The 71422-nt window shown below is 37.6% G+C and overlaps 6 protein-coding genes and 2 long non-coding RNA genes across 12 annotated transcripts in view; 5 read left to right on the forward strand and 3 right to left on the reverse strand.

Moving 5' to 3' along the window:
- LOC131302370 (transcription factor bHLH94-like) overlaps nucleotides 1-1971 on the reverse strand; it is a 2699-nt gene extending 728 nt beyond the window's left edge. Inside the window, exons 1-2 of the mRNA XM_058328942.1 lie at nucleotides 1575-1971; nucleotides 292-717 (exon numbers count right to left, since the gene is read on the reverse strand). Coding sequence (XP_058184925.1) covers nucleotides 292-717; nucleotides 1575-1937 — 789 coding nt within the window. The 5' untranslated portion in view covers nucleotides 1938-1971. The remainder of the gene's footprint in view (nucleotides 1-291; nucleotides 718-1574) is intronic.
- An 11985-nt stretch (nucleotides 1972-13956) lies between these two features.
- Nucleotides 13957-20140, forward strand: LOC131302371 (uncharacterized). Of its 2 annotated transcripts, XR_009191717.1 has the most exons (3): nucleotides 13957-14264; nucleotides 16559-16619; nucleotides 16852-20140. It is a non-coding gene; the product is annotated as an uncharacterized LOC131302371 (long non-coding RNA). The 2 variants fall into 2 exon arrangements; XR_009191718.1 differs by lacking the exon at nucleotides 16559-16619.
- A 4513-nt stretch (nucleotides 20141-24653) lies between these two features.
- LOC131302372 (uncharacterized) lies at nucleotides 24654-34184 on the forward strand. The gene is made up of 8 exons (XM_058328943.1): nucleotides 24654-25034; nucleotides 25281-25397; nucleotides 26703-26929; nucleotides 27021-27232; nucleotides 27350-27452; nucleotides 28676-29046; nucleotides 31476-31974; nucleotides 32905-34184. The coding sequence occupies exons 1-8, from the start codon at nucleotides 24884-24886 to the stop codon at nucleotides 34042-34044; spliced, it is 2820 nt and encodes a 939-aa protein (XP_058184926.1). The 5' UTR covers nucleotides 24654-24883; the 3' UTR covers nucleotides 34045-34184.
- On the reverse strand, nucleotides 34049-41409 carry LOC131302373 (probable glucan 1,3-beta-glucosidase A). Of its 4 annotated transcripts, none has more exons than XM_058328946.1 (11): nucleotides 41311-41409; nucleotides 40010-40135; nucleotides 39736-39851; nucleotides 39505-39624; nucleotides 38131-38316; nucleotides 36780-36941; nucleotides 36147-36316; nucleotides 35898-36053; nucleotides 34898-35250; nucleotides 34577-34756; nucleotides 34049-34369 (listed from the first exon to the last, which is right to left on the reverse strand). In XM_058328946.1, the coding sequence occupies exons 2-11, from the start codon at nucleotides 40107-40109 to the stop codon at nucleotides 34287-34289; spliced, it is 1626 nt and encodes a 541-aa protein (XP_058184929.1). In that variant the 5' UTR covers nucleotides 40110-40135; nucleotides 41311-41409; the 3' UTR covers nucleotides 34049-34286. The 4 variants fall into 4 exon arrangements, with proteins under 4 accessions (XP_058184929.1, XP_058184928.1, XP_058184931.1 ...); XM_058328945.1 differs by lacking the exon at nucleotides 41311-41409 and adding an exon at nucleotides 40249-40705; XM_058328948.1 differs by lacking the exons at nucleotides 39736-39851; nucleotides 41311-41409 and having other exon boundaries at nucleotides 40010-40701.
- Nucleotides 41410-49216: 7807 nt separating this feature from the next.
- LOC131302374 (E3 ubiquitin-protein ligase ATL31-like) lies at nucleotides 49217-50616 on the forward strand. The gene has a single exon (XM_058328949.1). The coding sequence runs from the start codon at nucleotides 49319-49321 to the stop codon at nucleotides 50495-50497; it is 1179 nt and encodes a 392-aa protein (XP_058184932.1). The 5' UTR covers nucleotides 49217-49318; the 3' UTR covers nucleotides 50498-50616.
- A 951-nt stretch (nucleotides 50617-51567) lies between these two features.
- On the reverse strand, nucleotides 51568-52207 carry LOC131302376 (uncharacterized). Its single transcript, XR_009191719.1, has 3 exons — nucleotides 52002-52207; nucleotides 51826-51912; nucleotides 51568-51733 (listed from the first exon to the last, which is right to left on the reverse strand). It is a non-coding gene; the product is annotated as an uncharacterized LOC131302376 (long non-coding RNA).
- A 3150-nt stretch (nucleotides 52208-55357) lies between these two features.
- On the forward strand, nucleotides 55358-56770 carry LOC131302375 (E3 ubiquitin-protein ligase ATL6-like). Its single transcript, XM_058328950.1, has one exon. It carries the CDS (start codon nucleotides 55500-55502, stop codon nucleotides 56613-56615), a length of 1116 nt encoding a protein of 371 aa, XP_058184933.1. The 5' UTR covers nucleotides 55358-55499; the 3' UTR covers nucleotides 56616-56770.
- Nucleotides 56771-70439: 13669 nt separating this feature from the next.
- LOC131302377 (putative clathrin assembly protein At4g40080) overlaps nucleotides 70440-71422 on the forward strand; it is a 2801-nt gene continuing 1818 nt past the window's right edge. Inside the window, exon 1 of the mRNA XM_058328951.1 lies at nucleotides 70440-70864. Coding sequence (XP_058184934.1) covers nucleotides 70440-70864 — 425 coding nt within the window. The remainder of the gene's footprint in view (nucleotides 70865-71422) is intronic.

A 71422-nucleotide genomic window follows, 5' to 3' on the forward strand; every position in this document is an offset into this window, starting at 1 on the left:
TCTAACGGCGGAGCCGTGAATAGTTGTTTACGGAGCCAATCGTAAACGTCCAAAAGTGTTTTGGACGGTCCGGATATTAATGAAACTTTTTTGGGGAAGAGTTAAACTCGTTAAAATTCAGACCGTCTAGGACACTTTTAGACGGTTGCGATTGGTTGCTGCCGTAAAGAACTTATTCACGGCGGAGCCATGAATAAGCTTCTCTCATTTCGAATACGTACATATGTTAGTTTGAAATGAAAGGAACAGAAAAAAGACAAATTATTCTGCAGATGGAATTCCGTAACTAACCTTGACACTGAGAGAATGTAGGACCATTTGATCAACAGTAGTAACATTGAGGTGAAGAATGGGAAGTCCCGAAGAGTGAAACCCCGCCACCATCTTCAGTAGCTGTTTTGGTTGCTTCCTCGATAGTATTTTGACATTGGCATGGCTTTCTATTAGGGCCACTTCCACGTCAGCGACCGTCGACCCCTTCTCTGCGGTCGAGTACTGATCTTGACCGGTCGCACAGTCATTGTGACCGGTACCGGTCACAGAGCCGTTGTGACCGGTCAGTCGAGTCGAGTACTGAGGGAAACTGAAGAAATTGGCAAAGAGAGGAGAGTTGTAGGGCTTCTGCTTGGCTTGTTTGTGAGATTCGAGGAATTGGACGAGTTGCTCGAGTTCTTTCACGAAATTGATGGCACCCCCAACTATTGATGCTTGGTCCCCCTGCTTATTGTTAGAGAAAGATATGTTAACTATCAATCAACTCCTCTCAATATAAATCAAATTTTCCAGAAAAAAATGAAGCAAAGAAAAATGCCTAAGCTATTTGATGCTTTAGAAATGATTTGTAAGGCGCTTGAATATTTGCGGAAAATTTTCGTAAATTTTAGCCCTCCTCATCTTTTTTTGTAGCCCAACCCATCCTATATGATTATCTTCGTTGAAACAGAACTTGTTCAAGATATCAATTCAGATTCGATAATAAATGATTTCTACTCTCTAAAACAATGTAAGACAAAGCTTCAGTATGGTAGAACTTCAATAGTTTATGTTTTTTGTACGTTTCTTTTATTTGCTTTTGAACGTTTGCGTATTTTTTTTTTATAAATTTGCTGAACATTAATTATTCAACTCTTTTTGAATTAGCCCAGAACAAATTAAATTCCTGATTCCGCCATTACTTTTAGTATGAAAACTTTAACTTGGCCGCCATAATGGAGAGAGTTACCCTTGAAACCACTTACATACTCCTATTTTGAATAAACATATTTTACCTTTAAGCAGGGTCCCTTGAAAGGGATAGTCTAAAGAAGAACTTTCCGAGTTTCCGGTAAAGGTGTAATCCAATATAACTACTACGACTCCTATCAATTGATTACCAAAACTTGATAAATTTAAGGTTGTAAAATTAGGAGAGCGTGTGCTACTTGACATGAACATCCAATTATAAATGAACTGTTTTCCAATTATGGTTAATTGGTTATCAAAACATTTTTATGTTGGAAAATTATGTGTGTGTGGAGAGAGAGAGAGAGAGAGAGAGAGAGAGAGAGAGAGAGAGAGAGAGAGAGAGAGAGGACCCTTTGAGCATAAGAAGGAGGCATCAGAGACCGGAGCACAGCCAGGTAGTCGTTCATCAGCTTCCGGCGGTTTCGTTCGACGGCAATGTGAGTCATCCTCTGGCTCTCCATTTCCTCCTTGTTCTTTAAGCTTTTAGTCCGCCGCCTCTTTCTCCTCCCTTGTGGGGCCACCGGAGCTCCAACAGGAGAAGGACATATTCCGGTGGCCACACCGTCGTTGCCGGTTAAATCAACATCAGGTAAAAAAGAATCGGCATTAGAAAGAAGAGAGTCCCAATAGCCGTAGGATGCTCCTTTTGTGTACAAATCTTTGTGGCCATAGTTGAATGGGTCTTGTTGGAAATCCAAAGTTTCTAAAGCCATTCTATATCCTCCTCCTCCTCCTCCTCCCTCTCTCTCTCTCTCTACACTTTCATGTTTCTAAAGGCAGATGGAGAGACATATATATGGAAAGAGTGTGGACAAAGAAATGTCTCTTTCCTGTTTTTTTTAGACGGTTGTAAGCTGGGACTAGAAAAATCACAATAAATTACTTTCTTACAGCTAGTTTTTAAGAATTAAAATCTGGTCAATTGTGTGGGAAACAAACTTACCAATCAATTGGATTAACCTTCGGGCTTATTGTCTTTTTCCTTTCAAAGACTTTTTTTTCACTCGATAGATGTCCAGGGGTAATGCTAAGCGGCATACGGGTGGGACAAGTTCAAAGAGCATCAACCACCACAATAAGCACTTGTGATCCTGACGAGAATCGAAACCTCACCTTCCATGTGGAAGAAGTGAGAAAATGTCGTTAGACTACAAGCCTGTCGGCCTTTCAAAAGCTTTTGAAAAAGGAAAAATGGAGACAACCAATCTCCAAACAATAATGTTTCGGTTACCATACGAAATAAAAGTTGCTCCAACAAAATAACTATGAACATAAATTTTCATTGGCTTATGTTTTGCTAGCGTCTATGTCTGTTCAATGCATGGGACAAAAAAATCATACCAATGTGATTTTTGGGCTCGTGTATCAAATGGGTATAATGCTTGTCAATGCACGCTACATTGTTTTCATTTTATACACAGAAAGACGTATATGTGTGGGAATAAACAGTTCGAATACATTACAAGCTACATAAGGGGGTCCCATATTGAGAAAGTAGTATACTTTTGATCAATAATCGAGCGTCCAGATCACTTTACGTGAATCTCAACTAATCTTAGAGCCATGAAGATAAGCACGTACACCATGAAGCAAAATAGCTCCCCATCGAATGTTAGAGTAATTATTCAGCTTCATTGGTATACCGCCACATGACGTTCCTACACCCTTCTTCATTATATGTTTATGTGGAGTTTACAAACTTAATCCCGAACCTTGCTTAAATGTGTAGTGTAGAAGGACGTTAAAATCGTGTTATTAGACCACCGATAATTCTTGTAAGCAGAGAGAGAGAGAGAGAGAGAGAGAGAGAGCAAGGTTGCGTGGGGCCTCGTTTGATGCAGAAGGGAATCTGGCTTTCCATGTGACTGATCACAAAAACAAAGGGCCGTTGGAAAGTGTAGTGTTCAGTAGCCTGCAAATCATCTACTATGATAAAGACCAACTCTCCTCTCTTTTCCAAACACTTGTGCCCTCTTTTGTGTTTAACCCCACAATTTCACCTTTTTCATTACCTCTTTTTATGATTAACCTTTCTATGCTAACCCAAATCTCGACGAAACATTCTCATCTTCTCTCTCTCTCTCTCTCTCTCTCTCTCTCTCTCAAAAGATTCCCCCCTTTCTAGAGAGATGGTAGTACATGACATGGAAAGTCTACTACTCTACACAAATGATGAAGCTCTTGGATTTTGGTAAGGGGAGTAATTTTGGAGTCCTGCTGTAGCAACCGAGGGGTTCTTTATCGAAATCATACCGACGGTTGTGCCGGATCGTCTCCGGTCACCGGATGGCCGATCCGAGTCGTCCAAAAATTTTATAAAAAAAAAACGAGGGGGTTCACTCGAAAATCAACGACATCCGATGTGTGTAAGGTGCTTGATCTAAATATCCTATTTTTTGTGTATCGGTAAGGAACCCGTCGGTCCCTATTGATTTTCTGAAATCAATATGGGTTGATTTTGCTACTTCTCAAAATTGTTAACTTTTGATTCTTTGAAGAGTGGCGAAATCAATATGAGTTGATTTGCACTCTCATGAAGAGGGGCAAATCACTCCCCTTTTAATAATTAAGGTAACGAAAATGATTTTCATATTTCACTTTTTTTTTTTAGATAGAAGATCATCTCATATATACAGTCACCCTACTTCAAGGCTTCTCGTGCTCTATCATGAGCCGCCTTGACCAACAGTCTTTGACACTCTTAACAACTTTGACAACATTAAAACAAGAACACAACAAAAAGAAAATCAGGCAAGGCCATAGTAAGAGACGGACAAGCCTTCTCCGGCTTCCGCAGACCTTGAACGAAAACTAGACTATCAGTTTTAATACAGGTATTAGGAATCCCACAAATGATTAGCCCATTCTAGAAGCAACAACCCTGCTTTGATCTCGACCAACGCAGCTGACGAAGCCTGGCAAACAGCAGTTCGGAACGAACCCGCATCTGCACCTCCCTCTTGCACCCATGCAGCTGCTCCTCTTCCCGTGACCTTGTCCCATGCACCATCTGTCACAAAACAAGCGAAGAGCTGGTCTTCTACTATTAACTCCCTGCTTTACATACCAAAAACAAAGCATCCCCTTTGTTACCCACTCCTTCGCTCCCAACAGTCGCGCCTTGAAGACGAGAGAGGGAACGAATAGACCTGCAAAGAGTAGCAGTTCCTGAAAAGAAAGCCAAAGCTTTATCAATCGACACTTCTTCTTCTTCTTCCTTTTTTTTTTTGGTCTTTTATTCTTATGAAGTTACTAAATCATCCTAACCTCTTGAGTCATTTTTTGTGTATGAAGTGCAAGTTCACGCGAATAAAGACAAAAAAACAGAGCGTCAATCGACAAAAGTGGGTGTTAAAATCACTTCCCTTTTTGAGATACAAATGCATAGGCAAAGAAATAGGAATCAAGTAGTAATAAAAGTAAATGAAGCTGGGAGCTAAAGTACTGGATATGGAATATAGACTGGGCCCTAGCTCTGTTCATAAGAAATCTCCAGCGGGCTGCTTACTTGCCCTCCTTTCATTGCCCGGCAGTATCATTAAGGTAAGTGAGATACTTAGAAGTTGTCAACATAAAAATGATTACCTGTACTTTTACCAAGTCAGGGCCCGAGAATCTATTCTTTACCCTTCTAAAAAATAGATGGGGTAAAAATCTAAGATAACATAATGCCAGATTTACTAATCACCATGTTCTCGTTTATCTGATTGTTGTAATCCTCGTGCTTTTCTTTTGTCATTTTGCGATAGCCATTATCAACAAAACATCTCTCGTCGGAATCTTCATCATCATCTTCTCCAGCGTAGGATTTCTTTTGGTCCCATCCAATGCTGTTGCAGTCGACAAGTTTCATCAATTTTAAGTCAAAATCCAAATCTATGATTTTTAGGCAAACAGGAAGGCCTATGCTTAGTCCCTGGTCAATAACTCTCAGACCAAACAGAGGACTAAAAAAAATAAATAGTCGACCACTACAATTAGTCCTCCCCCACTATCCCACCAACAAAGGACTCAAAATTTGGTAGAACCGCATGTTCTCTAATCCCTCATTGCCTCCCAATCCCCAATCCCTCATAATGCTTAGCCCATGTCTCCCATAATTTCTCATGGGATTGTTCATAATAGTGTCATCTAGACCATTGTTTGGTTACCAACTCCTAGACAAGGAACTAATCCGTACCCAGAGTGGTTAAAGGTGAGCCTAGAGTGGTTAAAGGTGAGCCTAGGGTGGTTAAAGGTGAGCCTAGGCGTGCACTTAGACCCAAGGTTGGATGCCATAAGAAGGGTAGGGGCCTGGCAACGTAAAAGATATACACCATAGGCGCTCCAGGCTTGCGCCTTTTGCATCTTTTGCCTTAGGAAGAGGCGCATGCTTCATTCATGTCTCTTTGACAAATACAAAAAGAAAAAGTTAAAAAAATTTATCCAAGCACGTTTTTTCCCAGATATGGGAGGGGATATTAGGGGCACTTATGGTACCCCACGGTTCTCAATTTGATGTTTATGGAATAAGGAACAAAGAGCCAGAGTAGACATGGATGGTGTATTTGTCCATTTCATACCCCACATAGCGGATTACGTAATATCCCATGCTTGATTGCCAAATTATTGCTCGGAAGGATTGGAAAGATGGGATTAGTGATGGGGATAGAGGGGAGATGTGTGTCCTAGAGATAACAGATGGGATTGCATGGAGTACTGGACAAATTGTGCTATATTTAATTCGGGTGGGAGATAAAGGACGTGATAAAGAGTGGAGAATCACTTTTGAAAATTGGATTAAAAATATTCAATAATTTTTCTAACTTCAATTGAATATTGAAAAATTGAAGAAGACTAACCTTTTTCCTATGGAGTTTGAGAAATCCACACAAAACGTCAAAAGATAAATGATTTTTAAACTTTTCGGAAGTCTCGATGTGAGCGGTGAGCCATCCTTCAATACTAGTATATCACACGACCATTACTGCTGGCATTGGAGTCGTGCACAGTGCACACCTTTAGGTTAAGTTGCTTTAAGTTTTGTTTTCTTTTTTTTTCGTCTTATCTTATAGAGTACTTTGCAAAAAAGTAAAGTGTGTAGGTTTTTTTTTAATTAGACCTCATTATTTATATTATTTCACTTTGGCCCAATGAATTTAGTTTGGAATATTTTTGTAGGTCTTATTTTTTGTAAAAAATAAAATTAGAGGATTAAGAACTAGTATATAGCAGAAAATAATGAAAAAAAATCTAGTGGTAGCAGGTCTATGTAAGTTGGGGATAATATTTTTCTTTTATATATATATATATATAGTGGAAATTTCCAATGAGGGATCCCGCACGGGCTTACCGTGCGGGACTCTGCTTTTTCGATCGAATTGCGACGATCCGAGCCGCTCAATGTGTTCAGAACGTGATTTTAAGGGTACTCGTGAGAAATCAGCAAAAAAAATGATCGGGAAGGGCTTGATCCGAGCAGTTTTTTTACTGAACCGTTCAATAAAAAACCCTTAAAATCACGTTCTGATCACTTTGAGTGGCTCGGATCGTTGCAATTCGATTGGGAAATGGGAGTCCCGCACGGTAAGCCCTTGCGGGATCCCTTATAAGATCCGGACTAATATATATATAATAATTACATTTTATAAATTTCTTGTCATGGAGGCCGCCGCCACTAGACTCCCTGGTTCCATCCTTTAGGGCGCAAACTACACGTACAAGTATATGTGGGTGATAGATAGATGGATTATCTACGGGTTTTTTTTTTTTATCAAAAGCTTTTGAAAAAGCAAAAATGGAGACAAAACCAATCAAACAATAATGTTTCGGCTACCATAAGTTCTCAAGATTGCACAGTAGTGCAGGGAAATTATGAATCTGTAGACACCTTATTTTGGACTTTTCAAATTAGTTTACTTACGGTATTTGATTCCCCGATGATGAAATGGATCAAGAACACCCTGAAAATATTAGTATGTTTGAGCTTTGAGCATTCCAAAACCCTTTCAGATCCTTTCAAAATTCTCTAAACCAGAACCAAAAGGCCTCAACAAAACCCAACTTACATACGCCGGTAATCAACTGGCGTGCGCCGGTCCTCTGCCACGTGTCAGTCATCGGTCAACTTTGACCGTTGACCAAGCCCGAACTGGAGTACGCCAGTCAAACCTCCGGTCAAACTTGTGTTTTTTAGCATGCAGAAGCCATGGGTAGGGTCTACAACACATGAGAACCTTCCAATCCACTGAAAAAGCATTCTCCGTCGGGGGACATTTTCTTACACCCATCCCATCACCTTTCTCCTCTCATCCAATGAGAAGGAAGGCTTAAGGGCTAAGGCTTCAGTCACTTTGACTGGCCTTAGCCCCTCTCTCTCCCTTTTCCCCTATATATAACCCCATATACTTTCATTTGAAAGGGTTACCAAAACTTGAAGCATTCAAGTCATCTCTCTCTCTTTCCATTAGTTCTTTGTTCTTTCTTTCTTCTCATTGAGAAAGAAACAGTAAGAAACTCTCCCATACACTACAACATACATCCATCCACGCTCATCATCCATCCCTCAAACCTCAAGCTCAAGCTCAAAACACACCATCAAACTCAAAAACCGAAGGTATACACTTTTGAACTGTTTTCCTGTTCTGATCTCTGAGGGGGCTGGCAGGGTCAAGGCTGGTAATCAATACCAGTCCTGGCCCTAAAGCTGTCAAGGTTTCAAAAACAAAAAAAATCGTTTTTGACTTGAATCGGCGTGCGCCGGTTATAAGCCCGCGTACGCCGGTCCGTGGCAGTACGTACAGTTTTAAATTTGATCTGTCTGGAATCTGTCTGGAACTGGCGTACTCCAGTTCCGAGCCCTCCGGAACTGGCGTACTCCAGTTGTGAAATGGGGTCCAGATCTTTGTTTTATGCTTTATTTCCTGTATATTCATCACCTTATTGCATGCTAAAAACTAGTTTACTGCTCTCTGTATATAGAACTGTTTAGTTGTAACATTCAATATTTATTCATATCTGTTTTAGAAAGCCTCTGGGATGCTTTCTGGTCATGTTCCAGAGCCCAGATGATGCAAAGCCAAGCACTAGGTAAGGAGTGTAACTAGCGTACGATCTCATACGACTAGCGTACGACAGTTATGCCAAGATCCAATGGCTGGCTCTTGCATCTTAGCTTAGTCTTGGCCTCTTTTATGTTCCCACACTGTTTATGGAGTGTTCCGTTTATTTTCATGGCTTAAAGCCATTTCATCTGTCTGTAATTATATAACCGCTGATATATTGACTGTGTGGTTTGTCCTGGGTGTGCGCTGGTCCATTCCAGAGCCCAGAGGGTTGCAAACAAAGACTGTGAGTTCATGGTAAGTGGAGTACGCCAGTGATGAGGTGGCGTGCGCAGGTTGCGTTAGTATGCAGTGGCCTGGCCGGTGCATACTGGCGCGATACCTGCTCACATCCCTTCAGAGCAGCATACTCCACCTTACTCAAACTGCTCTCGATGCTTGTTCTCAATCTATATTTATTATTGCAAGCAAATCATCCATAAACATTTTATCACATAATTGCAACTTGTTACAGTTTTAATCCCCATTAACTGTTCCCCCTCCCTAGCTGGCTAAAAAAAATGACTAAATGAGAGAAAGATGCAAATGTTTTATAAAAATGCCTGAGTAGAGACCGATCTTCGGATTGGGCGAGAGGGGTGCTATAAAACCCTTCCCCTCTCGTAAACTGGCTCCCGAACATCAGATATCGAAGGTGACGACGGACCGGTCTACGCCTTTTTCAAAATCAAACAAACGTGGCAAACGTTTTCGAGTTCGGTTCCTTGGGTGTTTTCACCGCTAAAACCCGAGTGGCGACTCTGAATCGAAGCGTTTCGCCGCGCTTTTCAAAGAGGGCCGCACCCTATCTTTTAAAGAACAAAAATCAAAAATTTTTGGGGCGCGTGCCCATAGAATCGAATTCATACGAAATAAAAGTTGTTCCAACAAAATAAATAAGGACATAAATTTTCATGGGCTATGCTAGTAGCGTCTATGCACGGGACAAAAAAATTCACATTGTTGTGATTTTTAGTCCCGTGTATCGAACAAGTACAACGCTAGTTGATAAAATAGATTTAATTAATTTTTCCCAGTCTTTTGTTGATGCACTCTACATTATTCTCATTTTATGCACTGAAAGACATATATGTGTGGAGATAAACGGTTCAAATACATTATACGTTGCATGATGGGGTCCCATATTGAGAAAATAGTACTTTTGATCAATAATTGAGCATCTAGATCACTTATGTGAATCTCAACTAATCGTAGAGCCGTGAAGATAGAGCATGTACACCAACACCATGAAGCAAAATAGCTCCCCATCGAATGTTAGAGTAATTATTTAGTGTCATTTAATTTTTTTTTTGAACAGCAAAAAGAAATTTTCATTAATTTTTGAAATAGATACAAAGACTAATAGGATAATGAGAACGACATCGTATTCCTAACAAAGCTAAGAATAATTCTCTGCCCAGTCTGAAACTCAATCCCTTGATTGGTGAGGATTTAGTGTCATTGGATATCGCCATATGGTGGCCCTACATCTTTCTCCATTATACGTTTACGTGGAATTTACGAACTTAATCCTGAATTTTACCTAAATGTGTGGTGTAAAAAGATGTTAAAACTTAAAAACACACATGAAGGTGTTATAAGACCACCGATAATTTTTTGTAAGCAGAGAGATCGAGTCAGCAAGGTTGCGTGGGGCCTCGTTTGATGCAGAAGGGAATCTGGCTTTCCATGGAGAAGTTGCGCACCGGACATGTGGTGCCGAGCACCATCTCGGCCGTTCAAAAGTGTTTAGATAAATTTTGAGTGTAAAATTACCAAAACACCTCCTTAAGCTCAAACAAATTTGGACTGTCCAAAACACGTTTGGACAGCCGAGATGGATGCTCAGCATCACGTGGCCGGTGCCCGCTCGGCACTGAAAAATTTCTCCTATCCGCGTGACTGATCACAAAAACAAAGGGCCGTAGGAAGTGCAGTGTTCAGTAGTCTGCAAATCATCTACTATGATAAAAGACCAACTCTCCTCCCCTTTCCAAAACACTTGTGTCCTCTTTTGTGTTTAACCCCACAATCTCACCTTTTTCATTACCTCTTTTTATGATTAACCTTTCTATGCTAACCCAAATTTCGACGAAACATTCTCATCTTCTCTCTCGGAAAAGATTCTCCCCTTTCTAGAGAGATGGTAGTACATGTACTACATGACATGGAAAATCTACTACTCTACACAAATGATGAAGCTCTTGGATTTTGATAATAGGGAGTGATTTTGCCCAAATTGTTAATTAACGGCACTCCTATGGAGGTTGCCGAAATCAATACGGGTTGATTTTGTCACTTTTCAAATTGTTAACTTTTAGGGAATAGCAAAATTAATATGAATTGATTTTGGCACTCCAATAGGGGGTGCCGTTTACAGTTTGGAGAGTAGCAAAATCACTCCCTTTCTGATAATTAAGGTAATGAAAACGATTTTCATATTTCCCTATTATTATTATTATTATTATTATTATTTTTTTGGGTCTTTTATTCATGTGAAGTTACTAAATCATCCTTACCTCTAGAGTCATTTTTTATGTATGAAGGGCAAGTCCATGCGAATAAGACAAAAAAGAGAATATCAATCGACAAATGTGGGGTGTTAAAATCACTTTTCTTTTTGTTTCATTTACATGACTTTCCACTTCTTTTGAACAAGGGTTGATGCCATACAATTGAAAAACACTCATTGAAAATTTGTTCGTTTGGGTGCTCAAAACCCCTGGGCATGGTCTCTAATAATTTTTTTTAAATCTCTCTTTACTTATTACTCTTAAAAACCTCCCTCAAAACCCAAACGAACAAGGTCTCAACATTTGTTTCTTGTTTTATACACGCTAAAATGGTGAGGACTCTTGTGTGTGCATTTTATTTTAAACTAATTAAAACACTCAACATTTGGCTCTTAATTCTAAATCAACATTTTATTTTAAACTAGGGTTTTTTTATTATTAAAACACTCAACAAATTTAATTGATATTCACATTCTTTTTTTGTTATTCACACTAACTTTTTTGTCTTTTAGCAAGAAAAATACACACACTTTCAACACTAAAAAACAAAGAAGGGAGTGTGGATAACAAAAAAGGGAGTGTGAATATCAATTCCTTTTTTTTTTTTTTCTTTTCTTGTCAAGGGATATCACAGATAATCCAAGAAACTAGAAAAATTCTAGTGGACCTTACAAAAAGGAAAGCTCTTGGCGATGAAATGCCCAAAAACTGACTAGAAGTGATGAATTTTCTTGAAGCTTCTGCCTAATTACACACTGTAAAATTATTTTATTAGGAAAAAGACGTTTGTTGAGAAATTTACAAAAAAAAAAAAAAAAATGAATCTGGCTGCTTGTACCACTCTAATCAAAGCTTTCAAGTTGAGCTTATGTTTACTGTTAAATTAAATTAATCATTCTTATTCTCAGTGTTAAGTAAATTGACTTTAGCATTTTGCCAAAATATTAGTGGTTAAATATCCATCTCAACCAGAGAAATTAGAAAATGGTTAAAATTTGGACCAAAATTGAAAAAAAAAAAAATTCTGCAGAGACAAACAAAAAGAAAGACATTAAACTATGTTCAAACTTTTCCATCTTTATTGATCATTTTACAACTTTAGTCTTTTCTTTTTTTAATTTTCAGATTGTTCTTTTTGAGATGAATGATAATTTAAATTAACGCAAATCTAACAATTTTTTTTAAAAAAAAAAACTACTACTGATAGTAAGATCATATGAATATTTTAAGCCAATCTTTAATCTCAGAATTGATCAATAACAAATATCGTCATTATGGGGTCATGGTGAGAAGAGAAGGAAATAGATTTAGGGGACAAATTAATCTAGTTTTGTTTTTTTCCCTTCCGAATAAATCCAATATATATAAAGGTTTTGTCCCTTTATTAAAAACATTGTCCCCTTGACGGGACCTTGGGAGATCACATCTAATCTCTGAATTTGGACATTGCCACAATTACTCTAGCAAAATTAAGTTTTGCGTTCCTCCATGTATATATATAGGGATAAAAGTAGGGATCCCGGGTCGCCGTAGTGGAGTTGTTACACTTGCGGAGTTATCGTGCGCATTGGTGAGATTTCTTGACGTGGCATCACCACAATTCGAGCCGTTTCGTTTGTAGCTTTTGTGGAGCTCTTAGTTTGTACCCAAATTAAATCAAGTAATTAATTAGACGTCTTTCTAACACATGATCCAGATCGAAGAAGACAAAAAGAAAATGGAAGAAGCTCTGCAGTTACCCACCAGATAAAGAACTTTTAAGGAAGAGATCTAAAACATCTTGAGGATCATATGATAGAGAGTCGTATGGGAAAAAGACCCAACATCAAAGCATAATTTTTCCGATGGGCCCAGAAAGTGTGGGAAGTTGGGAACATGGTAATGGAGAAATTGGGCCTTCAAGCCGCAGTTCAGATGGGGGTATAGCCTCAGAAGAAAAGCAATTGAGCCTTTGTCCGAACCGATAGATACCCGAAACAATCCACACTTGGGTGGTTTTTATCCGATTTTTAAACTGCGGGTTCGGTTCTTTTTTTCTTCTTAATTTGAAAAAGTCGACGGATTTTCATTTGGGTTCAGTTTTATACAATATCCACACCAAAATTCAAATCCAAACTGTAATTTTTCTAACATAAATGACCTCAAACACACACATGACATATACCATCACATACCAGCTGAGAAATTTTCGGGACCCTATGAGGAATGCAAATTTTGGATTCTTCAGGGCCCATTTGTTGGACGTATAAGGTTTTGAGGGGATAAAGAACAAAGACGATAAGAGGTTGATATATGGTATAAGGGGGGATTAATTAAGAATGAGACACTAGCTAAGGTTTGTTTGGGTTCCTTAGAAAGAGGATATTAACTTATGCTTGGTAGTTGATATGGGTGGATAAGAGTGGTGGATAATGAAATAACAATTCAAATTACTTGATTGCCCTTATGTAATGCTTTAGTGCAAATTTTCGTTTTTATTGTTTATTTAAATTTAATAATGGTATCATCTTTCAAAATGTAAATTAATAAATAATAAATATCCTTTTCCTTTAAATTCTCAATATTTATATCATACTAAATTAGTACTAACATATTATATGATTCCAATCATTTTCCTTTGACCATTATTTTTTGATTTCTAAACCTTGAAGAAAATAAATGTGAAGATCAGTTTTTAAAAAATGATAGACCACTGTTATAAATGAGAAAATAAATGATAAAAGCTCATTCATCTTCTTAAACCCCATTTTTTTTCAATCATAACATTTTTATTCAGTCATAACATTTTAGTGTGGGAAGGTTATACAACTATAAAAATAGTTCATTTTTAAGAGAGGGAAAAAAAATACTTGGGAGCATTTCTACGAAGTTTTTGGTCAAAAAACGTAGGTTATTTTATCATTCTGTTCACGCTAATCAACAAGTTTTGATATTTTTGCTTATTGTTCACACAAACAACTTGTTAATAATAACTTCTTTCTCAATAATTTTTTCACTCACATACCTATCTCATTTATTCACTGTCGGAAATAACTAACAACTTTGATTGCAACAAATTTTTTATGGAAACTTTATTCACTGGAAACTTCTCAAAACTCCCAGCCATTAAAAATTAGGGGGTAAAACTTATGGAGTAATTGTGGTGCAAGTGGAGGCGGTGGAAGTGCTTTTGCAGAGCGAGTCTCTTCACGAGGCCGAAATGAGTCGAAGAAGGAAAGAGGGAAATTGTGGGAGAAAGATGAGTTGTGATTCCAGAGGAATTGGGTTTATTATAGGAGGAGAAAGAGGACTTTGGAGGCTGGAATTTGGAGGGTTGATTGGATTTTTCGCAGAGGAGAAGCAGAGAGTGGCTGTGGCCATTTCTGCAGCAATCGAATCCGGCTCCGGCAACAATCAACTCCATCTCCGGCAGCAATAGACTCCGACTCCAGCAACGGCAAAACAGGTGCGTCTCTCTCTCTCTCTCTCTCTCTCTCTCTCTCTCTCTCTCTCTCTCTCTCTCTCTGTTTCTGATAACTGTTTTTGATAACTGAGATGGGAAGAAAGGGTAAAAAGGCTGGGGCAAGGGGCAGTCTAATCATTTGCTTCTCCCGGATAACACAACGACACCCCTTGGGGGGGCTTCATTCTCCCTCTGCATAGCTTACCCTAAGTTGGTTTTGCCTAACAAACCATGGATATGGGCGGGCCCGGGATAAGCTTATCCGAGTGCCTAATGCTGGCAAGTGGCAACAAACAGACCCTCAATGATTTTTGTAAAAACATTGTATAATTACTGAGATTGGGACCCTACGGTTTGTTGTGGGTGTAATGCTGAGATTGGGTTCCCCTAATACCCTATGGTTTGTTGTGGGGTGTAATGCTGAGATTGGGTTCCCCTAATTCGATCGAGAGAGATCGAGAGAGGGAGTGAGGGAAAGTTCTACATGAACAATATGGATATTCACTTTCATCTGACTCTGAATCTGATACTGATTCTTGGCTGTGTGGGTTGGCAAGGTAAGTAGTAGCAGCAGGTGATGTGGTGTTTGTTAATAGAAAATTGTGTTTAGGTTTGAGTTGGACAAGAGGGTATTATTGGATTAACTTAAAACTTTAAATGGGAGTGCAAAGCAAATGGGGCTAGAGAGAAACATTGGATTCAAACAAAATGGCTAGAACTATAGTTGAAGGGAGATGAGATTCTTCAATTTCAGTGCTTTTTATTTTATTTTATTATTATTATGTGTAGTTGGAACATTTTCGCTTGCATAACTCTTCCCCTATTGACAAACACTGGAAAGACAATACTTAAAGAGTGGGTTGGATATGCTCATCTGCTTCCCCTCTTTACTTTATAAATATAAATAAATTTCATAACTGGTGTCAATTATTTCTTTGTAATCTATTTTGTGATAGTTGATATTTTTCTTTTTGTATATTTTAAATTGGAAAATTCTAAAATCAGCCCAATGGGCTGACAATAGTGAGTGTGAATGTGTATTAAAGGTTATAAAAAGTACACAGAAATACGTGTTTTTCTTGTTTTCTAGTGTGCTTATCGTCAGCCCAATGGGCTGATAATAGCAAGACCGTTTTGAATTTCCATTCTTATGATTACTGCCAATCACATCAACAAGTAATCATCAGCATCAATTTTTTGAATTATTGGCATTAGAAGCCTCTATTGTGCCGTCGTCTGCATCAAATTGTTAGTTCCCGAATATGTTTCATTATTACCACTCTCCTTGCGCCTCAAATTTATTGTTCATTTCTTTTTGCTGATTAAAAAAAGTCAATTAAATTGGACAAAAAAATAAGAGTTTTTAGTTGCCTTCACCTCTCTAATGCGTATAGTGAATGGAAGGAGACATGGAGGTTAAGCCTATTTAGTTTAGTGAATGAAAAGAGAAATGGAGGTCACGTAACTTTGAAGGAACAAAAGAACCTATGAAGCACCGACACCTCTAAAGGTCGAGGTATCGCAGTGTCGGACACGAGGACACCGCGGGGACACGTACGGGACACGCCACGTGGCGTGTCCCATAATTTAATTTGAATTTTTCACGGGGACATGGCGGGGACACCGCGGGGACACCGATGGGGACACGGCAGGGGCCAAACTGCAATTTTTTTAAAAATTTTGGGGCCAAACTGTAATTTTTGAAAAAAATGGGGGTCAAACTATAATTTTTTTAAAATTTTTTTGGGTGCCAAACTATAATTTTTTATTTATTTATATATATAAATAAATAAATAAATATACACGTGGCGTGTCCCCCGCCTTGTCTGTGTCCCCATTTTTTTAGAATTCCCGTGTCCTGGTGTCGGTTTCGGTGCATCATAGAAGAGGACAATAGGCTAACAAATGGTTTGGTCTGATTTAGGTGAAAATTTGGTGAAGTGAGAAGAAATGGAGTTTGGCTACAGCACTTCACATCTCCAATTTTTAGGCACAAATGTAACGGCTATAAGCCATTGCGAATGGTCAAATGTGTTCTTCCACTTTTCTAACAGCTACAAAAGGGCAATTATGTCCATTTTTTTGTCATTTTTCAATAATATCTATCATACAGGTTATGTCAACTCACGTAACGACACCGTTTTATGTTGGTGTTGAACATGTATTTTGAACTCAAAAATGCAATGTAATTTCCAAAGTGTGGGAGTTTAATTTGTGTTTGTGAGTAATCTCAAAGGTAGTTATTTAAATTTATCCTTTTATTTGTTCTTATTCAATATTTTTTTCTAAAATTGTAGGTAAAGAATTGGACAAAAGAAAGACCGGATATCTTCAACAAAATCAAAACACAATTTAGCCGTAAGTATGTTGAGCTTAGTTTTTGTTAACTAATTAAATTGTAGTTAGTGTTGGATTCTCCTTAAGGGGATATCCCCACCAGTGCATGTGTGAGTGTGAAAGAGAGAGATGTGAGTTGTGTAATTATGTATTTTTATGATTTTAATACAAGTTATTTGGTGTGTTTGTGTGATGATTTGCTCTCTAATTTCCCATCGGTTAGAACTAATATGTTTTTTTATTGTCTGAAAAGCCACATGTTATGCGTATTCAAGTGTGAGTATCTGTGAGACTATCCATGCTATGAAGAGCGGAGAAATCATAGAGTTATCAGTGCAACATCTTCTCGATTCGATTCTCGCAGTGAACCGGAGCGTTAAGAGAAATATTCCTTATGGGAATTGTCTACGTGCCCTGTAGCATATGCAAAGCCTGCAACATATACAAAGCAATGGATTATCCTTGGAAAAAGGACTATCCAAATGAGCTTCGGGGCAAAGACTGTGTGGCTCCAGTAGTGGTAAGTACTCTACATCCATTTAATGTATGTGCCTGGAGCTTATGAAAGTGGTTAAGTAGTAGCATGAATTTGATCTTAGTTTTTGAGTTATTTTCATTAGTATATAACTGGACCATCTGTTGGTATAATTAGAATGTGATTATAGATTTCATGATGCATCTTGAGTTGAAACAAGTCATTGCCATATGCTGGCTTTATTACACTTGAAACTTAGGGGTAGTCTCTACTCTCTAGAAATACCTGAAATCTACAATACTTTTAGCAAAATAAGAGGATATTACACAAGTTTCTTATTTTGGAAAATGAGTTTTATCACTAGTGGTAGTCATGACCTTGTCACTTGTCTTGAAGGTTCAAATCAAGATACATCATGAAATCTATATTCACATTCTAATTATAACCTAGAGATGGTCCAGTTATATCCTAACGAAAATAACTCAAAAACTAAGATCAAATTCTTGCCACTACTGAGGCACATATATATTTAATGGATGTAGAGTACTTACCACTACTGGAAGTCACGCAGTCTCTGTCCCGAAGCTCATTTGGATAGTCTTTTTCCAAAGACAATCCATTGCTTTGTATATGCTCTAGGGCACATAGCATCTTCTTGCTCCGGTTCACTGTGGGAATCGAATCAAGAAGATGTTGCACTGATAACTCTATGTTTTCTCCGCTCTTCATAGCATGGATAGTCTCACATATACTCACACTTGAATACGCATAGCATGTGGCTTTTCAGACAAAAAAAACATATTACTTCTAATTGATGGGAAATTAGAGAGCAACTCATCTCACACGAAATAACTTGTATTAAATCCCTAAAAATACATAATTACGGAACTCACATCTCCTTCTCTCTTTCACGCCACACATGCACTCGTGGGGATATCCCTTGAGGGGAATCCAACATTAACTACAATTTAATTAGTTAACAAAAACTAAGCTCAGGATACTTACGGCCAAACTATGTTTTGATTTTGTTGAAGATATTCGGCCTTTTTTTGTCCAATTCTTTACCTAAAATTTTAGGAAAAATATAGAATAAGAATAAATAATATAAAAATTACAAATTACTACCCTCAAGATTACTGACAAACACAAATTAAACTCCTACGTTCTGAAAATTACATTGGCCCTTTACATTTGAGTTTGAAATACATATTCAACACCAACATAAAACGGTCGTTATTTGAGTTGATCTTTGAAAAATGACATAAATTGAACATAATTGCCATTTTGTAGCTGTTAGAAAAGTGGAAGAACACTTTTTCACCATTGGCAATGGCTTATAGCTGTTACACTTGTGCCTATAAATTGGAGAGATGAAGTGTGTAGGTAAACTCCATTTCTACTTCCATTCACTTCACCAAATTTTCACCTAAATCAGACCAGACCATTTGTCAGGCTATCGTTCTCTTGTTCCTTCAAAGTTATGTGACCTCCATTTCTCTATTCATTCACTAGTCACTACACTAAATAGGCTTAACCTCAATGTCTCCTCCCATTCAGTATATGCATGCAGATTTGGAATGCTTTTAAGTATAAAAATCTGGAAAAAATGTGATGGATTGCTTGTTTCTATGTTGTGGTATGGTCAATTTGGATGGGGTGAAATGAGATTGTTTTTTTAAACGAAAAACGTTGAATTTGGGGGAAGTTATTGATCTAGCAAAAACAAGGATGGCTTTTTGGGTGAAAGGGAAATACAAGGTTAGTGGCTACTCAATTGAAGATTTCAGAAGGAGCTTGGACGGCATAAGGAGATTAATGATTCAAAAGTTAAAGGATCGGAAAACACATTATAGTTGCTTATGTGTGTTGTGTGGGTATGTAATGTGTGTTTATAGAGAAATCTGGGTTGGTTTTGGGTTTTAGTAAAACATTGTTGCATCTTACATGGGTCTGTGGGTGGTCCACACCAATGGGTCTTTGTTTTTGTGGAGGCTTTATGTGTTTTGTGTCTGTATCGTATCTGTATTGTTTTGGTAAGGGTTTGTGTATTAATAAGGGTTCTATTAGAAGTCAGTCTTATGTTTGGTGTCTGCTTATGTTGAGTCTTAAGGGAGGGGAGTCTGTCTTAATTGAGTCTTGAGTCGAGTCTGTGTCATGAGTCTTACAATGGCCTATTTTTAAGCTTCCCATTTCTGCATATGGGAATGTTCCTGGCTGCTGATATGAACCATGGGCCTCCAATCTAGGCCCTCTCCACACTTGTTTTGAAGATTCTGCTACTGCTACTGTTATGTTTGGTGCTATTTGCTGGCTGCTGCTGTGGACAATGATATTGCTGGTTTGCTGTTATGGGTGTACACAATGGGCCTCCTTTTTTTTGGCCCTCTCTACTATTGTTTGAAGATTTTGCTGCCGTTAAGGTTATCTTTGGTGCTGTTTTTGCTGGATGCTGTTACTAATGATATTGCTACATGGGAGGCTTTAAGAAACAGATCCAGGAGTGAAGACTCAATGGACTAAAACTGTGTCAAAAATGATCCATCATCCTATGGCTAACCTGTCTGCAGAGATTGTCAACTAAGGATCGTCTCCTAAGATGGGGTATGGAAGTTGATCCGGGTAGTGTTCTGTGTTCCCACAACGCAGAATCAATTCAACATTTGTTTTTTGACTGTTCATTTTCCAGGAGTATTTGGGAACCTATTCTGCGGAAATTTCAGATCCAAAGAAGGGCTGATGTTTGGGATCCAGAGCTGAATGGGGCATGTGGTTTGTGCAGGAGTAAGTCATTCAGGTCTTTGCTATTCAAAATTTGCTCTTGCTGCTGGGGTTTACTTCATCTGGGTTGAGCGTAATTCTAGAGTCAGTTTCCAAACTCCATGGAGAACCAAAGACTTTGTAGTCAATGAAATATCTCCACTAGAGTTCTCGGATCTGCTCGTAGGAGTTCGTTTGGTTGGTTTTTAGTTTGTTGTAGGTTTCTTTTGTGTACAGCAGTCTGTTTAGTGGTTTTGTACCTGAGATTTTTCAATCGGTTGGTTATAAAATGGCTCATTTACCATAAAAATGATATTGCTACTGGATGCCATTATGGATGCTTTGCTTTGGGTCTCCACACTAGACCTCTTTTCACTTGTTTTAAGGATTCTGCTGCTGCCATTGCTTTCTTTGGTGCTGCTAAATTCTACAGTTATGCTGCAGATATTCCCAAATTGGTTGTGAAGCCCCCCTCTAACATTCTACCTGCTGGAACAACCATGTTTATGGAGAAGCAACTAAAGATACTAAACTAAAGTGGATCAAGCCAACACATCATAAAACAGAGAATCAATACGCATGAGTCATTACATGTGTGCTATGCTTGCGCACGGAATCTGATAGTTTAACAACAAACGTACAAATGCAATCGGATATTCTATGGGAAAATGACGGCCCAGGATGTATTTTGATAATTAATACCCGTCAAGAACAAGCTAAGAATATTTGTTAATGCTGAAAATGTCATTGACGGGTATTAATTATCAAAACACGTCCTTGGCCGTCATTTTCCCATATTCTATGACCTCTTATCATTTAGTATGTATCAGAACAATTTGAACAAAGACGAAAGATATGGCTTCTATGACGGTAACGATCGATTACTGATCCATTCAAGAAACCAATACAATACTCCTTCCTAACAAGAATGATCACTATTGATCAGTACCTTCCATGAACAGATAACTCATGGTAAACGCAATGGAATCAGTTAATGAATGTCAAATCTCTTAATTAAAAGAAATCGGCCGGTGAGGAAGATCTGTTTTTGTGAACTGCACGTTAATTATATACTCCTTCTGTCCCGATTTGTTTGTCCATTTTCACTATTTGGAACCTCTTACAAAATTGTCCATATGTTTTAATTTATAATGTTTTTTATATGCAATATGAATCTTATTTGATAAATCTTAATTAGCTCTAAAATATGATGTTTTCGAAATTATGTAAAACATTATAGATTGAGATATAGACAGTTTTTTAAAAGCCACGTATGTCGAAATTGGACAAACAAACTGGGACGGAGGGAGTATATTTTTTATGCCGACAAAAAACAACTTTTTTGAGAAAGAGAGGACTCCATTAATTTTAAGAAATGGTATGCCTGTGGTTGAAATTGAGAGTGACAGTCATTTAAAATTGTTCCATGTGCAATTAAAATTGAGAGTGATAGTCAGCTGTGTTCCAAGTGCAAGTCAGTTCTGTTTGAAAGTTTTAAGTGTGTCAATCATTTCTAAATACTACTGCTCTATCATGTGTTAGTGTAGGAGTCTTCAATAATGACCATAGTCACCAAAATAATAAACTTTGAAATATATTAATTCTTGTTTTGTGTTATTTTTGTTCATCTAATCAGGACTTTTTTTTTAAAAACTTCAGCCTTTATTTTATACTTTCCCAATTTCTCTTGCAAATACAAACGATTAATCTATAAATTTTTGGCAAAAAGATAAATAAAAAAATCACGAAACGTTAATAATGCCCACTGTCTTTATTCAAAACAAAAAATTAATTTTGTCCAGACACATTCTTAATTTAGAAAAAAAAAATCAATCAAATGTGTTGAAAATTTTGAAGAAACAAATTCAGGTGAGAGAGGGGTGGCAAGTAGGGGGAAGAGGAAGACGTGTGGGTGAAGAGAGAGAATAGTCTTCAAAATTGTGGATGGGTGGTTAGAGAAAGGGGTAAGTAAAATTGTCTAGTCATATCGGCTTTGTTTGTTTGACATTTTAGTTTAGTTTAATTTTGATAGTGGGGGAAAAGGAAGACGTGTGGGTGAAGAGAGAGAATAGTTTTCAAAATTGTGGATGGGTGGTTAGAGAAAGGGGTAAGTAAAATTGTCTAGTCATATCGGCTTTGTTTGTTTGACATTTTAGTTTAGTTTAATTTTGAGAGTGGGTGAAGAGAGAAATAGAGTAATGATTGGAGAGAGGGTAATAAGTAGAGAGAGATAGAAAAGGATGACAAAGTAATAATTGAAGAAATAGGGTAATGATTATATAAAGAAATATTGTAATGATTGGAAAACAAAACTAAAATGGCAAACAACCTTATTTACTTCTTGAGATTAAATTCTTTCCGAATGAGGTGGAAACCTAATGGTTTCCGTCACCCATTGTGGGCCCTATTGAACATCTACTGTAGTAATCTGAACCATTCATCTTTAGGATCCAAAAAATTATATGTCCACATAAAAAATCAGATATCAAGAACTATATCAAAATTTAAATTTTGGTTTATAAAATCGACGATGATCGACAGTTTAACTTAAAATACTAGTGACAGAATCAGGCCGTCTATTTTATAAACCAAAATTCAATTTCTGGCATAGCTAATGATGCTCGATTAAGTTGATTTTTTGCAAAGACATTAATTTGCAAGCCCTACGAGATGAACGATTCAGATTATTACAGAAAATGCTCGGTAGGACCCACAATGGGCCGTGGCGGAAACCGTGGGGTTCCACCTCATCCGGACATACCACATTCTCCTTATTTTTTCCCATCATTACCATGGTTTGTGATAATTTCTGGGACCATAACAGTGGGCATTACCATGTTTGTGACACTGTACATAAATGGGAAAAAACAAAACAAGATCCCTTTCACCTACTGCGGTGGTTAAGGCATAGCAGAGTATAGAATTTCCAAGAAAAACCAACAATATGGGAATGGGAGTAATAATCGATTCAAAAACGCTTAGGCGCTGCCACTTGGTGTCCTAACATCTTTTTTCACCACAAATTCATGTAGAATCCCCATACACTTAATTGAATCCCACATGAATTTATGATAGAGAAGAGAGTTAGGGCACCTTGTGGCGTTGCCTTAGGACCCAGAGACGGATCTACACAGGGGCACGTGCCCCCACTCGAACATGTGCCTCCATTCAAAATTAATTTTTTTATAGAAATATTCATGTATAAATTAGCATAATTATGAAAGTGTGCTAATACATAAACATACACACATGTATGTCTCCAAAATACACATATAGAAATAGTTTTATACCTGAATTTTATTATATGGTGCATTTATACTTGTTACTTTACGAGCTGTTTATCTATTTGGAGATATTCTTTCTTGATTCTCTTTATATTTAACCGTCTGGGAGAAATATTTTAAAATAAAGGCATTAAATAAACTAGCTCGATCATTCTAAAATTTGTTGATGTTTGTTTAAAACATACTTGAAAAATTTTGTCTGAGATTTTGCACTCATTTTTACCTAATTCAATTTAAAGTACTCGTTATAAACTTTTGTAATTAGTAATGCATGTTATAATTTTGTACGGTTTTACTATGGTTGACTAAAGAAAATGAACTTTTGCCATTTTGATTAACAGGTGCCCCCACTAGGGTATATTCCTGGATCCGTCCTTGTCAGGACCACCTGATAATTTTACCACAGTTGTGTTATGGAGAAAATGGTCAACTTTTGGGAAGGAATTAACATGAATTGTTGACTTTGTGGTTACATTTGGAACAACTAAATTAAGTACTGCCATTACCACTTTTGGGGTGGGGGATGAATCATTGACTGTTTGGTTGTAATAATATGAAGTTATGAACAACCAGTTAATTAAACAAATAAAAAACATGTGCCATTTATATAGCAAAAGAAGGAAAATAGTTTAAGAAAACAAGATCCCCTGCAAAAAAGGCCCAAACATGTGAAGGTTTTGTTGGTAGATCCAAACTGAATAGCTGGTCTCCTTTAAAGATGTCTCGTAAAAAAGGAGAATAGGGTCCTTTTTTCCCTTTCTTATGGGGAAGAGGGTGTTTTCCTTTTACCGTTTTGATCCATTTGTAATTTTCTAGACTATCAAAGTTTATAATTTTTATGAAAAAATTAGATTCAACGGACATCGATACCCATCTAAACAAAGAGTAATTATATTATACATGAGAAAAAAGGAATGGAAAGTCATTGTATGAATTGTGATGCTTTATTGCTCTAGTTTCAATCAAGCTCGTTATCCGACCGAGGTAAAAATTTTCATCTGATGAGGATTCAGGCACCCTGTAGTGTGCAAAGTCACTACAGAGTTATAGTGAGTATCTCAGCCGTATATCTATACAATTAATGATCCAGAGTTGGAATAAACTCTTCCAGGCAAAAGTAAATCTCTTCCGTGGAAGAGTTTTTTTAGTCCGGACTGTTGAAAACACTTTTGGACAGCTAAAATTGCTCATTGCAACTTTATAGAGACTTTGCTCATTACAGGATCCCCGGATTCATCCGATCAATGTGAATTTTTTGCATATGATAAACACACTGAGACTTGCGCTACTTACAACTTGATTGTCAAGTAAAACCTTGTGAGCCTTATTTTGAATTGTTGAGAGCCATTTTTTTTTTAATCTTAATTACTGACAGCCACTTGAGCATAGGTTCCCGAAATGATTGTCAGGATTATTAATCCCAGTATTACGAGTATTTTTTATCTCTATATGCACATAAGAGATAAGACAAAAAAAAAAAACCCCCCCACTAACAAACATAAAGCACCTAACCGTCTTATGAACTTGGTAGTTGAGACTGACGCTTGAGGAAGAGGGAACTCCCACAGCAACACAGAGACAAAGAAAAGATTAATAAAACTGGATTCATCTCTCTCTCTCTCTCTCTCTCTCTCTCTCTACCTTCTCTTCAAATCTTTAACCCCCAAAAACCATGCGTTCAATCTGTCTATCCTATTCTAGAATTCTTTCCCGTCGTATTTACAATCCCTCATTTATCTGTCTCCAATCAGTCCACAGTTTTCAAAGGAATGTCAAACGGTTTCAAATTCTTCTCGGGAAGTAGCCAAGGAAACCCATCATCTTCAGACCCAGTTCGCAAAAACCTCGTTGAACAGAATGCGCAACCGAATGGGTTCAAGACTTCTGTGTTTCGTATTCTCCGGCGATTCATGTCTGCAAGTAATAACCGATTGTGTCTTTCTTTGACAATTATGTCTGATTAGTGTTTTCCTTTTGTGGGTGTAGCAGTACTATCTGAATGTTTTCAAATTCAATCCATTTGTGTATATTTTTCGGATTCCTCTCGTTGAGTCAAATGATTACTCCTACAATCCTTTTTACGAGAAGCTAAAAAAATTTCACAAAACGACATTTTTTTTTAGTTGAATTTGTGATGGGTTTGTGGTATACATTTCGAATGCGTAGGTAAAATTGATGGTGGATCGCGGACCGAAGCAGAAGAGAAGGTGTACTCATGGTTATATGCGTTGGCACAGTCGGAAAAAGACATTGTGTTCGAGTATGTTCGATCTACTGAAAGGGGTGAGTGATTTAAATCAATGCTTTTCTGTTTGTTTGATTAATCGTGGTTTAAAGAATCGGTGGAGATAATGTCTTGAATGGAATTCATTTTATTGTTTCTATTCCAAATTGAGGTGTTTTGGCAGAAAGGTCCACCCAATGTTTGATTAAATGTTTTCTGTCTACCAAGGATAGATAAAGCATTCACTGCTTGATCCATAATGATAGCACAGGCTCAGTTTACCTAGGGAACACCAGTATTAGATACATGGACAATTGAAAAAGAGTAAAGTCCCGGGAAGAGGAGCTTTATATGTGCTAGGTTTGATGTTATGCTTCACATGTGAACAATTGATCCCGTAATGGAAAGTTCATTAACTTCGTTAGCAAGTAAAAAAGAAAAGAATCGTCATTTTTGAAGTATAAATGACTACACCAGCCCATAGACGATAAAATCATCATTAAACTGTCATGCCCCTCATGACATATTGACATGAGTTCAAATTTGAGGTTCTGGAACTTGTACTTTAGTGAGAACGATAAGGATTTTTGTCTTGTAGAAGTAAAGAAGAGTAAATAGGAAATGTGAAAGATGGGCCTTCATCAAGTGGGCGGCCATTCATGGTAGACTGTCTACAAGAGATAGATTGGCTGCTTGGGGGATTAGAAATGACAGGAGCTGTGTCTTGTGCCTTGGAGGAATGATCTCATAGCCACTTATTCTTTGAGAGCCAGTTTGCTACTGAAGTATGTGAGGCAGTTAGGCTCAAATGTGGTGTTGGTAGTAAAGCTTTGAACCTGGTCTCTGGAATCTCCTCAGGGATTCAAAACTGCATAGTGTACTCCACAAGACATTCAATCTATTATCTAGGCTTAGCTGTTACCATTTACTACATATGGAAGGAACGAAATGGAAGGATATTCAAGAAGCTAGGAATGGACTCCGCAGCTTTGACGAGGAAGATCTTGGACGAGATCAAGGCTTGTCTGTGCTCATGGAGGAATATGCCTTGCTCATGGAGGAATATGCCTTCGTTGGCAGATAATCAAATTTTATGTCTGGACTACGTGGTCCCTCAGTATGTGCGCAAACATGTTTAGACTTTAGGCTAGCCTTTTCTTGATGGTTTGGGGATTTTCTCTTGTGGCTTCGGGGTATGGATGGTCCTGTTGTGGTTTTTGATGTATGGATTTTCAAGGATATCCCCTTGACCCTTTTGGTTTAGTTTCTTTTTGATAATTTTAGTGCGGAAATAGGTCACCTCTTAAAACCTACTCCAAGTGCCATTTATTGAATCTGATACTAATTGTTTTACTTTCCTGCAGGCTTGAGCTTCACTGAAGCTGAGAGACGATTGCAGGAAAACGGCCCAAATGTTCCTGTTGAATACACTTTTCCGAGCTGGTGGCATCTTCTGTGGAATGCATTTTTTCACCCTTTCAACATTATTTTGATCGTTTTGTCGGCACTCTCCTACATAGCTGATGATGCTACCAATGGATGCATCATGCTCGGGTTGGTCTTCATTAGTGTGTCCCTCCGATTTTACCAGGTACTTCCTACTTTAGTTAGTCCAATCAGAAAGATGCTATAATGTCTGTGGCTCAAGCATTGTTTTATTGTGTTCTCCGTTTGCCTATCAGGAGTATAGCAGTTCAAAGGCAGCAATGAGGCTCTCTGAATTTGTAAAATGCCCAATTAAAGTACAAAGGTGTGCTGGAAGAGTTGTTCAAACTGAATTATTGGTTCAAGTTGATCAAAGAGATGTTGTTCCGGGCGACATTGTCATTTTTGAACCGGGCGACCTTTTTCCTGGTGATGTTAGGCTACTAACTTCGAAGCACTTAGTTGTAAGGTATGGCTCCCGGATTGCATTTTCCATTTTATAGATAAGTGAGTTCTTTCGTGAATTGTTTACTTTTGCCCAATAATCAATTTTAGATCACATGATCACATACTGCTTCTTGAACAGCCAGTCCTCATTAACAGGAGAGTTTGGAACAACTGAGAAAACAGCTGACATAAGAGAAGATCAGAGCACACCTTTGTTAGATTTGAAGAATATATGCTTCATGGTAATATCAATTATTCTGAGCATTGTCCTCCCTTTGCAGTTTGATTTATAGCTTTAGTTCAATAACCAGTATTCCTACTATCACATTTAACAAATTAACAAGCCAAGATTTGTGACTCTGTGCTATTCGGTGTATCTTGCAACTACTAATGTCTCTTGGAGTCTCTTTCGAACAGATATGGTGAAGGACGTGTGACCAAACACCAATCTTACCAAAAACCACACCTTTATCTTGAAAGAGAACATAAGGAGAAAGTGACGCCATGCAATGAGCTGAGAAACACAAAAATCCAGTAGCATCCTTGTATGATTGTTGTGTGGTCACATGTAGAAAATCCAAACGTAAAATGTTGAGAGAGATTTATGGTACTTGAAGTGTCCACAAAAGTATCTGATGTTATGACTTCTGAATAAGACATGTAGAAGAGCATCGGACATGCTTTTGCGAGTATTCAAGAGGTGTAGTGTCTGACGCAGGTGTCTAATGTCCGACTCTGATGAAAACGGCTACTTTGTAGAAGTGTCTGTGTTTCTTAATTGACAACTACATGTTCAATATACTTGTCCATGTTGAAAACTATCTACTTCTTGAAACTTATGAAAGGTGTCTCCGAGGTTAATTTTATGTCATCTTCTAGACAATATCTCAACTTTGAAGCTATTTTAAAAGTGGTTACGATGTTAATTTTGTGGCATCTTCAACATGTTATCTGAACATTTGGGGCTCCGTTATTTTTGTCTGGCACATGGTTGCCTTAAAACTTTGATATAGTTGGTCTTATTTTGCATGTACACCCTCTGTTCCTTTTTATCTGTCCTTTACGAAAGATGTGCAATTTTCTGATTACAAAATAAAGTACTTCTGTGCATAATTTTCATAACTTATTTGCACCAATTTAAGAACTAATTGAGATCTTTAATTTGGTGCAAAGAAATTTTAAAAATTATGCACGGAAGTACTATTTTTTTATCCAAAAATTGCACATCTTTTCATAAGGTACACTTAAAAAAAGGACAAAGGGGGTAACATATAGTGCTCTAATTGCTTTTTATAAGAAACTAATGAAAAAAATGATCTTTCCAATATTCTGCACTCTATAGTGAGGTTGTACATCATAATGTCTTACCTTATGGTATACGGCATGCCCTAATTTTTATTCTCTGCTTTGCTTAGATATGAACGAGCAACATTTTTTTTAAAAAGTTTTTTACGTTTAATTTCAGGGGACAAGTGTAATATCAGGTAGTGGAACTGGTCTAGTTGTTTCCACTGGACCCAAGACTTATATGAGTACCATGTTTTCAAATATAGGGAAGCATAAGCCACCAGATGACTTTGAGAAAGGGATTCGGCGTATATCTTATGTTCTTATCAGTTTTATGCTCGTAGCAGTCGCAGTTATAGTCGTAGCCGATTACATTACATCTGATGATTTGACTGAGAGTATTCTTTTTGGGATCTCGGTTGCAAGTGCACTCACTCCTCAGATGCTTCCCCTCATTGTGAACACTAGTCTTGCCAAAGGAGCACTTGCTATGGCCAAAGATAGGTGCATCGTCAAAAGCTTAACTGCCATACGAGACATGGGATCCATGTAAGTTCCTAGTAATCTCATTTTATGTAGAAACATATTTGATGACAGTGAAATAAACAAACATACATATACTGTCAATTGATGAAAAATGCTCAAAATATTCCAGTAGTCTGTCATGAGCTTGAAAAAGTGCGATACTATGTGCGATAAGTGCATTGAATGAATGTGAAAGTGCATTTGTGTATGACATGTGCATCGAAAATTCCATTTATTTTGGCCTTCCTTTTTTTACCTTATTGACATTGCAGAGGATTGTGTTTTAGCAACACCCTTTAAAAATAAAGGATCCTTAATTCGGAAATGGATTCACTTTTCCTGACCCCTTTTTTGAAATAAGAAATGACCTTCCCCACTTATGTCTACTGTATCCAAGAGGTATGTTAGTAATATGTTACGATTAATGCAATGACATCCCTTGAGAAAAACGGGAAGAAGGATTCTGTGGACGAAAAGGGAATGCTCAGTTAGAGTTTCTATTGTTTTGTGGTTGGGAGGGGAGTGGGGAAAAAGGCATTTCTTTTACAATTTTGTCCTTCAAACACCCCAATTATCCTTAGGTGAGGGAATAATGCTAAGATGAAGTACTCTGTTCCTTCCTTTACTTTCATGCTTAGTTACCTTTACCATGCTCCTTCCCTTTTCATCCTGCAACTACCTTTGTTCTTGCAAACGAATGTGTCCTTTGGGTTGCTGGCTATATCAGTTCATCAGCATTCCCCTATTGTTGATGGGTCTGATTAAATAGAGAATCGGATAGGTTCGATGAGTTAAGCCCGATTTCAGTTGGGATTTGGAAAATTTCAAGAGTGTTGCAGAAAACAAAGATACTAGTAATAGAACAGTCGGGAAATAGTTGACACTAGTTAATCTTCTGAGCCTAAAAATCGAAAAATGAAGTAAACGATAAAAAGAGATTTAACCAGTCCAAAGGGGGCCCTGATACTACTTTTCTGATGGCTGACATAGTATTTAGTTAGACAGCCTGAGAACATTTCACGAGGAGTTGTTTTGTATGTTAACACAGCATTTTAGTATGCAATTCATAGAAGTTAAAGGACACTGGCAAGTTGCATCATAATTGCATAGGCACTTCCAGGGCTCCTAAAATTCACTTTGCACTTCCACAGCTCCTGGAATACTCCTAAAGCTCTTGGCAGACATAGTGTTAGTGCATGCCTAAGAAAACGGATAAGGACACGAACACGAAACCTTATACGACAAAGTGACACGAAAATTCTGAAAAATTGTTATATAGACACAGAAGGGACACAACAAAAGTAATCTTTTTTATGCGTTTATTGTTATTTGTATGATATTGTCTCCAGAAGCAACAAAACCTATGAAATTTAAAACTAATTTACATACATGATTGATAGATGATCCATCAAACAGACAAACTACGAGGCATAAGTGACAATTCAATGTATCAATAGTTCTTTACAACATTCAGAAACTGATAAGCAATTGAATTATCCTTAAGCAATAAGTGAATAACTATCAATACAAACCAAGCAAAGCATCAAAACATATAACCATCCATTCCTAAGAGATTAGGACAAGCAAGTGTTGTTTGGAGAGGGAGTGGAGAAATTGAAGAGGGCCTACTTGATCAATTAGAAAGAGGGTTTTATGGGATTGAAGTCTTTGTATTCAAGCTTCTTGCCTTTTACTTTTTAATATAGAATTTAACCTCCAAATTAAGTTCCTAAATTTATGAACTGATGCTCAATGTGTCCCCGTTTGTGTCTTACTTGAGACACGTTGTCCCCGGTGCCTCCCTGGCATGTCCCCTACTCAAAATCAAGAAAATTAAATAACTTGGCATATCCGATATTTGTTCCGCCGCTTCCCCAGCTTGTCTGGCATGCATACGGGGATCACTTTTGTATTTCGGTACTTTCATAGATTGATACCTAATATAGCTCACAATCCATGGTATAGATAGAAAAGAAAAACAGAGACTTGAAGGAATGAAGATCATGTGCTTTGCTGTGTCCTTGCACTAGAAATGGTAAGGCCAAAGAACAGTTAAGCTTTTACTGCCTACCCCTTAAAATGAAGGTTGAGTGAGTCAAAGAATGGTACTAGGAGCTCACAAATTATTTTGATACCATTCACCTCCTCACAAGTAATTATTTTGATTCCATTCACCTCACAAGTAACCTGCGTTATGTCAGGAAAGATTTTAGGAGGAAGTCGGGCCTTCCGATTATTGACTGGATACATGGCATCTATAACATCCATGAACATCGAAAAGACATAGTTTTCATCATATACTCTTTCAGTCCAATCAAGCGTGATTGTTTCCTATTGCTCAAAAGTGAAACATACTGAAATTTGATGCTTAACCTTGCTGGAATTTTTGTTCAAGCACTTGTCATTTCTTAGCTTAAACTGTTCTTTTTTGCTTTTTTGCGCTTCTATTGTAGGGATATCCTGTGCATGGACAAGACCGGTACTCTTACCATGAACAGCGCAATGATGGTTAATCATCTTGATAGTTGGGGCTCAACCAAGGAAAAAGTTTTATGCTTTGGTTTCCTCAACTCTTACTTCAAGACTGAACAGAAATATCCTTTGGATGATGCAATTTTGGCCTACGTATTTACAAATGGATATAGATTCGAGCCATCCAAGTGGACAAAGGTGGATGAGATACCTTTTGATTTTACACGAAGAAGAGTATCTGTCGTCTTGGAGACTGATTTGAATGTCAAACACAAGAGCAACCATACCCTCAACAGGATTTTGATAACTAAAGGAGCACTAGAAGAAGTACTAAGAGTTTGCTCCTGTATTGAACATGTTGATAGGGGTGAAATTGCAAATTTCTCTGAAGAAGACCATCAGAGGATTCTGAATATGGGAGAAGATTTAAGCAATGATGGACTGCGGGTTCTAGGAGTTGCAATAAAAAGGCTAGAAACGGTGCGTCTGATTCTCCTTCTATCACCCTCATGCTTTTACTTTTTGCTTTCAGTTCTTTTTCAGCTAATACTTTCCCATTCCATGAGTTCTAAAATAGCCATATGGACAAAAAGTCGAGGAAGTTATCTATTTAGTTGTCCCTGCAGTAAGACAGAAAACGGATCTGTTGCTCTAAGTATGGCCAAGTATTGCTGGGCAATGAATCTATTGCCTTTACTTTGTGTTTGCAATCCATAGAGATTTAACATGCATGTTCGTGCTTTCAGGTGTTGTCTAGCTTATTCACACTTGTTAATAAACTTGATGTAATTATAACTTTTCAACATGAAAATTTAGTTCAGTGTAGCAAATCTTGTATGCAAGTATGTACAGGTAGGAGGATATATTCTTGTACGCTGTATTTTATGCATGTGGATATTGGTTAAGCAAAACGTGTAGGCACCTTATAATATGCTTGGATTATCATCTCAGTTTCTAACTACATATTAGTTGGTGCAAAACTTCTGGAATGCTTGGAACATAAACAATGACATCGAATATGAAGACTCATCAATGCTTTGGTCAAGTTCACTCAGAGTACCAACTAGAGGAGATTCCATTTACCTTAGAATTGCGTGCTTTAATGTTATGTAGTATGTTGCCAGATAGTGCCATAGAACTAGACATGCGTGTCGCAGATCCAAGTCTGCATGACTTAGCCGAGGGCTGCAGATACTTGGGTTTTTTTTAATAGACTTGTAACCCTTACCATCTAACCTTTAGCGACAGGACAACTTTGATGCATCTGTATTCTGCTTCTTCTTCGTGGTAGGGAAACAACAGTAAGGTAGATATAACCTACATTGGATGAACCTCTGTATTCATAACTCTTAAATACTGTGTTATCATTGGGCAAATTGGTAACATATGATTCTGTTCTCCCTGCTACAGCAAAGAAGAAGTAGTACTGGGATCTATGATGAGACTGTCGAATGTGACATGGTTTTCCTTGGCCTTATCTCTTTCTTTGACCCACCAAAAGACTCTGCTAAGCAAGCACTTTGGCGGTTGGCAGAGAAGGGAGTAAAAGCTAAGGTATTGACAGGTGACTCGCTCTCCCTAGCAATACGGATTTGCAAAGAAGTCGGCATCAGAACCACCCATGTCGTAACAGGTCCCGATCTTGAGTTACTCAACCAAGACTCCTTCCATGAGACTGTCAAAAGATCAACAGTTCTGGCCAGGCTCACACCCACTCAGAAACTTCGAGTAGTGCAGTCATTGCAGACAGTTGGAGAACATGTTGTTGGGTTCTTGGGAGACGGAGTGAATGACTCTCTCGCCCTTGATGCGGCCAATGTGGGGATAACGGTGGATTCAGGAGCATCAATTGCAAAAGATTTTGCTGATATCATCTTATTGGAAAAAGACCTCAACGTCCTTGTCGCTGGAGTTGAGAGGGGAAGGCTCACTTTTGCAAACACGATGAAGTATATAAAGATGTCCGTCGTAGCCAATGTTGGAAGCATTCTTTCTCTTCTCATCGCGACTCTGGCTCTTGGATATGAGCCATTGACGCCACGCCAGCTTGTCACACAGAACTTCTTGTACAATGTGGGTCAGATTGCGATTCCATGGGACAATATGGAAGAAGATTACGTGAAAACACCGCAGAAATGGTCATTGAAAGGCCTAGCCACTTTCATATTATGGAATGGACCTGTTTGCTCTCTCTGTGACATATCAGCCCTTCTGTTCATTTGGTTTTACTACAGGCCCGATTCTGAGCCACTCTTCCGTTCCGCTTGGTTTGTCGAAGGGCTTCTCATGCAAACCCTGATTATACATTTGATCAGGACGGAGAAGATCCCCTTCATTCAAGAGATCGCCTCGTGGCCTGTGATTTGTTCCACGGTTGTGATATCTGCGATTGGAATTTCCATTTCGTGCACATCTATTGGAGATGTGATGGGTTTTACGACCTTGCCGCTGTCGTACTTTGGATTTTTGGTTGTGCTTTTTATAGGGTATTTTACAGTGGGCCAGATAGTCAAGAGAGTTTATATTCATGTGTACAAGACATGGCTCTAGATAAAAGATCAAATTCACATTGGAGAAACCACATACAAAATTTCCTCCTTGTATTATTTGAGAGTGCAAGAAATTGTAGCCCCAATGCTTTCATAGCATCATTCAGGTTTTGTGTGAATTGCATCTCTTTGCTCTTACAACATTACGTTTTCGCAACATAAGAGAGCAATGGTCGAGTTGCAGAGGCCAAGGAACATCTGTATTTAGATTTTCTTCTTGAATTGAGAGGCGACGTCAATCTTTCACAATATACACAGAAAGATGCAGCTGCACACCAGTCCAAGCAACGCTAAAACATTTGACGTTTTCACATCCGATGAATGCCCTGCATAGAATATGTTCGATACAAATGGTCACAACTCGAAATAAACCCAAAGATTGCTCATTCTCCATAGAAGATAAACCAAAAGTTGACGTGATGATTTAGTAGGGGAAAACTAATAACTAGAAAAATAACACAAGTAGGCAAGAGACTGTTTGCACGTATGTGTATTTTTCTCTCAAGAGAATGACGGGAAATCCTAGAAATTACCCAGTTCAAGATAATTGTTCTGAACGTTCCATTCAAAATCCCAGTGCTTTCTGTCATTTTTTAGCGTCCAATAAGCCCATCCGAAGGAAGCTGCATTATAGACCTCTAATTGGGCTCGCCCGAAATCTTGATAATCCCTTTGAGTTCCATTTAACACATTCCATTCATTCACCCACTCCCCTGCAATGTTGAACTTTTGTCAAACTAAACCATGTTTGATGCTGAAGGAATGAGTTTGACATTATAGTCAATAATCTGGTGTAGAACATCAGAGAAAGCTCAATTGGAGAGAATAGAATTGAAATGGGAATCTTGGCTTACCGATAAAAACAAGTGGACCATTTGCACCGTTTAGAGCCTGTAATTGTGCTTCTCTGCTCTTATAAATGAACTGGATATTGTCTATAGAGCTCATGTTGACGAAGAAAGTGTCAAAGAGATTGTAGTAATGCAAATCCAACACTATGTTTGACGAGCCTATGTTAGCCTGATAAAGTTCGAGCGGATCTGCATTCCCGATTCTTTGGCAAACAATCACATAAGCAGTTGATGAGTATTTCCGAACAATTTGATACCCTTGTTTGTAATATGAAATTAGGATATCCAGCTGAACATTGGCTGCCGATGGTTCGTTTAGTAGTTCAATTCCCAGCAAGGCAGGATGTTTGGCATACCTGCAGAAGAAAGTTCTCATTTTCCTTTACCTTAATATTTACTATACCGGAAAAATGAAAATAAAAGATAGAAAACTGCCATTGGAATAACTGTACTCCGTAAAGAAACAAACCAATGGTGTTCAGAGAGTGAAACGAAATTCACTGATTTCAAGATTTCTCATTAACAGGCCATGCAACAACCAAAAGACATTAAAGAACAAGTGAGTGAGATTTGGAAGGCATAGTTCAGTGATGGCTTTGGTAATGAACTACAGCCATTATATATTAAGTGCTTCATAGCTACAAAGTGATCATCAAGAAGACATGTACTCAGGTAGCTTTATACTGTATAGCTATGTCATCCACCGACAAACAAAATTGTCTTTATTTGTTTATGCAAAAAAGATTTCGAGGGTCATAACGACTCAAGTTTAATTTTGTCTTGCAAAAACTATGCTACTTGTAGATTGTTAGTTTATAACTTTTGATTTGTCGGAAAAACAGTGAGAGATCACTTTGGATTGCTAAATTGTCTATTTGAGAAGTTGTATGGTGATCCTGAACTTATGTTCCCAAACATAAATTGCTGGGGTAGTAGCAGTCCCTATTTCCATAGAAGCCTACCGAGGAGTCTTGATCATCACGAAAATTGACTGCAATATTACCTGGAAGCTAGAAATTCTATAACGTCCAATGTTTGTGAGATGCTATCTGGAGATGTAGACCACCCAGTTGAACCATCTCTACTTGCACTATGTTCATTCCCATTTTGAGAGCCCGGAGCCGCATGAAGGTCAATTATACACTTTATGTTATAAGATCTGCATAAAAAATCCAAGTTTAGAACTAAGAATGAAATACACCTCTAAAAGCCAAGCAATCTGTAAAGGGAAGAGATCAAAAGCAAGACCTACTGTGCCCATGAGAACGCACTATCGAGAGCTTCCAAACTACCGCTAATAAAAGGAGCCGGTGGATTATGATCGAAAGCTATCCACCAGCCAACGGGAATCCTCACAGTATTTATTCCGTGCCGATTCAGAAAATTGAAGTCTTCCACAGTGATAAAGCTGTTTCGGTGCTTCTGGAATGTCCAACCATATGTGTTAAATAGAGAAATTGAATTGCACAAACTAAAAGTTGTTCTTTCATATTTAACGTTAGAAAATGATACCCAGAAGGTCCACTCTTCTCAGTCAAGTGCAAAGGCAGTTAGTAATACGTAATGGGGCAGAATAAGAACACTAAATGAAAGCAACAATACCTTTACAATCAAAAGTTATTTAAGGTAAACAAAGTCTTCAAACACGGATGTTTTATACATAGTTAAAAAACATTTGAAGTGTCTCCTTTCAGTCACTAACTCTTGGTAGAACTGGATAACAAAAAACAGGCCTAATGTCATTCGTGAAATAACCTCCCAGCGGGTTTGGTATTCTTATTTCAGTGCAGTTGTCCTTCAGAGAGTACTCAAAAGCTCATTTAGCGATTTTTCCTGAGGTTGACGAAGCTTGACAAAAAAAACATCGCGGTGGAAAAATGTTCACCTTTAGCACTTCTTTTGCCTTATCATGACCATAACCATTGGCAAACTGGTAATCTCCATGCAAGTTATTTGCTACAATCGTCATATCAAAAGTGGCTGCATTATCATCCCATCCCGGTGTCCCTGGATAGTCTGCTGTGAGTTGGTTTGCTATTGAAGTAGCCTAACAAGTAAAGCATAAAAGTATCATGTTCTATAACTTAGCAATTTCAAGGTCATAAACAGATTCATTTCAACTATGCAACTAAAAAAATGCCAGCTGAAACAGTTAGAGGGTCTAGTAGGCAAGCATTTGGCCCAGTTATCTTGTATGTTTAACCTTAATAACTGCTTAACGGCTTGATGTTTAACCACGGCAGGACCTTTTTGTTTAAGGTAAATAGTTGTAGGATCGCCATACCATATGGCATAATAAACAAGTTGCTGCTCAAGCACAAACTGTGCAACTCATATTCCAGGAATCATATGCTTCCGCAAAATTTCCCAATTGCTTCTGAAATTCACATTCTTCAATACACCAAGTACCTGAAGCGAAATTATACTACGAAAGCCAGTCTTTGTGTGTCTACAATATAATGAGTCAGAGATGTTGTACTAAGCACTTGTCTAACCTTTGGCCTTATTCAAAGAAAGTGGCGGCCTATAGGCACAAACTGGCACAAACTTCCATTGTCATGTTTAGAAGTCTTAGCATTGCCATGGCATAAGCTTATGTACCTGGAATGCGAATCCTTTGAGTTCAAGTAACGTGACCAGCTGTAGGCTGGTATAACAAACATGCATATCTAATTTCTATAACATCTCAATTTGGGAGCATAATTTACTTAAGAATTGGAGAACCGAATAATAATATGGTTTCTTATTCTTCAAATGAACGATGAAACACCAGCATAATGGCCCCTTCGTTCACATTTTTTCATGCCAACTCCACTCCTTCCAGATTTCATCCATTATGTCCTCTTCATTTGTTCCTTCCTAAAGTTTTTATACGAAGCCATCAGCAAAAAAATTTCGGACCTCTCTCAATAGCTTAATTTGTCATTTTGGAATGAAAGTGCACCAAGAGGTCAGTGTCTTATTCTAACATTGGCATAAGCAATGGCTTGTTAATTGTCCTACAGGAACAAAACATCTCATCATTGGTAGCAACCATTGCCCACAAAATAATATTCAGTGGTTTTTCTCACTTGAACCACAGAAAGCTAGGAACATCAGGTGGTTAAGAACTTAAGATAATGGAATATCAGGTGGTTAAGATAGTGATACGACATGATCCTTATCTATGTCTGCCAGGCAATAAGAGCTTTTCCACACACAAAAAATCACAAAACTAAATGGTTAATACATTGTACCTGAAGATAGATCCCACTCATAAGTTTAAGGTGAATTCTACCCTTGTTATTTTGTTCGACATAAAACGTTTCTGTTCTTGATGGTGATTCTGCTGTAGCAGAGACGGAGCCCCCATTGCCATCACAAGTCAGGAATTGGCCTTGAGAGGTGCGAAACTGAAATTCTGTCTCAGATACTCTCCACAACTGCAGAAAACATATTAATCTATAACCACTCTTTATAAGTAGAAACTTACATAAGTTAACATTCCATATAGTGACTCCTAAGAATCAATCTTCATATCATGTTTACTTAAGATGCCATATGGTGACTCCTAAATTAAGACACTGCAAGTGCATGTGGAAGGACATCATTGTGTTAGCAAACTTACATGAATTCATTGATGGAAATGAAACCTCTGGGTAAATTGCAAGGCACAGTCATGCTTCATGGTCTTTCAGTAAATTCAATGGCCAAAGAAGAAACCATTACCACCTACGTGATTTAACTAAATAGTGGAATTTCACAAAACACCAATTGGGTTTTTACAACAATGCCTCCTCAAACACCTTTGATTCATGTTACTGAGACGAGATTTTTTCGGAAGGCTGGAATGGAGTTGAATACTTGACCACAGTTGCAATTTTCAACTGACAGAAATGGTATCCCGCATTATGCTTCAAGATGCACAAAGATATACACAACTGCCTTCTAAAATAAGATCCCACATCATGCTACTAGATACACAAAGATATGACTTCTAATGTTGCAAACATTGAAAATTGAAGCAGCATTATGTGCAGTTTTGTGTGTGTGTGTGTGTGTGTGTCAATGCACAACTTTCCTACTTTAGATATACTAGAATCACACACACGCACAAAATTGGTACAGAAACAAAATATGGATTGGTACAATACTACGATCAAACGAAATTCCAAGTAGAACACTAAATCAACCATTTAAAACAGAAAATAAAATTTGAGCACCACATCATAAGCATGAGCAAAATGGTTAGGCAATGCTAAATCTATCGGATAGCTTAATACAAATTGTTGGATCCATTTCCTAACTTAAGCTTTAGGGACAACTGGTAACAAAGCAAGGTACCAGGGCTGCAGTTTTGAGAGGTCTTGTGTTCAAGTCTCTCGATTGTTCCCCCCGTTTGCATTATGCTCTCCCATTTGCATTCTATTTCTCTCTATGTAGAAATGTTTGCATCTCCACTTGCAAGACAAGTTGCTCGTATTGATAAATTGATTCACAATGTTGTGCCCATTTCCTAATAACTTAAGCTTTTGGGACAATTCATCACTTAGCAGAATCAACAGTTGTAAAAATAAAAGAAAATTTGAGCAACACATCATAAGCATGAGCAAATTGGTTAGGCATCTCACCCTAAAGGTTTCCCATGAAGAAGGAATGTCTCTGTCAACTGCAACATTCATCCCGCCCCCGTTCTCTGCACTCACATACTTCTGCAACGTCACTGATTTGAGTTGGACCTCTGTTCCATCCTACATTTAGATTTCATCGATGAATTATTAGCCAAATTGATAAGATAATAAGTCAAAAAAAGGAGAACCCCAAAATTAGCATCCAAAAAAATGAGAAAAAGAAGAGCTCACAAGCATGTCTCCATTGGGAATACCATCAAAAAGAGAAGGCTTAATCCATCCTTCCACAACCAACCATCCACCCAAGTTCACTCCTCTTACTTTTGAATCTCCATGTACTCCCTCCACTTAAAACAGATTTAAAATAAATAAATAAATCAAGAATCCAAATTGAGTTTCTTTAGTATCACCTCCAACAATGTAATTAAAGCATTTCTCCAGCAAAAAATTGAAGAAAATGGAGTGACAGAGCTAAGAATCAAGAAAATGGAGTGATAGAGCTAACCTGAGCATGCAACAGAGAAAATGAGCCAACAACTAAGAACAAATGCAAATACCCATTTGCAGAGAACAAGTTCCATGTAAAATGCAGCCCACGATAACATCAGAACAGCCAAAATATACTATATACCTGCAGAAAGAATGATTATTCAAATCCTCTCAAAAACGCCCGAGAGAGAGAGAGAGAGAGAGAGAGAGAATAAGTAATGCCTTCCTTGTGACTGAATTAATTCCAAAGAGAACCTTTTGAAGAAACCATGAAGAATTAATTCAAGATCTTGATGGGTTGATTTCTCTATTATATTGTTAAACTGTGGAGGCAATCTTGGACAATAGACAATGGCAAAACACAGGGTCAAAAACAGTATTAAAGAACAGAAAAAAGGAAACTCCAGGTGCAAGTAATGGAAAGGAAAAAGTGTTCATAGGAACAGCAAAGGTGGCTTTGGTTAGGAGATTTTGGGGTATTCCCGTATTCGTTTGGGGCTATGATTCTTGATTGGTTGAGAAAACAAAAGTGAGAAAAGGAATGCTTTTATGTTTGGCAAAATGGGAGAAAAATGGTGTAAAGCGGTGGTGGGGTTCCATTCCACCACCCCTTATCCATTGGTTTGTCTTATGCTGCTGCTTCACAGACAGGATCGCCTGGGATTCCTCTGTGGGTTCACATGTCTCATGCTAAAATGGTAATATGGTACAGAGCTCATCTGTACGAAATATACAGGTGCTCTTTCGATGACTAGAGGCAAGTTTTTATTCTCCGAAATGAATATAGTTCACAAATTGGTGAGGCAGAATTGTCCTCCGCACAACACAGTCATTGCTGAAAGTAATTTCTTGTGAACTCTTTAATTCCGTCGTGATTGGCTTGCCTTTAATTTGATCGGGAGAGGGATTAAGTGAGGTGTGCGTAAACTGACCCGAAAACTTTTGACGGTCAAACCATAAAAACTTAGCCATAGCTAAGGAGATCAGGGACTGATGCTGAAGTCTCACGAAGTGCTAAAGAATGGGTTTAGCCCCACCAATTGGCCTTGTTCGTTTTGGTGTTCCAAAATCTTTGGGAACGGTCTTCAATAAATTTTCTCTATCTATTTATCTTCACTTATTATTCTAAAAAATCTTCTTCAAAACTCAAACCGAACAGGACGTTAAGAACTAGACTTGAATTCAAATATTGAACGATAAAACGTCAAGTATTAACCAACTGGATCACATTGAATGGAAAAAAATTTGCCACTAGGGAGTGAGAGGGTCTACAAGAAGAACTAGAGGGTGAGAAAAGTGCGATGGGATTCCATGTACCTTAGAATATGTCGAGTCGAAGTCTCATCCATCCTTCTAGTGGAGAAAGGAGTGGCAGAAATGCTAGAAGTACGACAATTCAAACCGAAAGACCTCTTGAACATCTTATCAAAATGGCGTCGGCCGAATGGTCTCTAAAACATCTTATCAAAATGGTATCGCTATACCTCACTGATCCCGGCACCCCACTGATTCATGCTATGTATACAATATTGAAAAAAAAAACAGCCGTTGCAACACCCTTAAAAACGGAAATTTTAAATGCCAATTACGGCAATGAAAATAATTATCTCACCCCTCTTTTATTTTTATTCACTTTGTTGTAATTTAGGTGAAATTGCAAAACTATCTTTACTTTTACATTTAATTTCTTATAATAAGAAGAACAGTGTAATAATTTCACGTGCATAAAGATAATAAAAACGAAAAATCGTTATTTTAAGCCCAATCGAACAATATAATTCTTCTCCTGTGGAGATTCTTCAAACCCGGCCTGCTCTTTTTTCTGCGCCCCCACCCTTCATTCCACTGGCCGGCCCTTATCCGCCCTGACTCCGTCGCACCACCACCACGGCTCCCCCTTCAAAAGTTCTACTACAGTTTTTTTGTTTGTTTGTCTGCTGATAATAGCCTAGAATTGCATGATTTGCCTTCGTATTTATTGGCTATACTTGTTCTATTTAGTGTTAATCTTCTCTATTTAATAGATGTTGTGTGCTAACATTGGAATTTTTATCGTAGGACTTTAAAGGTCAATTGTGGTCGTAATTGCGAGCTTGATCGAGAGAAATTGAAACCCAATTGGAAGTTTTCTATGAGCGGAATAAACTACTTTCTTCGTTCCAAAATGAGTGATCTTTTTAAAACTCCGTGTCATTTTAAAATGACAAGTTTTTTTTTTTTTAAAATCACTCATTTTGAAACGGGGAGAGTAACAGAAGTAGTATAAGAGTAAATGAATGAGCTGATTCATTCTGTTAATTAAAATACAGGTACTGATTAAACAAGCACTTTTGTGTATTTTGCTTTAATTGTATATGGTCAAGATATGCTTAGGTATTTACGGGATTCAGAATCCTCTTAATGTGATGATCCCTCGTGTCATTCTTCATGTGACGCAAAACGAGACTCGTCGCGGCCTTATTTCACGACCCAAGCCATTTGTTGCACTACAAGAAAATGCACCAAAGGCGACCTGCTTGCCGATGCAATGCATTTTACGTCAGCAAAAGTAAGCTTTTGCCGATGCAAAAGTTTTTCATGTCGGTAAATGTAAATTTTTTGGCCACGAAAAGAAGTGCGTTGGCAATGTTGTCAGCAAAAGTAAGGTTGGCGGGGAATTTTATCCCGCGAAATATTTGCCGACAAAATTTTTTTCTAGCGATGAAATGGGCATCGGCAAAAGTTGAATATTTTGGCGACGACATTTTTGTGTCGGTGATAGTAACTTTTGGCGACAGAATGTGCATCGCCAAAAGATAAATCTTTCGGCGATGAAATCTTTGTGTCGGTAAAAGTAAAAGTTGAAATTTTTTTTTTTTTGGGCAAAAAAATTGAAGAACACATGGATATCTACTAATTTTTGAAAAAGAAAGTTTGATTTTTTTTTCAAAAAATGTATTTTTTTTGGTCCTAAGTTTGTGGACAAATTTTTTTTTTTGTGAAACAGATGGAGTATATACATTTATGTGTGTGTGTGTTTGTGTTATTTGTATGTATTGACAATATTATGTGGTAAATATAAGGTACGTATATAATCTCGTATTTGTTAGTTTTTATCGATTTTTTGAGAATTATTGCTTCTTCATATGACGAGACAAATATAAAAAGTACAAAATTACGATTAAAATCTAATTTTTTTTTTAATAAAGACAAAGATAAGTCAATAAATTAATTTTTTGGTCTTTATTTAAAAAAATTGGGGTTTAATTTGGTTGTAATTTTTTACTTTTTAAATACCTCTCATCAATGAAGAATCAATAATCCTCAAAAAATCGACAAAAAACTAACTAATGCAAATTTTGTTTGAATAAGGACCAAAAAGCTTTTTTTGGCTTAGTTAAAATGCCAGACGAAACCTAAAAAGATATAAGAGTATGTAATAATGCATCTAGTGTAAAATATTTGTATATATGTACTGCATATGTAAGGATAAAAAAAAGAAATTGATGGAGGGATTCCAAAACGACGTCGTTTTGTGTATCAACACAATTTAGTTTTGGAGCCCCTTCTATCAATTTTTGAAGTTGCCAAAGTCACAATCTTAAAAAAAAACTGTATGTGTAGGTTATATATATTAGATATTGCAATATTACTAATGAAATGTAAGTTGGTGCAGTTGGTAGACATGTGACGTGGAGACTTTGAGGTCTCGAGTTCGAAACGGGGGGCAATCGGAAGCAAACAATTGAATTTGGGGCAAGCGGAAGCCCAACACCAGCAGATGTACATTTTTTTAAAATTGACTTTTGGCGATGCAAAAATCTCGTCGGCAAAAGTGTCACTCTCTTTGATTTAAAATTCCTTTTACCGACGCGATACCATTTGCCGACAGATATGCCGACGCAAACTTGCATCGCTGAAACTATACTTTTGCCACTGAAGGATAATTCAAGTCGGCGAAACCCTTTCCCGATATATCAACGCCGACAGCTTACCGACACAAATTTTTCGTCGGTGAATACCTTTGCCGACGTATATACACTTTTGCCAATGTACTTTGTTGTGTCGTCAAATTTGCATTTTCTTGTAGTGTTGTGCAGATCTTAAAGTGTATAATGTCCATGCAAAAAATCAAGTTGATTGAAGCTCGGTAAAAAATAGGTCGAATCATTTTTGTCCAATGAATTTGATTTTTTTTGCATTACCGTTAATTACATCAAGACTTACAAAATGGAATGTTCATATCGTTAAAATTTTTGTTTAGTAAGGTCAAATACATTGAATCGTAAGTAGTTAAGGACAATTATATTCTAGTATATACTGTATTTAGTAGCAAATTTTACATTTAAAGGGTCGATTATAGAAAATGGCTTTTCAATGTCTACAAATGCCTAGTGATTTTCTGAAATGCCATTTTGTTGACATACTTTTACCTCGTGATCGGATGAGAACAGTCGGCAGTGCCATACTACCAGCTCATTCACGTGGGCGTAACCACCTTAGCCATGATGACGATGATGACATCATCCGAGCGGTTACGCAACCAGATAAAGGATGAGAGCACGTGAGGACGCCAGCTCATTCCTTTGGCGGTTACAAAACCCTAATCTGACGGCAAGGTGACATTAGCCGACGCGTGTCACACACATGTGCATCCTTGGAGGGCAAGCAAAGGATAGCTCTATAAATATCTCTTGATAGCAGCTCTCGAGAGGTACGTCATCTTCTACACTTAAAACCCTAGTCCTTTGCTTTCCTCTCTGCACTATAATTATCCTTGCACCGGAGGGCCATCCCAGAGCCCCTCCGGTGTGGTCTTTAGCCGTGTTCTGTGGTGCAGGTCAGGCGAGGAGACCAAGGACCAGATCCAACCGAACCGAAGGTGCTAGGTGGACGAACCATCAAGATCGGAGCCCCACATGTTATCCGATCAAGGACTTACGAAATTCCATTAAATTGATCTTTTGTATGATTTGATTGAAAAGTAAATCCTACAAAAGGAACCGTTAAATTCATAGAAAGAAGTGAGTAATATTCACGTCTTTTTATGGGGACCTCTTTTTCAAGTGGAGGACTTGAAATTCTAAGCGGATGCGTTAGTTTCACAGTTGAGTGGTTGAAAACTCGAACTTAGTTAAACAATGTTCAAGTATGAGTTCTCATAGTTTTTTTTACTGAGGTTAAACATATTTCTAATACCACAAACACATTAAGACTTGAGTTTCAGGCCCGCCATAAGTACAGTGAGATTCCCTACGAACAATGATATGATGTAATAGGATAATGTTCTCTAACGGAGGTGACGTAATAAACGAGGCTCCCGCTTCCAATCGCTGGGCCGTTTTGCATTTAATGGGCCATCGCCGTCGGCGGGCTACTCCGTTAGCTGTGAAAGAAAGCTAACCCACACCCTTCTAGACTCCCCCTCTACTCTCTTTCTACTGATCTAGTATTCCATCTTGGGAGCTAGAGGCTTAAGATTGGGATCGAAATTAGTCGTTTTCTTTGGGAAATTTTTTTAGTGCCGGGTGGGTACCATGTGGTGTGGTGCCCCCTTAGCTCATCCGAGTCATCAATTGCATTTTTGGACGGGTCGAATTTGGAGAGAGAAAAAAGAGAGAGAACGTGTTGAGATGAAAGAAGAGAGAGGTTTTTTTTATCAAAACCGTCCAAAAGTGCATTAGACGGTCCGAATGTACCGAACAGGTACCACGTGGGATATACCCATCCAGTACCGAAAAATTTCTCGCTTTCTTTGGCTCGTTGAGTTTATCTTTGTGACAACCCATGTATGGTTTTACACCCACATTGGTTGAAGACCAAAGTCTCAATCAATTCTATAAGTAAACCCCACACTTGTGACTTGAGTTATAACTTTTGAGGCCATCTGGTTAGGCCGAAAAGTTGCTAGGGTCCAGTTTGTGTTGTGCTTGGAGTGGATCAAATAGAGCCAAAATACACACACAAACCGGGGCGGAGGATGTCCCAGGCCCTCGACCCTGACTCCTTGAGCGTTCGAGATTTAAAATTTTTATTTTATATATACTTGATTTTAAATATTATTGATAATTATTTGTATATAGTTGCTTATAATCTTAATAATTTTGCTTCGATTTGATAAAAAACTGGTTATTTTACATTTTCATTTCTCAATTTCTTTCATAAATAAAAAATAAGCACGTGACAGTTGAAATAGCCTAAAGAATCAATTCAATGTACAAATGTAATGAATTGAAAAACAAAAATCTTATGATATAATAATTATACGTTCCGATAAAAAATATATGTTTGTTAAGTCGGCCCTCCCGATGACAAAATCCTAGCTCCGCCACTGCACACAAACATGAACACATGAGATATAAGTGGTTCTCCAAAATCGGGTACATCCATGGAGGTAAACAGAGCAATCACACTATAACCGGAGATTTACAAAGAGCTATCTCACTCTCTACACTCACGCACTGTGATTTGTACATTGCTAATACACAGACCTCACATCGCTCAGATCGAGAGATTCAGAATACAGAGCTCAGAGGCGCCCGTTTTATAGGCCAAAAACTACCCCTGTTCCAACCCCGTGCTTTAGACAAAGCATTTACTCCAAATCCACGCCTGGGATCTTCAAAGCACATGGCACAGTGCTAATGAACAGGAGAATGGATAGCTCTCCTTGTAGTGTGCTTGGCAACAGCCAACAGGAGGATGGAGCCAAAAAAGGCCCCCTCAAGTCAACAGTTTGGGTACATTTTTCCAATGCTACTACTATTTGTTTTCCACGTTTAAAATTATAATTGTTTGTTTAGATTATAGGCAATAGTTACAAAATGGAATTTTGATAATGGTTTTTTTTTTTTTTTGAGTGAAGTATATGTGGCCGGATAAATATATCCGATCAATAGAAAAGAAAACACGCGAGGGACAGATAAAAAAAGAGGACAAGGTTGCATTGAACGTCCTATTCATATCAGATTTGGTGAGAATTTTTTTCTAAAATGTCAGCGAATTTACATTAAGTAGATTGTTAGAACGTGTCGTCAATAACACCTCTCAGAACAAAAAGACTATTTTGATCTTCGGTAAATTGATGAGGTGTCTATCATGAGATGTGTATCGAATCAATTACATTACTGCTGTTGAAAGTCACAAACATAAAAAAGAAAAAAGAAAAGAAAAGAAAGTGTATGGACATAATGTGGCATCTCCACGTGATGCCGAACCAGGCAATCGCACGTAAGTTTGTGGCTCACAAATAAAGCTCCGTTTCTTGTCACCTTTAAGTTAGATTTTAATGATTGTCATTATATTAATTATTTGCTTAAAATAAGTTTGCATAATAGTTTATTACAGTATCAATTAAATGCTTAATTAGGTCGCCCTCAATAATTTTATGAAAACACTCTTAAATATGGAAAAATATACAGCTTTAAATAAGGGAAAAAAAACAAATTAGAGCTTAAAATAATCTCTCTTTTTGTTAAATGAACAAAATAAAATAAAATAAAGAAATTGATTTGGCTTCCCTTTCCTCATGCTTAAGGTTCGCAAAATAAGATGGATTGAATCTACTAATCATATTCTGTTAAAAAAAAAAATTCTACTAATCATATCAGCAAGCTTATCGCTGTCGAGCTCTTGTCAATCGTATACCGGCCAACGTACCATTTTTTTACTACCAGAATGGTTGGTACCGGTATCGGTCAATATCTTGGTACCATTTCGGATTTATCCGCAATTAATATTTAAATATATTTGATATATGTTTATCTATCTGCAAAAAAATTCCCAAAGTTGGAATCCTAATATTGTTATGATTTTTAGTCGTATGGGGTGGGAGAAAATCATATATAAGCCCATAAGTTTTTTTTAATTAGTGTACAGCCCACTACTTACGACACAGAAAAAATAAAAAACAAAGTGTCATTTTGTACTGGACGATACTCCGCAATATGTCCAAAATAGTCCGGTATTATTCGGTACAGCTGGTATCGCCCGAAACATCCCGGTGTTCCAAGCGGTACGGATCGTCTAGCTTTATGTTCAATTTAAACTCCGGTACGGTACGTAATAGAATGGGATTAACAACTTTACATTTAAATCTATAAACCCCTTATTTTTTCCCCTGAAGTCACAATTACAATCAAACATTTGCCCTTATTTCACAAACCTTTTTAAAAAATAAGCAGTTTATTTCACATTTTCAAACTCAAAAATTATGTAAATGAATAATAATTTTTTGATTTTTTGCACCGATCAAAAAATATCAATGAGATTTATCAAATAAGATCCATATTGCTAGAAAAATTATTTGCGTAAACACAAATTATTTTTGAGCTTGAAATTGCCTTTTTAAAAAATAAGTACTTATTTTGGATTCCCGAACACATTGGTATCGAGTTATCTAAGTTAGGGGCATTTCCATTGATGAATAAGTTTTAAGAAAAAAATTGTAGCAATTAAGTTGTTAGGTGAGTTCACCTTTTCGATAGTAAATAAGTTGTTGAGAAATATCAAATTATTTTCGATAGTGAACAAAAAATAGATTAGTTTGTGAATAAAATTACTATAGTAAAAAATAAATTTTGTTGACAACTTTTTTGTTAACGAAATTTAAAATGCTACTAAAATTCGTTAATTAGTATAAACGAGATGCAAGAAAACGCCTGTATTTTTTCCGGTTTTTGCTAGTAGAATCACCCCACGTTAAGACGGTAAGTGCCAGCAAACGAGGCGTTCAAAAAAATTGCCAGCAAACTACAGTATACCTCTGATCAAAAAAAAAAAAAAAAAAAACTACAGTATACCTAAGCTTAATACTCCTACTATAAATGATCAAATGTATGGTGCACCAGTTGACGTGGGGCCTCTCGTTGCCTGCTGGCATTTTACGTGTCAAATTTCCATTCCACCACCAAACTCTCTATCCTTCCCTTCTTCCCCAAGAAAGCACTGCATCCGACCCCACCTCTTTCCCGGCCCAATGAGATATTTTTAAGTGTCGAGTGGGTATCAGTTAATGTCCGTTTGACGCATCTGAGCCGTTCATTTTAATTTTGAACTGCTCGAATTTAAAGAGAGAAAAAATGAGGGGAGAGAGTAGTTGAGTGAAAGAAGAGAGATAATTTCAATCTGAACCATTCAACACACTTTTGAACGATTCAAATGAACTATTCGGACATCACATTGTACCCGCCTACTCCCCCGCCCTATATAAAAAACCACTGATGGAAACTCCTTTCTCATTCCCACCTCCTCCTCTTTCCATCCGAGAAACCAAAGTACCCAGTGAAAAAAAGTTCAAAGTTCAAACAGAAACCCCGCCCATGGGCAGCCGTTAGATCATCCATCCATGACAGTACCCATCCGTTCGATTCATTACGGTGCACCAGCACTGCACGGAGACTTCCACCAGTTCCTCCGCCTCCTGTTTCTACTCTCGGCGGCGGCGGCGCCTACCGCCACCGCGCAAATGAGCTCCAATTCTTCTTCCTCGTCGGGCTCCTCTTACACGAACGTCAATCCGTCAATGTCGATCATAATCGTTGTGTTATTCGTCGCCTTCCTGTTCATGCTCTCCTTATCTGTCTACATCCGCTACTGCAACCCCGACGCCGTCAACTCAGGACAATCCCGTCGCGGCGCCGCCGCACGACAGCGGCAGTCACGACAGCGGCAGTCGAAGCCGGGCCTGGATCCCGAAGTAATCGAGTCGTTCCCGATCTTTCAGTACTCCGACGTGAAGGATCCCAAATTCGGCAAGGGAGGAGGAACGCTAGAATGCGCCGTGTGCATAGCCGAGTTCGAAAACGACGACGCTTTGAGACTGTTGCCGAAGTGCGACCACGTTTTTCACCCCGAGTGTATTGACGCCTGGTTGGCCTCCCACTCCACGTGCCCAGTCTGTCGCGCAAACCTCGCCCCGAGTCAGAACGAACTCGGGCGAGGCACCGAGTTGCCTCAGTCGAATGACTCGGATGGAGCAGAAAATCAAAGTCAAAGTCGAAGTCAAAATCAAGATGAGACGCAGATTTCGGTAGACGTTGAGGAAGGTGGGAACAGAGGGGTGCAAGAGGTGTGTGAAACGCCGAAGAGGAAGTTACCGAAGTCATACTCGACGGGTCACTCACTGAGTCAACCAGGAGAGAATTTGGAGAGGTACACGTTGAGATTACCGGTTGAGTTGAGGAGGGAAATGATGAGTCGGTCCAGTGGGAGTTTAAAACGGACGATCAGCTGCGTCGTCGTTTTGCCGACGGAAGCAAGTTGGAGGAGAGGAGGAGGGGAAGGGAGTAGTAGTAGGTGCCGGTCGGACTGTAATTGGCGGTCGGACCGGTGGGTATTTTCGATGACGCCGCTGTTTTTTTCGATGGCGCATTCGGTTGCGTCGCCAAAGGTGGGGTCCGAAGGGGATTTAACGGCGGTTGGGGGGTTTAACAGGTCTTTTTTGACGAATGTGAGGACGCCGTTTGATTGTCTTGCGGTGAAGAGTGACGGAGTTGGGCAAACGTCAACCCGGCCACCTGTTTAATGTATTATAGTACTATTCTCTATTTGATCTTTGTGATTTTATTGTATTGGCATAATGCCTCCGGGCTGCAACGCACTGGTTGAGTCAAAAAAAACGCACAGACGAATATGCATTTTCAAGATCGCAACATGGGTCTATAACTTAGATAGGTGTATGAAATTGTTATTTTTGCGCTAATTGATGCGATAAAAATAGGAACTCTCCAGTATGTTTGATTTTTGTTAACCGCATTACAAACATTGTATTATAATGTGAGTATCCTCCCCGTTGAAAAAAAGAGGACCAAGTAATATCAAACCAAATTAAGTTCATGATTTATAAAAATAAGATAATGCACTTTTTACATGTCTTTTTTTTTTTTTATGTAATAGTCAAACAAAATTTTCATTCATCACAAGACAAAAAAAAAAATGAAACCGGTAGTAAAGAAAAGTATTGAGAGGGTCTCAGATAGTGCACAATACTCTCTTACTATTACTCTTCGCAAATTCTCAACCCAGAAATCAGCCCCCAAGCAACATTCAAATCAAACCCTAAACTGAGTTGAGAATTGATATTTTTCATAACCAATCATGAATGGAGTGCAATACATACGATGTTAGAACCGCAAAAATTTCATTTCAAATCAATTCATTCCTCTCCACCCCATCCATTATGAGGGACTCCGAGTTCCAGCAGTGAGATGAAATCATTGTAGTTCGCAGCCCCCAAAACGACATTTGTTTCGGGGTTTTTAGCCAATTCAGAGAAGCAACAAAACTATGCCGTTTTGAAATAAGAAAACTGCAGTTCACAGCCCCAAAACGACGTCATTTTGGGCCATTTTGGCCTTTAACAGAACTCCCAAAATTGCTCTCAATAAAAAAAGGGACTCCGCTCGCTAAATTCAACCAAATCTCACAACTTTCTCATAAGCTGTGATAATTGCTCCTAAACCATAATAATGCCAACAATTATATATTACCAACAGATTAAAAATGTCAAAATACATCATGTTTCACCACCAACAAATTGATAAAATGTCAAAATACACCATTTTTCACCACCAACAAATTGATACGTTTCATCACTTTTCAGTCGAATATTTTTCAACAAAGACGGCATGTTCCCTCTTCAAAAACCAACTCGAATGCATCTCCCTCTTCATTCACATTCTAGTTTTGTCGGGATTGGTGCAAAGCACTAATCAACTCAAAAAAAATAATCATCTTGCAAGAATGTCTCATCTCCCGTCACCTGAAAGAAATAAGAAGAAGATAAGTTGAAGCAAATAAAACAGAATGAAATTATACTACAAACCAAGAATGTATTATAGGTGTCTTACACACCTAAAAAATTTGTGGATGGAATGTTGTTTGGGAAGACAAATTAGATTCGCAATTGATCATTTCGGGCACATAGGGCATTGGAACATCCTAATTCACAAGAAAATCAACAGCATATTCTTACAGAATGTAAAAAACAAGAACTTGAAATAAAGTAGTTAAGCATTATTTGTTAATACCTAATAAAGACTAGTAGGTGTGGCAGTAACTTTTTTCCTCTTTTCATTCTTCTCATACCAAGGTTTCAAACGCTTACCCTTCCGTTTGTTAACTCCAGCTTTCTTCTTCAAACCATTGACTCCTCGAAAGCTAGGATCAATCACCTCTAACTGTTCAATTCTCTCATCAATAGAGTCTCCCACCTCAAGCAACATTTTATCCACTTTGGCACACATGTCCTCCACTCCGGTGGCTACGAACAGCTTTCAATTTACACGATCGAGCACACAATTTTATCATTTTAGGACAAAGAATCCTATAACGCGCTGTTTTTGCCAAAAAAAAAACCCTTTCCCAAGGCTCTTACCAATATAGTATAAGAATAAATGTAACTAAAAGTATAAAATAATACCCTCTTGTTTGGCCACTCTTACAGGAAATCATCAAATTCTTTATCATTCGTCTCTCTATATTTTATTTTGACTTTCAATAGAAAATGATTTTCTGGATCCAATATCTTTTCTGGAATTTCAACCCAAAAGACAAAGTTCATTCTGAGAACCAAAAGGATACACTATATCAATATACAAAATGGTAAAGCACGGATCGGGGCTAGCTTGTCCCCTATACTAGTAGATGAACTCAGTATTGACAAATAATATTAGTATAAATCTATGCCAGTAAGACAACTCAACAGGTTCATATTTTGTGTGAGGAAAAATTATACTAATGACCACCGAAACTGAAAGAATGCAGATAGAATCTTACCGGTTCAGAGAGGTAGGAGGTGCACCATCAATGGTTGTGGGCAGCGTCGGTGGTGCGCCATCAACGATTGTGGGCGGCAACGGAGGTGACGAAGCGGTGTTTGTATTCGTGTGGGAATCTGTAAATATCGTATGACCTGATCTGTATTCCGATGATAATACTCCGATGATAATACGTAAATGTCATATAACTTTTTTAAATGAATTTACTTCTTTTGTTAACAAAAAGAAACTTCCGCTGCACGAATGACGGATGGGTACATTAAAGCTCGTACCATATATATCCATCAACAAAAAGAGTACTATACAAATCATATCCAACTATTATTCTAACTTAATAAGTATGTCACGAGATGCCACATATGACGTGATGTATAATAAAAGAAAAAGAGTAAAACTTCAAAGCACAGTCAATGCCACTCTCATTTCCAATAGGAAAAAGCAAATACCAACTCCTTTTTGAAAGGATAAATACCAACTCCTTAAATTCTCAATGCTTTTAAGCAAAGAATTACCTTCAAATTGAGAGAAAATCCACACTTTTGGTACAATAATTAACCAATCTCTATCACCACCAAAGCCATTTTTATTCTCAGAAACCTGAGATAGAATAATAACAAAATCAATAAAGATATCAAAAACTGAAAGTAACAATTCGATCACTAAAGATAGATACACTACTTTGTTACACTACATCTCATGTGAGGTCTATTTCGAGTCTCACAAAAATTCAAAAAAATACCCATAAAATTTAAAATAATGCTTTATGGGGTTCTGTAAAAAATTAACTCCAACGGATTTTGGTAAATATTACTTCAGGATTCGTAGAGGTGAAACTGCTCAACTGCGCAGTTTTGCTCCTACAAATTCATAAATAATACTTACCGATATCTATTGGAGCTAATTTTTTACAAAGCCTAGCAAAATAAATATTTTAAAATTTATGATTATTTTTTTGAATTTTTATTGAATCCGGAATAGACCCTACATAAAATATAGTGTAACATGTAGTGTATGCATCATTTTCTTTCATTTCCTCCAATTTGGCTCATTTCCATATGCTGATGTTATCATTTTGGGGTAATCCCGCAGCAACCAAAAAGTGCTTGTCATGGAATGGCTGAACCGGGTCAAGATCTAGCAAGAACAAATAACAAAATATATAACCGGCTTTGTATTTTACAGGTATTAATTCATGCCATGTAATGAATTGAGAAGTATATACCAAACCAATTTTTTAAACTTTTAAAAAAAAAAAAACTGATTCTTTCCCTCCGACTGTGACTTGTCGTTAATATGACGATAAAACTCTTTTGAAACGCAAATCAATATATATATATATATACACACACACATTCATCTCCACATAGATTCAATGTATCCTATTCATTTATGACTTTTCTCCTACAAAAATTACATAAAGTAAGTTTCTCAAAGATGGCTGCTTTTATTAGTTTGGATGTGATATTCGTTATATTATCAATAAAGATTTCTATCATTTCGACAAAAAATAAAAAAATCCTCAGTATTGCTTGGTCTACCTAACTTTTTTTAAGTATGATATGAAACCACAAAAAGAAGATGATCAGATTGAGATGCCTGAATGCCTAAAATTAATGAGCAGTATGTTGGTTCTTCGTTAGCACAAAACGACAATAGAAACAAAATCAAAATGCAAAAAGAACTGAAGCCGTTCATTTTTCTTTCATGTTTCGTTATCATGGACCGTATCAAGCCTCAATGACTAATCGAGAAACCTACAACCGCCAACCCATAGGGTCTCAATTCTGCACCGACAGGCATATGAGGCTCACTCCGAGTCTCGCACAGATGATCCCAGTCGTTCAATAAATTGAAAAAAAATGGGCTCGTCAAAAATCAGTTCGATCCGATATGTGTAGATACTCGATCCAATTTTTCTATTTTTTCCTATTTTTCAAAAATGGAAAGATTGAATCAAACACCTAAACATATCGGATTAAGCTAATTTTTTACGAGCCTAATTAATTTTTTTTAAATTGTTGAATGACTTAAATTATCCGTGCTGAATTCAGAGTAAGCCCACGTGCCCAACTATGCAGAATCGGGACAGATGGGTTGGTGGCTGTAGTAAGCTCCATGTCTAATGTGTAGGAGAGGAGTCAGGTTGTGGCCCTCGTGGGGGCCTCTTGATGCCCGGTGGCATTAGCCAACAAGTTTGATTTAATTTAACATTAATCAACATTAAAAGGCTAACGTGTCGAATTTCCCTTCTCTAATCGTCACTGCTTCCATCCTCTGATGGCCACCAAGATCCACCCGTTCCTTCCGCCCCAAGCCATCTCTCCCCGGATCCGACCCCACCTCTCTGCCTCCTTATAGGAAAATTTTTTAGTGTCAAGCGGGTACCACGTTGTGCTCGCTCGAGCATCTGAATCGTCTATTATGTATTTGAATAGTTCAGATTTGGAGAGAAAAAAATGAGAAAGAAAGTATTGAAGTGAAAGAAGAGAGAATGTTGCAATCTGAGCCTTTTAAAAATATATCGAACAGGTCAAATACACCAAACGGATACCATGTAAGACATACTTGTTCGGCACTGAAAAATCACTCCTCCATGTATAAAACCACTGACACAAAACTCTTTTCTCTCTCATTCCCCACCACCTCCTTCTCTCTCCACACGAGAAAACAAATTTGAAATTCCTCACTGCAAAAACCCAAGTTCAAACACAAACCCCGGGGCATGCGCAGCCGTTAGACCATCCCCCCATGACGAATCCCTGCCGTTCAATTACCGCAACTAGCCCAGCAGTACTCCTGTCACTGCTTCTCTCGGCGGCAGCTGCTGTGCCTACCGCAGCCGCGCAAATGACCACAGATTCTTCTTTGTCGTCGGAATCCTCTTACTCGAACGTCAATCCGTCAATGGCGGTTCTCATTCTGGTGTTGTTCCTCGCCTTCTTTTTCATGGGCTTTTTGTCTTTCTTCATCCGCTACTGCAACCCCGAAAACTCAGGAGACTCAGGCCTAGCCACCGCCGGACGTCAGAGGCGGGTCAAGCCCGGCCTCGATAAGGAAGTGATCGATTCGTTTCCAATTTTCCAGTACTCCGATGTGAGAGATCTCAAATTCGGGAAAGGAGAAGCGACGCTAGAATGCGCCGTGTGCATAGCCGAATTCGAAAACGACGACGCTCTGAGATTGCTGCCGAAATGCGACCACGTTTTTCACCCCGAGTGTATTGACGCCTGGTTGGCCTCTCACTCCACGTGCCCCGTCTGTCGCGCGAACCTCGCCCCGAGTCCGGAAGAACTCGGACAAGTAACCGAGTCGACTCAGTCAAGTGACTCGGATGGAGCACAAAATCAAAATCAAGACGAGACACAGATAGCGGTTGACGCTGAGGAAGGCGGAAACAGAGAGGAACAGGCGAGTGAATTGCCGAAGCGGAAGATACCGAGGTCGTACTCAACGGGTCACTCACTGAGCCAACCAGGGGAGAATTTGGAGAGGTACACGTTGAGATTACCGGTGGAATTGAGGAGGGAAATGATGAGTCGTCGGTCCGGTGGAAGCTTGAAACGGACGATTAGCTGCGTTGTCGTTTTGCCGATGTCGGAAGGGAGCTCGAGAAGAGGAGGAGGAGGAGGAGGAGGGGAAGGAAGTAGTAGCAGGGGCCGGTCGGACCGGTGGGTTTTTTCGATGACGCCGCCGTTTTTATCGAGGGCGCCTTTTGTTGCATCGCCGAAGGTGGGGTTTGAAGGGGATTTAACGGCGGTGGTGGGGTCTAACAGGTCATTTTTGGCGAATGTGAGGGCGCCGTTTGATTGTGTTGCCGTGAAGAGTGACGGAGTTGGGCAAACGTCGACCCGGCCACCGGTGTGATTTCATACTATTCTTTCTTTATTATTATTTTTTTAACGGCAATTTAGTTGTATTGCCAGCGTAGCGTTAGCTACTGTATTCAATTACTAATTGTTTTAATGTAAGCTGAGTTTCGTGTAATTAATTCAAATGGGAAAAAAAGTGCAATTAATATCAAGGTTAGGTGTACTCCTTGTTTCGCTAAATTTTTTATTTTTTAAATATTTATTTTTTAATTTACGAGATAGGTTATTTTTTTACATTATATAACTTTTAATTCAAAAAATAAGTTTAATTAGTAGAACACATCCTTAGTTGGTTTAATATAAGCTGAGTTTGTTAATGTTGCTCTGGCAATACATTGGCCGTGTATTTCCTTTTTGTCATTTCTCAATTTCTTTAAAAAAAAAAATTAATTAGTTTTGGTAGTATTGGATGGGATTTTTGGCAAAATTAGACTGTATTCAATGTCGGAACTAGATTGGGCCATAAAATTATAGAGGTGATGGTTACTTGAAGCTAGCCGAGTTAATTAGATGAACAGCAATAGATGGAGCTAGTTCAATTTCCACCTTGGACACATTCCTTTGTTTTAAGTAAGAACTTTAGGCCATGAAGATAGAGAGGCCACAATTCGGCCGCCATGCTAGACATAGAGCCTAACACATATATAGGGACTTGGATTGAAAAGTCAAATAATAACTTAAATTTTGTCTTTATTCAAAAAATTTACATTTGTTTTTTTTTCATCAATTTTTTTTTTGATTTATTGATTCGTTTCGGTGAGAGAAATTGGAAAAGTATAAATTTTTTATCAAAACTCATAATTTTTTTAAAAAAGAAAAATAAATAAATTGTCTTCTTGACTTTTTTTTTTTGTATTTATTCAAAAAATTACTATGAGTTTCGATCAATTTTTTTTACTTTTTCGATTCCTCTTGTCAAGACGAATGAATAAGTCACAAAAATTTGACGCAAAACAAGCAAATGCCAAAAAATATTTAAATAAAAACAAAAAAAATAAGTTATTTAACTTTTCAATCTAAACCCACTATACTCTATAGAAGCACCTTTTTTATGGCTCCAAATTCATTGTAAGAGTTCATTGTAAGAGTCAACAAAAGAACCATGCCTTAGTTTCTTGGGCAAAGCAGAGGCTAAGATTCAATTAGAAACGAACTAGAAAAATAAAGGCTAGTTCGTTGCTCGTTGCACTTTGTGGCGGGCATGGCTTGGCGGAGGGATCTATACGGTGACCACGTCATACTGGCCAGTCAGGCCTGTGAATTTAAGGGATTGTATGGATCGGCGGTGCACAGTGTCCACCATCCCTCTGTCGACCCGTATAGCCGAACCAAGACCGTTCATCAATGGAGGAACCATGGACCTAGATATGGGATAGTTGGTTATGACTCCCAGTTCGGCGGCCTCCCGCCGGACCAACTAGTGACTCTACAGAAGTCTGAGTACAGCCGGGCAAATTCGATCGGCAGAATCGACAGCTGCCGAGCTACCCCTGCTCCCTAACTTGAAGAAGAAGTTAGGAAGAGTCGGGTAGTCATGGCAGGTGGCGTGGCACCGTTTTCGCTATTGCAGGAACGGATCGTGGAGATTGAAACAGATCTTGGATTGCAGAGCCTGATTCAGCGCCACGATTGGCGGACCAATCATCGAGCGCGTGGAGTAAACGCGTGGTTTGATCTCCACACTACCTTTGCCTATAAAAAAAAGTATCCCCCTTTAGAGTAAGGTATTGAATTCTTCCTCTCCAAAAACCCTAAATGCTATCTACAGAGCCTCTCTTCCCTCTTACTGACTTAATCATCAGAGTGTCTATTCAGGGCTCTCCACGATTCGGGTTTGGGTACTAACGCGGATGTCACTTGTGCAAGACTCAACCACTTCCAGAATATATTAATCTAGCCACCTTTCCATCCAAGGTTCGTTCGGAGAAAGCTCAGCACCACACACTTTAAAGCTTGACATGGAATATAAGTGTGTTCACCCTTTCAAGTCAATTTTGGCTTTGCCCAGTGTGGCATTGCACAAAATAAAGCAATTAAGACCCGTTCCGCTTAACTTTTTTTAAAAGTTAACATTTTGTTTTTATTTAAATTTTTTTCGCGCTTGTTCGTTTTGCGCCAATTTTTTTGACTTTCCGACCGAGACGAATCAGAAAAGTAAATTTTTTTTAGTTTTACCCAAATAGTTTGATCAAGGACCACTTTTAAGCTCAACAAGTCCTTATACAAAATATTTGGGTAAAAGTAAATTTTTTTTACTTTTCCGATTCGGTTGAGACGAATCAAAAAGTAAAAAAAAAATTGATGCAAAACTAAAAAGTTAGGAAAAAACTCAAAAAACCCAGAGAAACTCAGCCTAAGACTCCGTTTGTTTTGATGTAAAATATTTTTTTAGAAAACAAACTAGCTTTAAACTTTTATTTTTCGGTGTTTGGTTGGGATATGAAAAATAAATTTAGAAAAAAATTCAAACACGGACAAAACAAGAAAAAACTCAAAAAGCCCAGAGAAACTCAGCCTAAGACTCCGTTTGTTTTGATGTAAAATATTTTTTCAGAAAACAAACTAGCTTTAAACTTTTATTTTTCGGTGTTTGGTTGAGATATGAAAAATATTTTTAGAAATTGACAAAATAGTGTAGAGAAGGGGGGGGGGGGGGGGGGGGGGGGGGGGGGGGGGGAGATTGAACATGGGTTAGGATGGAAGATCAAGGAAATAAAGCAATGATAACTGCAGTAGAAGGCAGTAGGTTCATTTCAGAAAATAACTTACAGAAGATTTTAAGATAATTATTTCAATCCAATTAATGAAAAATATTTTACATGTAAAATGTTTTCTTCATTTTTTATACAATCAAACACCGAAAAATAGGTAAAATATTTTACTGAAAAATATTTTATGCCCAAACAAACAGAGCCAAGTCCTCTTCTTTCGTCAAGAAAACTACTTTTATTTCACTCCATTCATCCATTTAATATATCAATTAAATTTTCACTTATCTAATTTTGGATTTCCTATCTACTAAGGCCCCGTCCCACTAAGATTCTTATTTTTTAAATACTTATTTTTTGCTTTATGAAACAGGTCATTCTCTCACAAAACATTACCTTTAATTCAAAAAAAAAATCACAATACATCACTTAGTTAGTGGAACACACCCTAACTAGATAGCAAGCACCATTCCTTTAGGCATTGTGATGGCTATGTAATTTCTCGTAAACCATAGCATGCATACAGTAATTTTTTCTTAATTCTATAACATTAAATAATAATAACAATAATAAGATCGATCCAGAGAGGAGGGAAGTTGAAAAAGGTAAGGACTCAGCTTGATGAATCCCCACTCCAACCTACCAAAAGCTTTCTCAAGATCAATCGATCTTAATTGCCATGCTGCCAACTTTACCTTTCATGTACTTGAAAGAGTGCATGACTTCTTGGACTATAATGACATTATCTGTACCTTTACGACCTGGAATGAAACTAGATTGGAAGGGGCTAATATGATCATCGAGAAGAGGTCTAAGGCGGTTGCTGATGGGTCGTAGTTGGTTAACGGTTTCTGGGTGGGGGACTTTAGGGATGAGGCAGATAACTAGATAATGGTGGTGCTGATTGATGGATCAATGTAGCCAGTAGTGAAAGTATTAGGAATGACTGAGATGAGAGGTAGGTGAGTGATACCCCAGGATTTTTGGAAGAAGCAGGGCTGGCTCATAAGTTTTGGAACCCGGAAGCGAACTTTTTGAATGAGGTCTTCCTATGTTTTCTATACAAAAGTTGGTCTACGCAAAGTTTCACAACAAAAAAAAATACAGAAGATAGAGGTGGAGAGTTGGAGATGGTAAAAGAGGGGCCTCAAGATATGTCGTATGCAAGTATTTTTCGTCCACGGTCGTCGATTCCCTTCCGTTATGAGTCGTGAGATTGGAGCCCTCATTTTTAGCCTATTTTTTGGACCCGAAGCCCATGTTTCTTCCGCCTATTCTCCCAACCGGCCCGGAGCTTTCCACGGTTTGAAGGACCACAAGCAATTTTTTGATTTCGTCAAAAGACGGTGCGCTGGAAAGCTGAGAGTGGAGCCAGGTCGGGATCAATTAAAGGGAAAGGCAGTTGAGTAGTACGTAGTAGTGGTGCGTTGCTCCGAAATGTGGTTGGACAAGAAGAGTTCATTCGTTGCTGTTTGACTTTAAAGCGTGACATACTAGCACGACGCATGTTCACCCTTTAAGGCCGTTCAAAATAAATAAATAAATAAATGTTCACCCTTCAACTCAATTTGGCTTTTGCCACTAGAAATTTCACATGAGAGTTGAGAGAATTATTGATTTATATTTATTCTTTGGGATAGCCAGATGCATGGTTTCTACTACCACCCCGTGGCACTAATAAAAGCATGTTTTATTAAGTGGTATTTTATCAGTTACACATTTTTGTAGAGTTCGCACATATTTATACTTGGTTAAGGAAGATTTTGGGAAACAACCTTGCTGTGGACACCAACCAGATGTGCACCGGCCGCGCACCTGGCATGCGGGGCCCACTTCCGGTCCCGCACGATTATTTAAAGTAATTTTTTTGAGTGGAATTGCGAAAAATTAGCTTAATTCAATACGTGTAGGTGCTTGATCCAAACTTCTTATAATTTGAATGCAAAAATAGAAGATTGGCTCCAGCACTTACATATGTATTGAATTGAGTTAATTTTTCACGAACCTACTAAAAAATTTATTTTACAAGCTTTGAACGAGATCTGGAGTTGGCCCCATGAGCTGGGGTATGCACGGTCGGTGCACACACCCGGTTGGTGTCTTTAGGATTTCCGTTCGGGGAATCACCAATTAATTTTTTCCTTCAAAACAGGGAAATCCATTAATTTTATTTATTTATTTTTTTGATTGTTGGCCTTAAACCCTGTTTGGATTTTGAATTTGACTTTCTTATTATTATATGTTAGTACTATTGTTTTTCTTTATCAACCTCTCCTCAAATTCTTGATTTCGACACGACTTAAAGTAGGTTGAGCAACACTTTTCCTTGGGCTGATAGGTATGGTTTCAATGTTTTCTTCTAGCCCAATATTCTTTTTTCTTTTTGGTTGGGCTCTTGGGTTGGGGTTTGACTTATTTTGATGTGACGCTTACGGTAAAAAAGATTGCGATCACCATTGCGAGTCTAGAGCAAAACAGTCAGAACCGAACCAAATAAGAGGATAGCTAAATGGACGAGAGCGTGGACCTAGTGTTGCGTCTTCAGACGATGTCAAGTCTTTTCAATATGTGATTTGTTCATGTAGGAGGGAGTTTACTGCGTTCATATTGGAATTTTCCTAACAACATGGGAGGTGTGTTAGCATCTTTAATAGATTCTTCAAATTTTAACACTAAATGTGGATTTTGATATATCTCATATCATAGCTTGAAGGATAAATTCCTGTGGTGCACTGTACTGGACCCTTTAAATTTAATTTTCTTAATACGAAATGATAGTAATTTAAGTAAAAGGAATTAAAGCACAAAAAACAAGAAGAATAAAAAGTAATGTAGTAATATTATTAATATTGGCGTTTGAAGGGTGCTACTCACACTTCAAATTAGAAAGGTGAGAAGTAAAATTAGAAGGGTGATATAATATATCAGAAATCTATTAGAGCATACAAAAGATACCAAACTCTATAAATTGTTTGACATTTAGATATGGTTTGGCCTAATAAAAAAGCTGGATTAATTTTTGCCCTTATTCAAATTGTTTTCTGCATTTGTTAGTTTTGCGTCATTTTTTTTTTGTGGATTTATTATTAGTTCATCTCAACCAGAGGAATCTAAAAAGTAAGAATTTATGAACCTAATTAAAATTCTTTTGAAAAACTACAAAAATAATACAAAATGTGGTTCTGTTTTAAATTAATTTTTTAGTGAATTTTAAGATTTTGATCATAATTTTTTACTAATTGACGTGGTCTATTTGCTGCAAGAATTCTAATTTCTAAGCAATAATTTCTGCTGATAGATATGGGTTCAGTGTTTTCTTCCAGCCCACTATTCCTTTTCTCTTTTTTGGATTGGGCTCTTGGGCTGGAGTTTGAGGCCCTTTGTTTTCCAGCCCAGTTCAACATTTTATTTTTTATTTTTCTTCTGGTTTTCATTTTGCAGCCAGAGATTAATAAGAATAAGAACATGTTGAATGAACAAGAGTGCATTTTTTAAAACTTGATTTTTTCCTTTGTTTTGTGTGTTTTGTCCATCTTTTCTGAATTTTTGTTAGATTCGCATGATATTTTTTGGATTAATCATCTGTCTCGACAAGAGGAGTCTAAAAAGTACAAAATTAAGGCCGAAAGCAAAAAAAAATTCAATAAAGCCGGAAAAAGTATCAAATAGATGTCTTATTTGTCTAAAGTGCTGTCTTATTTGAATTCTTTCAACATCGGTCTATACTTTTATACTTTTTCGATTCGTCTCGCCGATACACTCGATTAATCCCAAAAATTACGACGAAAAGCTAAACAAAAAATTACGAAAAGTGAAAGATATCAAAATAGGTTCCAGACTTATAAGTTAAAAAACAACACAACCTTAAGTAATATTGAAAAGGGTGTCCAACAAAGAAGAGTAAAGCCAGAGATTACGAATATGCTTCTTCAATTTTTCCAATTTAAATCCTTGACTTTAATATTTTTTGGGGGGGAGATTCTAAGAGCTGACTTGAGCACAAAGTAAACTCTAGATAATCGAAATCGTGCTTCTATCTCATTATTATAATGACACTTGATGATGATTGACTTTCAACCAATTGATGTATAGTAATACCTCCACATATAGGAGAAGAATATGATGATTTTAAGGCGATTAATTAAGGGTGTATATCGCGCACATCAAATAAGATTGTGCATTGCAGTGTTTTTCATTCTTTTAGCAAATTGAGAGAGAGAGTCTACTGGTTGTTTTTTTCCCGATAACTTCGGCGTATTCAGATTAACTAGCTTATGCTTATCTCAAATAATTTTTAGAAGATCAATTTCACCGTTAATCAGCGGGGGCTTCGATTATAACGGAAACAAAAGCTCCGTATAAACTAAAACCACAAGAGCCAATTAATAGCTCCTAGGAAGTTCGAAGAGTCGGTTAGTTGTTGGCTGCATATAGTACTATATCAAGAGCTATACACCAGTGGATTGATCGGTAAGCAACTGCCAAGAGGGAAAAAAGAAAAAACTGCTAATTGGACAGATAAAGAATTAATTAAGAAAGTTGTACAAGTGTGTACATGTTGAGTTGCTTTCAAAGTCACAACTTGAATTATTTTTTTATTTATTTTTATCATAACACAACTTGTGCTTTAATGATGAAAAGTTCTCTCTTTTGGGGCACACATTTCTTTTTCAGTCCAGTGAAGCATTGGCTTATAATATTCAAATTCTACAAAAACAAAATATATAGCTGGAGTCTATTTTTTATTTTATTTTATAAATAAAAAAACATGGAAGGTACATTCCCAAACTTGACCTAATTAAGATTGGGGGCTCCATCAAAATCAATTAAATACAACCAACTTATCAACTCCAAGGCAGTAGCCAAGGATGGACCAGATGGACTGAATGACAGATGAGTTCGGGCGACTGTCCTACCCACATTCCAATTTTTACTAGAATTATAGCAGTTGTTGTATAAAACCTTAAAATTTATTTATGTTTGACCAACCCACATCATTTTGAACAATTCACTGCCTGCCCAACTAAGATTTTGGGGATAATAATGTTATTTTCAGAAATATTTTGCCAATTTATATGTATATCAAATAATAGTATTGTAGTATTTTTACAACCTATATTGATAAAATTAATATCGCCTTTCATTTCTCAAATTTCTTTTTAATATTTTCTAACCCAACCTTGAAATCATGCTTCTATCCCTGACAGTAGCTCACATCTGTTGTCATATGGCAGGGGAAACAAATGTTTACCACATATATTTCATCAACCTTGTTTACTCTAACTTATTTGTTTCCTTTTCCTTTCTTTTTTTTTTAATGATTAACAAGAAAGTATATACTCCCAAGTAGGGCCGTAAACGAACCGAGTAGCTTGCGAGCTCGGCTCGGTTCGGCTCATTATGGCTTGGCTTGGCTTATTTGGTAAACGAGCTCGAGCTCGAGTTTTAGGCTCATTTACTAAACGAGCCGAGTGAAGCTCGGCTCGCTAAGGAAGGTTCGGCTCGACTAAAAAGGCTCGACTCATTAAGGTTTGAGCCGAGCTCGAGCTCAAATTTTTAGCTCGTTTACACCCCTACTCCCAGGCAGGGCCGTCCAATTCTATTTTGAGGCCTAAAGCTTCACTAGCTTATGCTAGAGTTGTCTAAGAAAAATCGAGAACCGTGAAATCGGTCCAGACGGAACCAATCTGTACCTTTTGAATTTTGTCCGTGGATTAATGGTTCGGACACGGATTCAAAAATTAAAAAACCGTGAGATATGGATTATGATTGGATTTTCATTTTAAAATCGTGGATTAACCGAACCGGACCGTGAATCAACATTTTTGGACGGTGTGATTGAGAGTGGTGGAAGAGCGGTAAAAATTGAGCGGTGGACGTAAACTTTTTTCTAGAGGACAGGCAACTAGGGAATATGGATGACATTTTAACACGTCCCGTCCATTCTCGCGCCCACCCCACCTCAACCGAACCCGTCCCTATTGGCGTGCTTCCCCGATTTATTTTTTGGATTTGGTTGAGTTTGGGGAAGAAATAGTAGTATACATTTTTCTTTGTAGGAATTTGGGTTGAGCTTCGTGTTATGTAACGCATCCCCATTTCGCGGGATCGGGTGTTTGGTTCTCATTTCCAAAGATTATAACGACGACATTTCCGGGGCTTCTTTCTTTCGAGTAATTATTCAGTGGTCATGGGGTTAGTGGTGCCCCAACACTCATCTCTGCCACATATTTTTGTGGAGTCCATACACTTATTATTTGACTCAAAATAAATGTGCGATGGATAAACATGTCGGGACACCACGTGACGGTGTCCAAGATCACTCTATAATTTTTCTCTTTCTTCCCAAAAATATCCTTGCCTTTTTCATAGTGTGAGGCGTGAGCTATTGCCCATTACCTGACCAGAATATAACTATTACAATTAGCAAAATCAAATAATACCATGTTTATTATAATAATACCACCCCTTCCTATATTCCTATAGTTTACTGTTAATTAAATATAATTTTTATAACTGCCCAGTAATTTAAAATGATTATAGATGATCATATTTTATTCTCATGTGACTTGTACAGGATTGGCCGATTTTGTGTTATTTGTAAGTTGCATCAGCTTATCACTATAGAGTTTCTGTTTTATATTATTTTTTAATGATATGGAAACTTTTCTTTGCTCATAAAAACATAAATTTAGCATATTAATTTTCTGATCCTAAAAAGAAAAATAAATAAATACAAGAAAGTAATTAACTTGCTGAAACGAGAGACTGTAAGAAAAAAGGAAAACTGGCCCGGACCATTGGATTTTTTTTGAGATTTTTGAGGTAATAAGTGGAAATAGGTAGATAAAGAGATGAGAGTAATAATTTAATTTTTTTTATTTGAAAACCGTGCTGAGAGAGAGCGAGCGGTTCTCCAAACTTCAATTTCTTGCACAAGTCAAAAGTAAACTCTTTCTTAAACTTGTTGCTTCATATGGAATGGTAGGAAAATGTCAATAAGTGATGGAAGTAGGTTTGAGAAGTATGCTCCCTTTTACTTTTTCCAAATGGAGTAAGTAATTAAATAGGTACAGAAGAAAATTAATTATGTTTTGTCAATGCACATGGTGATCAAACTCTAGAAGAGATATAATGGATTAATTACTCCAAATTTGTTAAGCAAAATAGATTAAGGGTCTATTAAAAGGGGATGAAGCCAAAATAAAATTCATTTTTTGATGTCAAGGGATGAAAGAGAAGAAGAGGCCGGATACCTCTTTTTTATCTTTGTGAAATTATTTTTGCGCTCCCCTTTTATTCTCTTGAACTCCCTTTCGTGAGTGGAATTACTTACATACACACACTTGCACAATCATTTAGTATATTTTTGTGAGGGAAGAGACATGCTTGTTCTAACGTGTCTGCAGATGTGTATTGATTCTACACTTTTTATATTTTTTATTCCTGTTGAAAAAGTATTAATTTTCTTTTTGTACGTGTTTATGGGATAAGATTATCAATTTTTTTTTATTTTCCCTCTTTTATTAATGGGATGAGCAACCGTGACGAATGCCACATACATAGGAAAAAAAGAAATCCTTATGCACAGATTATACGGGAAGCGCTATGAATAAAGTAGAATTTTAACTTCGAATATATAGGGCTATTTTGGCTTAATAAGTCAAAATGACTTCTTCTTCATCTTTTTTTATGTTTATTCAATTTTTTTTCATATTTGTTAATTTTGCGTCAAATTTTTGTGACTTATTGATTTATCTTGTCGAGAAATATTGGAAAAGTAAAAAAAATTGATCGAAACTCATAATTTTTTTAAAAAGACAAAAAAAAAAAAACAGCCGTTTTAACTTATTTTTGCCTTCATTCAAAGAATTATGAGTTTTGATCATATTTTTTACTTTTCTAATTCCTCTCGTTGAGACGAATCAATAAGTTACAAAAATTTGGCATAGAATAAACAAATGCAAAAAAAATAAAAAATTGAAAGACTAAAAAGAAAAAAAATTACTCAACTTCTTTATCCAAAACCACTCATAAGGCCATCCACAATAGTATAATCAAAAATGGATAACCAAAAGTTGACACTTCAGCTTTTGATTATTCATTTAAGAGGTTGTTAAGCTTACCAATGTTGAGGTTCACAATGGTCGCTTCTAGTCCATAACCAAAATAAAGGGTTCATAGCCTAAAATTGGTTATCCAAAGCTTAAAAGTGCTTTTGATTATTGAAAAATATTGCTAGTTTTGGTTATCCAAAACCTAAAATTTGATTATTTTTAAGGATGTTGCTAAGTTTGATTATACCATTGTGAGCCATCTTTTGCACAAATATTGTTAACTTTAAAAACAATTAACATTTGATTATACCACTGTGGATGGCCTAAGAGCATCAGTAGTGGAATAAGCAAATGTGAATAATCAAAACATGACACATCAGATTTTGATTATCCATTTAGAGGTTGCTAAAGTTAACAATGTCAAATCTCACATTGGTTATTTTTTGCCCATAATCAAAACTAATAGACCCTCCAAACTTTTTCCCTTCATTTCACGCATATTTTTTGAAAAAATGGTTTTTGAAGGAAAAAAAAAATTTTATGTTAGAAACTATTAAAAAAAAAAGTTTTTCGAAACAAAAAACAATTTTTCAAAAAACACACACTTTGTTCACTTAAAAACTATAAATACAATTTTGAGAAATTTTGAAAGAATTGTATTTACACAAATAATTTTGAAATTTTAAAAACTATAAATACAGTTTTTTAAAAACAGATTTTGTGTAAAAAACAGTTTTTTATAAAAGAGTTTTGAAATTTCAAAAATAGTTTTTTGAAAAACACACTTTATTTACTTAGAGTTTTTAAAATTTTAAAAAAAATTATTTTTTGTAAAAAAAAAAGTTTCTGAAAAAAAAATCTGAAAGTTACAATTTTTTAAAATTATTTTTTGAAAACATTGTTGAGAGAGAGAATATTTTTGTGTAATGTTGGTGTACTTGATTGAGAGATAAAATTTGGTTATTGACAAAATATTGCTAGTTTTGATTATTGAAAAGCCAAAATTTGATAAGTTGTTAAGAGGTTGATAGGTTTGATTATTCTAATGTGAGCACTTTTTTGATCAAACATTACTAACTTTAACGATTTTTTGTTTTGCTTATTCCACTGTGATGCTCTAATACGATATGTTATATTGTCAACAATATTACTTTCACATCATTATCGTATAGTTTTGTTGGTGACTAGTTATACCGTATAGTTTTGGAAAGAGAAAACTTTTTGACGGGGTCTCCTATAAATAAAGTTTACGACTTTACGGAGGCCAATCTCAATCGTCCAAAAGTGTTTTGAACAATTCAGATTAAAAACAAACTATTAATCGTAAAAAATATTTATTACCGGTAATAGTTTTAAAACGTATCTCAATAATTGATTGTCGAAACGGACGACTGAGATTGCAAAAAGCCGTGAATAACTTCTTCATAGCAGAGTCTTCACGGCTCCGCCATAAATAAGTTTCTCACTTTTTGAAAACCTGTTTTCATATTATTTAACTTTTATGACCTATGAGATGTAGCCCCGGGTGCTGTAATTCACCCTCGCACTGCACGTGTAGTGTGGCCAATATGATTGTTCATCTCGGTAATAGACGGCTCAGATTTTTATCCAAATAATAGATGAGTAGAATTTGTAGAAGCTCGTATTAGATACCATTCATTGTTAAGATCGATAATCCATGAGTATCCTACAAAGTGCCTTACAGGCCTTGTACCGCACGATTTCCCAATACGAGGCTTCTCTATCTTGCACAACCATTACAGCATATTTATGTCATGATCCATTAACCAATGTCAAAGAAAGAAATTCACCCTAATTATTAATTTAACCAAATTCCTCGTCAACCACTTGAGTTTCTTTATGATCAAAAGGGACCCAGAAAAAGAAACCTTAAGAGTCTACCAATATAGCATGGTCCTGCACTGCCTTCAATTTTTCGAGCTTTAGAATGAAGTCCATTTGGAATTAGAGGATGATGTTGTGCAGTGGTGTGCGCAGTACCGTATTATACACTTTTCGAACCATTGAATCGTGCATCTGATGGCTCGAATCTCATCTCGACAATCAAAGGCTGCGCACACTACTTCACAACACCAATATGAAGTCCGTCTATTTGGGACTCTGGAGGTCCATAAAATATCTAAAGCAATTATTACGTTATAACTTCTCGAGTGATTTCTCCAACCACTACAAAGGCAACTGGTGTAACGTCAATTATATAAGGCCGACTAATATTTTTGTTTTCTAAATTACTCCTTTAACTGCATAAAAAAATAAACTGCCAAGATTTTAATAATTTCGAAATTAATTTTCTTCTCGCCTCTCTTTCTACTATTGCTCCCGTAACGGTGCTCCAAACTCTTTTTAAACCATACGTTTGTGTAGCCCCCAGCATGTAATGTGTGGTGTTGATTGCCGACATAAATATATAGTAGAAAAGAGTTTAAGGCTCCGTTCCGGAACGCAAAATAAGTACTTATTTTTTAAGAAGGCAATTTCAAGCTAAAAAACGATGAGCTTATTGAAATCTAAAAATATGCAATATGGATCTTGTTTGAAAGATCTCAATGAGATCTTTAATACGGTGTAAAAAAAATTTAAAAGTTATTTTTCATTTACATTATTTTTGAGTTTAAAAATGTGAAATAAGTACTTATTTTTTAAGAAGGTTTTCTGGAACGGGCTCTAAGGCACCTTCACATGATGCTCAAAAGACATTAAATAATTACTCATTTTCTATGCGACTTCCACACTCACCGCGTATGCCTCTTCTCTACGCGATCCGTACGTACCTCGCATATGACTATTTTCTCTATAATTTCACATGCATCGCGTTTGCCCGGACATTTAAATAACAGTAGTACTAATAATAAGCCATATATAATCAGCCCCCATTTGCACATGATTTGACTCTCTCTCTCTCTCTCTTTTTTTGGGTATACCTCCTGAACTCTCTCTCTCTCTCTCTCTCTCTCTCTCTCTCTCTCCCCTTTTTTTGGGTATACCTCCTGAACTCTCTCTCTCACTCTCTCTACTTTCTCTAGTTCTGTATCCATGGGAAAAGTAATCAGAGATCTAATCGGAGTAATCAAAGACAAGGCCTCAGCATCAAAGGCAACCATAATCTCCAAACCAAACACCCTCTCTCTCCGCCTCTCAGTCCTACGCGCCACCACCCACTCCCCCTCCACGCCGCCGGACGAAAAGCACCTCGCCGCGCTCCTAACCCTGGGCGACTCCTCACGCGCCACCGCCTCCGCCCTCATCGTGTCCCTCATGGACCGACTCCGCCGCACCGGCACCGCCGCCGTGGCCCTCAAGTGCCTCCTTACCATCCACCACGTCATCAGGCGGGGCCCGTTTATCCTACAGGACCAACTTTCCGTGTTTCCCGCCGCCGGTGGCCGGAATTATCTTAATCTCTCTGGGTTTCGCGACGGCGCCACCCCGGCCACGTGGGTCCTCTCTGCTTGGGTCAGGTATTGGTTTGGTATTGTTTCTTTCGTTTTATTTGATATATTTTTCGATTTATGCCAAAAATCTTAGCTTGATTATATATTAGTATAAGAGATTAAATTCCTTCTTGCAACGGCCGAAACTATGTTATGAGCCTCGACCAGACCAATCTCGCTCGGATCATGTACGCGAGACCTGAAATGGTCGCACACAAAGTCGTGTACAAATGTTGTACCCATAGGAGGGCTCTATTTGATGAAGGGTTGGAGATGGCCTTAGAAGCCTATGATGTGTTACTTCTTTTATTACTCCATTTTAATTTCACGCCCACATAGCAAGATACTCCGTATGTTTCTGTTTAATTGTTTTCTTAAAACTTTTTCCATGTGAAACCTATAACAATTATCAAAATGATTTTCATACAATCAACCAATAATAATATTCTTATACGACTCTCTAATGATATAGTATCTTCGGAAACCTATAACATTTCTCTTTGGACAGTGATTTTCGTACTCCATCTGCGCCCCCAAAAGTGGGGGTGCGTTTTGATTCATTTTGGCAACCATTACTTCCACCAA

The sequence above is a fragment of the Rhododendron vialii genome, chromosome 10a, assembly GCF_030253575.1.
Source record: "Rhododendron vialii isolate Sample 1 chromosome 10a, ASM3025357v1".
Lineage (NCBI taxonomy): Eukaryota > Viridiplantae > Streptophyta > Magnoliopsida > Ericales > Ericaceae > Rhododendron > Rhododendron vialii.

Excerpts from the sequence above, each read along its gene's own strand:
- LOC131302372 (XM_058328943.1), top strand. The coding sequence starts at position 24,884 with ATGTCAAACGGTTTCAAATTCTTCTCGGGAAGTAGCCAAGGAAACCCA. Across the intron at positions 25,035-25,280 it reads CCGGCGATTCATGTCTGCAA|GTAAAATTGATGGTGGATCG; the intron begins GTAATAACCGAT and ends TCGAATGCGTAG. Across the intron at positions 27,453-28,675 it reads TGAAGAATATATGCTTCATG|GGGACAAGTGTAATATCAGG; the intron begins GTAATATCAATT and ends GTTTAATTTCAG.
- LOC131302373 (XM_058328946.1), bottom strand. The coding sequence starts at position 40,109 with ATGTTATCGTGGGCTGCATTTTACATGGAACTTGTTCTCTGCAAATGG. Across the intron at positions 36,942-38,130 it reads TGAGTGGGATCTATCTTCAG|GCTACTTCAATAGCAAACCA; the intron begins GTACAATGTATT and ends TTTACTTGTTAG. Across the intron at positions 36,317-36,779 it reads AGGCAAAAGAAGTGCTAAAG|AAGCACCGAAACAGCTTTAT; the intron begins GTGAACATTTTT and ends TGGACATTCCAG.
- LOC131302374 (XM_058328949.1), top strand. The coding sequence starts at position 49,319 with ATGACAGTACCCATCCGTTCGATTCATTACGGTGCACCAGCACTGCAC.
- LOC131302375 (XM_058328950.1), top strand. The coding sequence starts at position 55,500 with ATGACGAATCCCTGCCGTTCAATTACCGCAACTAGCCCAGCAGTACTC.